Source organism: Argiope bruennichi, chromosome 4 (genome assembly GCF_947563725.1).
Source record: "Argiope bruennichi chromosome 4, qqArgBrue1.1, whole genome shotgun sequence".
Lineage (NCBI taxonomy): Eukaryota > Metazoa > Arthropoda > Arachnida > Araneae > Araneidae > Argiope > Argiope bruennichi.
Window position 1 is genome coordinate 110,862,034 of NC_079154.1, and position 72,089 is coordinate 110,934,122.

The following is a 72,089-nucleotide window of genomic DNA, read 5'->3' on the forward strand; positions in this document are numbered from 1 at the left end:
AAGGAAAAAAAGTAATCTAATCTACCACGTAGAAATGCAAAGGTAACAAGAATATTTGCTGTTGTTTATTCTTGCCGGGTGAGTTTTATTTTTCTTGCTGCCCACGACAAACTTAAAGCGTAGAATTGGGAAAGTCGATTAAACAATATATTAATAAATTCAAACACGATATTAATTAGAAACAAAGTTCGATAACATTTGTTTTATAATTTTTTACCCAAATAGTACCTTATATTTGTCTGATTTTTTTGAAATATTCTTTCTAAAATTATAAGGAAATATCAAACAAAATATTGTGTCAAATATATATTTGTTAAATGGTAAAACGAAAAGAATATTTCTTGTTGTTGTTTATCCTTGCCAAGTTGTTTATATTTTCTGGCGAACCAAGGTAAATTCAAAGAGTGGCTTTATGTAAGTCAATTGGACACTATATTAATATGAATTTATTAATTAGAAATAAAGTTTGATAACATTTGTTTTATAATCATTTACTCCCATATTCCATTATATTTCTCTAAAAATGTTAAAAAAATATTCTTTCTAATATTATCTAATATATTTCTAATTAGAAAATGTCAATAAAATTTTAGAAAAAATATATTTTTTTTAATATAATCAAGAAATATCAATCAAAATTCAGTGTCAAATATATATTTGTTTTTGTGAAATTAGATTTCTACTGCTAAACATAAAATGACACATTCAATATTTTTTTTATTTATATCGATCAATTTAAAGTACTTTTTAAAATTCTTTTAAATATTCTGAAGGAAAAACGTAAATGTATCTTTAAGATTTTATTTATATACGAATTAATATAATTTATAAATTGTATTTAAGCATAACTAAAAACAAATAAAGACTATTATTTAGTATAAGTTACATACAATTTTTTCTCTTAAGATTTTGTTCTAAATTCTGAAGTATATTCTGAGTAATAAATTGCATTCTTTAAACAACAAAGATAATTCAAATATAAATCATTTTATTTCACAACATATTATACTCTTAAGAAGGTATTTTATTTTCGAAATGCTTATTCTTCTTCTAGAGGGGAATTTTGCCCCCGAGGCATCTCTTTTCCATGCGAAGAAATAAAACATAAGAGGGTATAATCCTGAGGAAACCAAAGTCTCAAAATGCTTGCTTAAGGCTTTTCCATTCAATACTTACCAATTTCTTATTTCAAGAGTAATTCTTTTTAAGCTGTAGTTAAGAAACTTTTATCTGTCATCATCAAATCTTAAGACACGTGAAAACTCCATATTTGTGAAGGAAAAAAATTCAGCATGCATTAGGGTGGAATTTATTTGGATATAAACAAAAAAAATGCATTTGCGTCAGTATGCTGTATTTCCCAGTAAATATTCGAAATGCACTGTTATATTTGTCCCAGAATTTTCATATTCATTCAGTGAAATAAAAGTTTCAAAGAAATGAAAATATACTAATTCAGGTGAAATAGAAAAGATTTTTCAATAGTTATTGTAAATAGGTTATTAATATAAAATAATATTAATGATTTCCAAAACAGTGTCATATTCTATAATATACTTTGCAATAATTTAATAATAACAAATTGCTTCCAAGATCTTTTCTTCTTTTTTTTTTCATACTAATGAATGAACATGAACACAACACAAAATATTTTTTAAAGTGATTTGTGATTTTTCAAATCTGCTCAAACTATTTTTCCTCTACAATTCTTTGAATATTTGCAATAATTTAAGTAATATATGAACGACTCTAACTTTAAATTCTTAAACTTTGGAAGAAGAACTTCGTGATTCATTGGTAAACGAACTTCATTATTTTTCAGCTACACAATTCATAACACTATATCTATTCTATTCCCTGTAAAAATGAAACGAAATGTTTATTTTTGTAAGAATTTGGCATGAAATAAATACGGAAGAAATTTAGACATGAAAGAATAAGAGGAATATGTATAGAAAGCTTTATGTGGGTTTGACACATATAAATTCAGTGATTACAGAATTATATTTCTCATTTCGATTTAGAGTGGACATTTGGAGAAAATTATGAAAGCTAAAAAAATTCATAATGATCTATTGTTGATTTAAAGAGAAACTTATCCCGAATTTCAACTAAACACGTTAAAATAAAGCAGAAATTGAAATAATAGTTTTAAAACAAAATATGAAGTATATTTAGTTTATTTCTTATATTCATAATAAAATTTAAGTGGTATATTTATTTTTCTTAATGTTGGAGCTACTTTTATCTTTTATTTAACTATTAGTGTGGAAATTATAAATAATATTCTAACTAAATTCTGCACAGGCTATAATATATCCACAAAAACACGAAGAAAATGTGCTACATAAATGGAATTTGAAAATTGTGTTTGCATATTTGAAAGATGAAGCTTATTCCAATTTCTTATTTGACAAAAGCATCAGATATGGTGGTCAAAAAGGTCAGATTTTAATTGAAACAATGGCTATGCTAGAGCCATTGTTTCAATTAAAATCACATTGGTTTTAAATAAATGATGATAATTTCGTGAGATTTATTTATCTTCCAGATAGGGTTTATAACGAGATAGATCTATATCAAAAATATTTTTAAGATGACGAATAAGGGAAGAATAGAAATGGGCAAAAGAATAAGGAACAGCGGAAGATGGATATAAGAATAAGGAAAAGGGCTAAGGTAGAATGTATTTTATATTTATATATTTCAAAAATACTTGGTAAGGATAAATTTTTGTGCTGATATCAGTAGTCACTGGAAGATATTGTCTCATGAAGCCCATTATCTAGCAGCGTTTGAACAGTACTTAGATGCAAAACAGCCTTAAACGCCGCTTGGTTGTGGCGCAAAGTTCAGAAACTGTAGCAAAAATTCGAGTTTCTGTTAGTTTAACAGTGACTCAATAAATGTTAACAAATAAAGTAATGACGGATTAGCAAAGAGTCTCTGACACCAGTGTTTCAGTAATTTCATTCTATAGTTCATTGAAGGGGGAAACGTAGAGCTGTTGTATACTCAAAAAAGCGAATATAACGAGATAGATCTATATCAAAAATATTTTTAAGATGACGAATAAGGGAAGAATAAAAATGGACAAAAGAATAAGGAATAAGGAACAGCGGAAGATGGATATAAGAATAAGGAAAAGGGCTAAGGTAGAATGTATTTTATATTTATATATTTCAAAACTACTTGGTAGGGATAAATTTTTGTGCTGATATCAGTAGTCACTGGAAGATATTGTCTCATGAAGCCCATTATCTAGCAGCGTTTGAACAATACTTAGATGGAAAACAGCCTTAAACGCCGCTTGGTTGTGGCGCAAAGTTCTGAAACTGTAGCAAAAATTCGAGTTTCTGTTAGTTTAACAGTGACTCAATAAATGTTAACAAATAAAGTAATGACGGATTAGCAAAGAGTCTCTGACACCAGTGTTTCAGTAATTTCATACTATAGTTCATTGAAGGGGGAAACGTAGAGCTGTTGTATACTCAAAAAAGCGAATATAACGAGATAGATCTATATCAAAAATATTTTTAAGATGACGAATAAGGGAAGAATAAAAATGGACAAAAGAATAAGGAATAAGGAACAGCGGAAGATGGATATAAGAATAAGGAAAAGGGCTAAGGTAGAATGTATTTTATATTTATATATTTCAAAACTACTTGGTAGGGATAAATTTTTGTGCTGATATCAGTAGTCACTGGAAGATATTGTCTCATGAAGCCCATTATCTAGCAGCGTTTGAACAATACTTAGATGGAAAACAGCCTTAAACGCCGCTTGGTTGTGGCGCAAAGTTCTGAAACTGTAGCAAAAATTCGAGTTTCTGTTAGTTTAACAGTGACTCAATAAATGTTAACAAATAAAGTAATGACGGATTAGCAAAGAGTCTCTGACACCAGTGTTTCAGTAATTTCATACTATAGTTCATTGAAGGGGGAAACGTAGAGCTGTTGTATACTCAAAAAAGAAAAAAAAGTTTCTTTCTCAATGCCAGTAATAGACGTATGTCGGTTTGAAGGAGGCCATGTAAAAACTCTGGGTCAAAATTTCTGTAACGTAGACACTCTGGCCTTATATTGTAGTCGATAATCCACAAGCCTTTGCAGCATCTATGTACGTCAGGCTAGTGTCTGAATCAATAGTGCTGTTATAATTTTAGGGGCGTTTTAACAGAATAGCGGTCATACCCACACCACTCCTGTCACCCATCATACTTTGTATTCCAAGACGAACTATCTCTAAATTGAAGGCAAGTAAATGCTCTTACTTTTGTTTTGTTGGTTGGAATCTCTTTTTGGTTACATACTGGTGTTGTTGTCTCCATCTGCAGCTGAAAATCTCAAATATCTAATTAGTGGCAGGTTCAGTGACTGTATGACTCATTAACATGGGGAACTTCTCTTTAAGAATATTATTTTAATAGTTACTTGATTATATGTTACATGATTAAGAATATATTTACAAGTTAAAAGAGTATAAAATGCGTTCGTTGGTTGCCGCCAAATCGAGAGGAAGTCAACAAACCCCTGGTGGTGAGAAGGGAAAGTTCTTCGCAGTTAAAACTGGTTACAGTTAAGGCCTGGTATCCAACACTTTGTCTGGATCAGCTATGTACAAACCAACGAGTCATCGAGCTGCTCAAATGGAGCACAAGTGGAGCACATTATTGTAGGTCAAATCCAAAGTCATCCATAACACAGACCACTGCTTATTCGAATTAGAGGAAACAAACATGAAATATCATTCCATAAAGGAAGGCATTTTCGCGGCATTAGACATAAACGTTCGAATGCATACATTTAAAATCGCATCTTCATAAATCAAATCTTGATTATCTATACAAAAGATTTATCGAAAATTTCAACTAATGCTTTCATGAGTTATTATTTCATTTTCCTTAGTTTATTTCCTATTTTTACTATTTCCAAAATCGTGAAAAAACATGATACATATCCTAATTAATATACGTATACTTCAAAATCCAACATTATACACTTTCAATTAATAATATTAAATGTCTTATTTTCTCTCTCTTTTTTTTTTTTTTTTTTTTTTTTTTTTGGCATTTGGTTCTTTCCTGGCTCTTAAATAAAATATTTTTATTAAATGTGAAACTATATATAGAGATTTATTTTAAATATCAAGCTTTTATGTTTTCCTTCATCCAAATTCTGAATCACAACAGAAAAGGATGTAAATTTGCATATTTATTTGGTTCATATTTCACTTCGAAAATAATAGGGAGTTCTGATTTTTTTTACAACTTCACTTTGAAAAAAACACACTCTTAAAGGCATTAAGGTAAGGAGACTGAATATGCAATATATAAATAGGATAAGAGTTAAGTTTTCCACTTTAAAAATAAAATAATAAAAATTAATAATTATGTGCTTTTGTCTCAATTTTTTTTGTTCTACTTGAAGAAAAGAAATCTTGTAGAACATCTATTGTTTATTCTTTCTTTTTCATTCAGAAATAATTTCGAATCTATTTATTAGATACTAAATATAATAAATTCAGAATCTGTTTATTGGATACAATTCATTTATTTTCATAATTTTAAAATAAATGAATATATTTAAAGCAAATAAAATATATATATTATGAAAATATTTCAGAAAATGTTTCATAAATATAATTATTTTGGAAATTAAATAGTTTCATCTATGTAATTATCATTTGTAACTATAATATAATATTTTTTACGTTTTTATAGATATGTAAATGCAAACATTAATAAATACAATATTAAAACGAATTATTTTTTTTAAAACCATGATACTTGGAATAATTATAAATTCAATTCTGAAATTAAATTCCCAAAATTATTCAAATTTCTAACATTTGAAACAGTAGAAAAGAAAGAGAAAAAATACCACACAATATTTTTTGTTTTGCATATTGAAAATGAAATCTTCAGGTAAAGAATGCTATTAATATTTAGTTGCTAAACGAAATAAAATTGAAAATGTAATTAATGAAATTTCATTTCAGTTAAAACATTCAATATAAAATTAAACATATATTTCTCATTTTTTTTATTAACATTCACTTGCTGAAATGTATCGTTCTAAATATTAATAAGTTTTATATATTATAACTAAGTTATTAAATTTTTTGTGTGCATCAAACTTATTCCATTTTACAGAAGTTAACTTATACATTTCAATTTTTTCTCTCTAATTGCGTTCAGAATATTTGCACATCAAAAAGAAAGTACAAATAAAAGAGGATTTTAAAAAATCTATTTACATGATAAAAAAAAATATTGTGATCCATTAAAGTTTTTCCAGGAAAAATAACCAGAAATATTGTAATATAAAAAGCATTTCTATTTTTCATACAACTCATCAACAAATTCAGTAAGTAGAAATTATTTTTTTTCATATTTTTCAGTCACTTAATAGAAAGGGAGGGTGATATATATAGCTTGCAACTGATGTATTAAAAATTAAATTTTAAAAGAATTTGCTGAGAAGAATAGAAAAATAACCGAGTCACTAATTAGAAATTATACTTCATGTAAATCCTTCATTCCTATTATTACTCACGAATTTTGCTTTTTTCCCCCTCATTTATCTTTTTATCTGCTTGAGATGTATCAATTTAAATATTAATTCTAAGAGAAAACAAATTTTATTCCCAGGAGGTTAATTAAACGCGATGCATCATATTTTTTATGACTGACTTCTCCAGAAAAGAAAATCGACTAATAAACATGGTTCTTAAAAGGCGTAATGTTGATGATTATAGCTAATTCAAGAGTCCTTTTGGAACGTTATTAAAGATTTCGAACAAACGAGAAAATTATTTTTAAAATGATTCAATATTTTTATTGATGCTACAGAGGATTGTTAGTACGTGCTTTATTCTAAACTTCAATTAGAATAATAAGGCATTCTATTCTGAAATTGTTCGTTATTTTACAATCACAGTAAATATATGGTGTGCATAAGAAGATCTCCGTTTAATTAGGGTGTTAAGAAAAATTAATTATTTTGCAAAAGAAGAATAACGCTCCATAAGGCTTAATTTGAAAGTGATATTTTTAAGCCGAAAGCGAGAAATGATTTCTCTTATTTTTTTTATAACAGCGAATACTATCATTATATTTTTGACAGTTCATTAAACTTCTTGTTGGGATTTTGCTCGTTTGCAATTAAATCATTTATATTCCTGTACAGTTGTATGAAATATTATCCCAGTGAATCCATCCAATGAGAACAAATGAAATATTGTTTTAACATGCAATTTTTTTAATCGCATATAGAGATGCATAATACACGATTTTTTGAATAACAAATAATTTTGCTATTGTTATTTTTAAATATTTGTTCCAAATATCTGCTATTTCAACCATATTATTAATTAAAAATTAAAAAGAAACTTTGAAGCGTTATCGCAACTTGGCGAAGAAGGGTTTTAAACTACGGTTCACCCAATTTTTTTTTATGACGATAACTTGTCAAATGTAATGACTCATTTTTGTCGAAACCTAAAATCCTGGCTTTGGAGTGCATTTTGCACCCATCCAAGATGGCGGAATTTGGCGAGCTTTTAGCACGATTTACTGACATTGGCGAAAAATTGGAATCATATATTTTAGTTTAATTTGGTAAATAAATTTTTAATAGATTTATGGTTTTAAATTAGATTTCATTTATTTTGAAACTTTTCTACGTAAGCTGGGTTGAACCGGAGTTTAACCTCCATCTTCGGCAAATTACGATAACGTGCTAAAGCTGGCAACCTCCAGACTGGCAAAACTATTATCTTTCACTTTTATTATGCGCTATGATTGGATATTGCTCCCTCGCTTTTGAACATTTCGCAAAACACGGCACAAAACCGTTTTCGGCGAGTTGGCGATTTTTAAAAATTGCGCCAAGCAGGAGGTTAAACTCCGGTCGTATCGTAAGCTGTTATGGAGCAGAAACTCGTATGCATTTAGGTTTCTAATTTTAAAGTGAATTTTTCAAAAATAGTGAAAAGTTTGTCTGTCAAATATTGAAATTTGTTTATTTTTATTTCATAGCACTCTTTTTTTCCACCAATATTTGTCCCAGACTTCTTATTTCGTTTTTATATCTTGCGATTGCCGATTCACACATGTTTATTTGACCAATTAGTGTTCTAATTTCTTTTTTCTTTTTCTTTGATTATTTCTCTGATTTCTATCGTTGTATTCAAATGATCTTTGTTTGGAGTCCTTATTTTTGATTTCAGTGTCTCCAGGATTACGTCTTTTTCCTTAAGTTGCAATTCTTTTTCGTTCAGTTCGTTGACTTTATTTCGAAGTAACTTCTGCATCCTGGAGTGATTTTTTAAGAACTTGTAATTTTCACTGCGAGTTGAATTTTGTTCCCTATAGATGTGCTTTATGATATATTCCTGTAGTACATGAACAATCTTTCTCTTTTGCCAATGATCGTTCTAAATCTTGAATTTTACTTTCAAACTCTCTCTTTTGTATGTTTGGATTTTTCGCAAGATTTTTCCAGTAGTCCGTTCCCTTTAATTTCTGTCTGAGAACCTTAATTTCTGTTAGAAGATTGTCCAATGACCTTTTTGTTTGTAGCAGATCTTGAACTGAGAATTGTTTTCTTCCTTTATTTTACGCAGTTCTTCATCTTTTTCGGCTAGTTTCATCTGTAGAATCTGTCGAAATTTGTAGAATTCGAATTCATGCCGAATTTTATTTGTCTTCCATTTGAGAAATTCGGTTTCTTCCATTTTTTTAGAAGCTGTTTTCAATAAATCTCCATTATTCCGGTCTGGAATGTTACTGGTAATTTTAGGTGATACATTAGCCTCCATTTTTGTTGTTTTGTTAGAAGTAGGTCTTCTGTCATCAAGATCTTGAAGGATTTTCACATTGGACTTGTTAAATAGCATTTTGAAAATTAATTACAGCAAAAAGGAAAATGCTACCTCGTTGAAATCCTTAAAAATAAAAAATATTTTCTGATATATCACATCGACATTGTCACCTATACATTATCTCTTCAAATAACTTGTTATTTCAACCATGCACTCATTAACTATTTTTAAATAAGAAAAATCTAGAGATTTACTACTACTACAAATGCAGAGCCCTAAACTTCTGTTATTATTTGCTCTTTCACTTAGTAGGATTATTATAGTCAGATAGTTCTGGTAAAAGTGCTCGGGAATTGCATTTAATTTTTAAAAGTCGTGTCTTATGAATCTGGCAATACAATATTATATCAGATATTTTTTTAAAAAAAAGTTTTTTTCTATGTCATTACTTTATGAATCTCATTCGCTGTCGTTATGTATAAATATTAATTTTTAGTAAAATACATAAACAATTTGGATATTTTTTTTAAAAAATTCTGTGATTTATTGATTTGTAATACCGATTTCTGACTTCAATTTGAGTTTAACGAATTTCACGAATCTGCTTGTTTTTGACTTCTTCGAATACGAAAAACCTTTTTAATTATCTCTGTCTCTCGCCATAATAACTCAAAAATGCTTTATGTCAGACGGATGAAACATGGTATATGATCTTTAAACCAAACTTGTGAGTCGGGATAGTCTGGTTGGTAGGGCATTGGATTCGTGTCCCTTGGGTTGCGAGTGCGAACCCCGCCGGCCGAAGACCATCCGTGTGTGTGGTGGCTGGCGCACGTATAAATCTGTCGTGGTCACACTCTCCATGTCGAGAGTAATACCACTGGGGGTATTGGGTCAGGGGTGATTGTTCTCTCATTCAGGTCTAAACTACGATCTGTAGCCGAGTGAATGAAATGCATGAATGAAGTCCGCATCGTTAAAAGGATTGTGACGTGTGTGTAGCTAAGTAGTACTCTTGGCCCTAGATGGCGTTACTGAAAAACAAGAGACGCATCCTTGGTTTAAATCACTGGCTTCTAAAGTCAGTGGACTTGTCTATGAAAAGTGCCATTGGAAACAACACCACCAAAAAATTTGTAAAATTCGATCAAATTTAGAGTGAAATCCATTTAGAAGAATATCTATATACCTATCTGAATGTAAGTTAGTATACTAATTACAAAATGATGGGAACAGGATAGATGAAATGGGTATATAGATTTAACTTCTAAAGCGTAGATATCTACCAAATTTGGAACCAATTCCATCAAGGGTATGACTTACCTATCTGTTCTTTTGCACGCATGTAAAACACGAATTCTGACAGTCAAATATTGCGTTTGATCTATTACAAACAACGCGTCTAACATATAAATTTGTGCTTCGGGTATTTATTGTTAAAATCACGAATTAATCTCCTAAAAATAGCTAAGTATCTCACGTTAAGTAAAACCAGTTAAACTATCAATTCAGTAAAACCGGCTAATTCACGAGGAAAAATAGATTTTTTGTAACTATTGTTGCCAATTCCAGGCAAAATATTCGCGGCCTTACCCTTCATGGAGGAGGGGATAATTTTATTAAAGAATATGCGAGAAGGTTTTGAGGAGATTAATCCCTTTGGTGTAATCGAACAAAAAATATGTTTCAACATAATTAGTGAAGCATTTATAGAATATTCGAAGCTTTAGTCCAATATATTTATTAACATATCCCCGATGTTAGCTTGTGGATGATTCGATTAAATTCAGTATTTTGATTCATTAGTTTTGTTTCATATATTTACATCTTATAATTTTATTAGTAAATCTTTAGTGGTCCGGTCTACATAAATTATAGTCAGATTCCACGATCTTTTTTTTTTCGTAAGAAAGCGTAGCGTCTAGATATATCATTTTTAGTACAGCCTGCTTTCAGTATACCTTCCGATTAAGGATGGTAGACTGAATTAAAACAATGCTTCGCTGTCCATTGACTAAGAGCAATTGCACAAGAGAGTTCAGCAATACTTTCGGAAGTTATTCGGGAAAAACTTAAAATTCAGTTAAATTTTTAATTAACTCAAATGTTAAAATTTAAAAAAAATTGCGAATTGCATATTTGAACTTTTCAAAGTATATGTACGAAATTTGGTAGACGAAAGTCAAATGATTAAGTCGGTATACTACCACCACAAACTAAAGCAGACAAATATACATATACATTCATTTTTATTATTAGTAGAGATGGAACTATGGATAGAGCTTTCATCTATGGATTATAGTAGTGATGTCCATCAAAATCGATACTGAATAATCGATTTTATGATAATTTTCCTACATTAAATGGGCTTTTCATTCAAATGTATTTACTTTTATATCCCTCTCGAGGCAGATTCGGCCATCTATTCTTATGGAATAAATGGTCTTGTATTGCTAAAGGAATGTCCTTTTATCCTCTCATTGATTTGGATATAGATTATCTTCTCATATACATTTGGATATGTGTGAATATCAATAACTAGACAATAAATCACTTTCTTTCATCATAACCTTGTTGCAAGAAGGTAACTAGAATAGAACTTAAAAAAGACGAAAGCTTTAACACAGAAATTTTAAAAAATCCGATGATAAATTGTATCATATGAACAACGAATATGGCTACTTGTGTTTTCACAATTCTTTATGGATTTTGGAGTCTAATAAAATTTGAATGGGGAGCTGCAATAGATTAAAGTGCACTGTAAATTAAGGGTACCTAAATATTTTCTTAGTTTTTTTTATTGTAATTGTCCTCAGGGGTATATACATAGTGTGTGTATTGCTTACTTTTACTGAAAATATAGAAAAAAAAACAGGCAACTGATGTTTTAGTCGCTTTATAAGAATAGAAATGCGTCCTTTGGACACTAATTGATTCAATCGAAAATTCAACACATGACTGCAGTTTTGGTGCCAAAACTACATACCAAATGTCATACATCTAGCTCGTTGTATCTTTGAAGAACTTTCGGGAATCGATAGAATCAGAGGCACTCAATTTTGACTGGCTGGTCTACAATTTGATCGAGATAAAACCTCATTCCAAATTTCATCCAAATTTTCGTGCTATCGCTTTCACATTTACGTGGTTGGATAGACAGATTTTCTAATTTGATAGTCAATTCTTGATACAATACATTTTTAGTGTAAAGATCCCTTACAAAATTTACAGGCAGCAATATCAAATAAGCGTTTAGCTTCTCTAAATTTTCTGAGGTTGGAATCAAACTTATTCGAACATTTTCTGCTTTTAGACTTTAATAAATTCCTGTATTTAGCGTGATAAGCTTTTATCATTTGTAAAAGTCTTTTGCTAGAAATAAGGGGAGTAGAAGCTCTTGACCATGTTTGTTCTATTTTGCGAACTAAAAGTTCACATATTTCACTAACAGAAAAGGATCCTTCTCTGGAGAAATTTTGAGGTTATGTCTAATGTAACAATAGCACTTTATAACAGATTCGTAAGTAGGTAGTTCAACTTGAAGCAAATCACTCAATTTCCCAAAAATAGCGCATTCTGACATTTGTCTTTACTCATTTAACTTGAGCCATTTTTACTAACTACAAAGTATACAAGCGCATAAATTCGCAAATCAGTTACGTTAATCATTACACAACAGACAGAGCGGAGTCTCAAACTCAATTGGCACCAGCTCTGATCTCATCGCCAAACGCTGACATAACTCCGCCTCCCCTCAATAACATCTACTTCAGTGATGACTCAGCTTCCTAGATGCCATACCAATGCAAGAAATTTTTTTTTTAATTTTTATGTTCATATTATAATGCCTATTTAAAGCTCTTTGTTTCCTAATCGAAGCTCGCAATAATCTTTAAAAAGTTGCAAAAACTGTTTTTATGAGAATTTAATGTCCTTGCGGACCACAAGATTTACTCTAATATTTTTCATAATTTTTATTTATCTTATATATACCGAAAGACATCGTTTCCACGCTATCACAAATTAAAAATCAAAATCCGATTACTTCGTAAAAATTTTAAAATGTTGCAAAAATGTCACTTTTATGGCACTTGAACGTTCTTGCGGCACCTCAAGACGGACTATGCTATTGCTCATATTTATGCTTTATTTTATCTACACCAAAAGGCAACTTTTCCGCGCTATTTCAAATTAAAAATCAAAAGTTTGTTCTTTTGTTCCACCCTACTATACAGTGGCAAGTACGTACTTGTCGAGAACAAGAACTTGTGTATAAGCTGAAAGAACAGACAGTAGCAATCTAATTTCTGCTGATGTACGACTTATTGAAATTTATGATTGGCCGAGTTTAAATCAACGTTAATGAAGTCATTGGCTTAAAATGTCATTAAACTAATTAGTTCCTTCATAAAGTAAAATTTCACTTAGAAGTATTGGAATCAAATTTCAAATCAATAAAAATTTCATGGTATAAAATTATCTTGGGCGGTATAAACCACAGGCGGATTCTGAAAATTTTTGAAGTCCTGAAATTTTTAAAAATATATTAAGTGGAATTTGGAAATGAGTTTTAAACTAAACTTGAATCCGACTGATCGTTAGACAATTCTTTGGATTCCAAGTGAAATTAAAATTAATGCATTTATTTTGCTTTTAGCACTCGGATTTATTTAATATATGGTCCATAGTGGATTGCTTTAAACTCTACCTGAAAAGATCTAAAACTGAATGTATCTCACACTATGTGCATCAAATTTCATTTCAAAATTCGTAAACACTGGATCGAATGATCAAAAGGCCGGATTTTCGGATTGGAAAAATTCCGAAATTCTAATTAACTCTAAATAGAAAAATTCATTCAGAAACTTTTAGCGGATTGGCTGCAACAAAATTGAAGAATCGTTTGTATCATTTTTCATTTTAATACAATTGTATTGTTAAATGTGTATTTTCTGCTTAAACAACTTAACTAATATAGAACATTTTACTTCTCCAGCTTCGCTTGTATTTTCTTACGTACCGTGTTTTTCGACAATTGATTTAGAAATGGTTTGTTATAATTAAGACGATGGGAAATGCAATTAAAACACGTTTTTTAAAACAAGTCAATTCCTTATTATGAATTGGACATTTTTAAGAAGTTAATGCCTACATTGAATACGGAGATCATAAAAACCGAAACTGCATAAACTTGTCTTGAGTAATTTCCATCGATATCAATTTTCAGTAGATGCGATAGCAACAAGTTTACAAGGATTTTTTGTAATCATAATCTTTCGATAATTTTTTTGGGAACCGTACACACATTAAATTTAACTCTTTAATAATTGGGGATTTCCGAGATTTACAGAGTTTTATTACCTAGAATAGGATTATACTTATCAGTATTTAGTTAAATTTTCAGAAGTATCTGGAAACTGGATAATTTCAAAACTTGATACTCTTGCTGGTTAGAGATATTCATGACCGAATAAAAAAAATCATCCAAGAAATAATCTTTACAAAATATTTTAGTTCAAATTAGTAGAGGGTATTGCATTCGTTCGAAACAATTATGTATAAAACATTTAGTTTAAGAAAAGGTCTTCAAAACCTCAACATTTTAAAAATAAATTTACAAGCGAAATTTGGTTCACAAGCTAATTTTCGGATTTGGGATGCAGTTAAAATACATAGTCAATACGTTAAAATCTTTAGTTCGAACTTTGATTTCATTATGACTTTAAATAGACGGCAAAGAAGAGAGATCTTGCGAATAATGCAAGTTAACAAATGACAAATTTAATTGAACAAAACAACTTTATTACATACAGTAAAGCATTTACAGTCAGTCTTCTATACACAAAAATTATCTTAAAAAAATGACGGAGTTCACAAGTATAAAAGGATAATTAGAAACAGCATACAACCAATTGTAACACATAGAACTGAGATTACACACACTTGCATTTATAGATATTATATGGAAAGAAAATATTTGGGAACAGTACACGAACAATGCAAAATTTATACAAAAGTTACTCATACATAAATATCAATTTTACAAGATTTAATAGATATCTCGTTTTAAATGGCGCCATTTACGATTTACAAAACAACACATATTATATACGCTGAAAGTGAAAACACATATTATATACGCTGAAAGTGAAAACACATTATATTATATTATATTATATACGCTGAAAGTGAAAACACATATTATATTATATTATATTATATACGCTGAAAGTGAAAACACATATTATATTATATTATATTATATACGCTGAAAGTGAAAACACATATTATATTATATTATATACGCTGAAAGTGAAAACACATATTATATTATATTATATACGCTGAAAGTGAAAACACATATTATATTATATTATATACGCTGAAAGTGAAAACACATATTATATTATATTATATACGCTGAAAGTGAAAACACATATTATATTATATTATATACGCTGAAAGTGAAAACACATATTATATTATATTATATACGCTGAAAGTGAAAACACATATTATATTATATTATATACGCTGAAAGTGAAAACACATATTATATTATATTATATACGCTGAAAGTGAAAACACATATTATATTATATTATATACGCTGAAAGTGAAAACACATATTATATTATATTATATACGCTGAAAGTGAAAACACATATTATATTATATTATATACGCTGAAAGTGAAAACACATATTATATTATATACGCTGAAAGTGAAAACACATATTATATTATATTATATACGCTGAAAGTGAAAACACATATTATATTATATTATATACGCTGAAAGTGAAAACACATATTATATTATATTATATACGCTGAAAGTGAAAACACATATTATATTATATTATATACGCTGAAAGTGAAAACACATATTATATTATATTATATACGCTGAAAGTGAAAACACATATTATATTATATTATATACGCTGAAAGTGAAAACACATATTATATTATATTATATACGCTGAAAGTGAAAACACATATTATATTATATTATATACGCTGAAAGTGAAAACACATATTATATTATATTATATACGCTGAAAGTGAAAACACATATTATATTATATTATATACGCTGAAAGTGAAAACACATATTATATTATATTATATACGCTGAAAGTGAAAACACATATTATATTATATACGCTGAAAGTGAAAACACATATTATATTATATACGCTGAAAGTGAAAACACATATTATATTATATACGCTGAAAGTGAAAACACATATTATATTATATACGCTGAAAGTGAAAACACATATTATATTATATACGCTGAAAGTGAAAACACATATTATATTATATACGCTGAAAGTGAAAACACATATTATATTATATACGCTGAAAGTGAAAACACATATTATATTATATACGCTGAAAGTGAAAACACATATTATATTATATACGCTGAAAGTGAAAACACATATTATATTATATACGCTGAAAGTGAAAACACATATTATATTATATTATATTATATTATATACGCTGAAAGTGAAAACATACATATGAAACATATGCCATAAGAATAATACAACGGCTAAGTGAGAGTTTTCGGATATTTTTTTTTACTTTTAAAGCTGATTGCGGCATTTCCTAATTGAATACATTTGATTCGTTTTTATCTTTAGACATGCATATACAATTCAATTACAATATTACACTTTGATAATTGAAGTAATCTAAACCAAATAGATTGAAATTTAAATGATCACAATTCTACCTCTACGACGAATTGGACTAAAGTAGTAGATAACCAGCCTATTAAACGGGTATTCTTAGAAGAGTTTAAAGTAACCACGATATACTACGCTTTCCATGCATGAATGCAAAAAGAAATTGGAAAAGCTTTTTATGAATAGACAAGAACAGAGGATAAGCTACAAATAGATATTAAGACAAAGTCCGACAATAAATTTTTACCATCTAGTCAGCAAAAGCGTATGCAGAGAAAACTGTGCGGAAAAATTTAATCTTTAGCATTTCACTGATATTGTTATGAGGATATTGAATCTCGTGCATGCATATAATTTATTCATATATAGAAAGATTTGCCGAGATCAACTAATAATTACCCGGTTGTTAATCGGTAGTTCCGTTGCCTTTTAAGCAACTTTTTATTTGTTAAGACAGATAAGAATTACAAATCATTTAAAATAGTATTTAGATGGCAGAGAAGAGTCAAGTTTAAAACTGGCTTATAAAATTGCTTATGAACAAATCTAATCCGATATACAATCTGTATAAAGAGCCTTAGAATTGGCATCTAATTCAGAGAAATTCTTATGTACGAGAGCAAATGAAGACTCTGAAAGCCAGTTTCTTCACCTGTAGTCTTATAAAAGCAAGAAGGATCGAAAATCGGGTTCTTTAAGTATTTAGAAGGATAATGATTCTGATGCCAAACCTCAAATACACAATATTTATCTCCATTACGAAACGGAATAAATCAGGTTACAAATAAGAGAATGTTCGAGTCTATCCAATTATACAATTTCATTCTGGAGACAGAACACTTCCATAGAACACGTGCGACTTGTAAATTTCAGGCAGTTTTTGGATCAAAATTGCATTTAAATTTTTATTTAGATGCTAAATACGATCATTAAAAACACCAAAAGGCACCTCGGCCGAATAGGTTAGAAGATTTCACTAGAAAACAAATTCTAGTTAACAGGAAGTAAAGCATTGTTTTGTCTGCATGGGATTTATCAGTCTCGAGATAAATTTCTGAAGATTAGTCAAAAATAAGTAGCTTACCAGAAGGCAGTAAAAGTTTCCTACGCAGTCTCTTCGCTCAGTCAAATTGAATTCCTAAATATTTAGGACAGAATATGTCCAAAGAATTGACAAATATATGCCCATAACCATGGCTCTTATTGTTGGTAGTCATTGGTGAAGTCAAACAAGTCATTGGCTTCTGGAATTTTCACTTGATATTTAAGTATAGTATACTTTAAGTTGAAATATTAAACTAGAAACTCAAGAGCAAGTATTGAAAGAATATTTTAGAATAGGCAATTCCCACTCACTTTCCTACAACAAATGACAATATGGTAGCCAACGTTAAAAAAAACTTGCGATAGTACAAACAATTGGAAAGTAGCTGCCTTGGATATTGAAAAACAAAAATTCACAGATGCAAGCCAGCTGGAATACTTTCAATGCTAACCTTTTATTTTAACCTTCGGCACTGCCTAGTTAATCGGATGCACATTAAAATTGACATCCTATCACATTGGTGACGTTATAGGACGTCAGAAAACCGAACATTGACTGCCTATTACAGAGTTGTGGTTATGGTTATTATAGACAGCACCATTTCATTTATAGGTTGACTAATTTCAAGAAATGAAAAATAGAATGACCAGCCTCTGCGGACTAAGACTGTTGACATTAATCCTACATAATCAAAAGCCTCAATTTGGACAGAAAATTCCTCAAGATACCTCGGCCAAGAGCAAACCTCACTTGGAGAATGGCATTTTGAAGTTTTACATTGACATGTATACACAGATGACTCCAGGACCCAATTTGTAGTTGGTGTTATGTATTGCATCATCTGAGAGCATATATTTCCCATAGTTGACCCATCCAATTGATTTTCGACGCATAATTGGCAACTTACAAAGACTTACAACGCACAAAAAACAGTTTAATAGAAAATGTATAACAGCAACGCTTCTGAAGCATTCTAGCATAAAGGTAATATGGACTAAAGCATATATCGAATAGAGTGAATAAAATAGCTGACAAGCATTTAAACAACCAAGGAAGAATGACTATTAAAGTATGGAACCTTCAAAAGAGCTGCGCAAAAAGAACCATTGGAATCCTAATGATGGAAGTCTGACAAGTACAGGAGAACCATCTCATATCAAGAATGAAATTACGAACACGATTGAGAGTGGGAGTAATTTTCATGTATTTGTCCAGCGTTTTCGTATATTGCAGCCAACTGAAACTCAACTGCATCTTGTTTGAGTTCAAAATTTCATTTCATTAAATATGTATTGACAGTCATATCTATGAAAAGTTAGAAATAAATATGGAGGCATTGCGTTAAGCATACAGCTAACAGCCCACTTTTCAGAAAATTCGTTATCCAAGATTCCCAATCGAGTAATGGGTCTAGTAATGCTTTTTGTTCTCATTTCAGTCAATGTTGAAATACATGAAATACTAGAATCCATATTTTCCGGTATGCAGTTTCCTATAAGCTGAAGGTAGTGCCCAATTTTTTTTCTCTGAAGAATGCACGCATCTAACTAGTACGGATTGTTTATTTTTTTTAAAGTTTCGCAGTAAATACGAGAATTTATCGGATTAAATAAGAAAACCGATACACGAATTAATTCTTACAACAGAAAATTTTACTTCAAACGTTCGTCGCATTTTCGAACTCGTATATACGAGAATTTTCCCTAGACGAAAAGTCAAAATTTGCTTTCGTAGACTTTTGCTTAAAATTAAGGCGTAGGAATAAGCCATTAGGAAAACCGATTTCGAATTAATGGAACAAAAGCACAAAAATCAATGTCAGATATCTCAACGAAAAAAATTAACCTCTCATGCAGTCGCCTATTTTATTTCTAATGAGGATTAATACATTAGGAAGTTGGTTATATTAACCATTTAGCGTCTGAAACTGAATACATCTTCAAGTTTTTTACTATAATCTAAATCCACATTCTGAAAAGTTGCATTTTCTATTATACATTTAATTTTTCAGAATTGTTTACGATTTTTAACTGGACTGTACAGATTCATAAAAATATTTTAGAATACTGTTTTTGCTTGATCTTAATTTTGAGTTTAGTAGGTCCAAAAAATGTGCGTACTAAAAGTATAATTAGCATGGATTACAGATGAGTAACGTTTCCTATCTATGAACATTTGTGAATAAAGGTCAGCTTAAGAGGGATATCATGGCCAGACGACGATTATTAGGTCTTTTCCAAAATCTCTACAAAATAAAAACAAGACTAATTTTGTCGATCCCAGCAGATTAGCGTCTAAAACATCGAAGTTATCCTAGATTACCATTTCGCGCAATTCCTCAACGTGCTCACCAAAATGCCTCAAGATCAGAAATTGCAGAAGGATTACAAAGATACGACAGCTTTCGTTTCTATAACATTCTCTAGATAATCTTATGTCTTGAAAATAAACGATTCTTAAAATGAAGCAATATCAAAATCAGTTGCTAAATTTCCGATATCAGGAGATTGTGCAGTCAGGATATCTTGCCGCTTTATCTTACCCTTTTGTGTCAATGCCCCCTAAATCACAATGTGAATCATTGTTCGAGTTGGAAATCGAGGTTTTACACAACACTCAACGGATAGCTGTAGTTGGCAATACAGCTAGCCATTCAGTGTTGCACTAGCAGCAATGTCATTACATACGACTGCGTAAAGGATGCAGCTTAAGTGAAGGTCTGGAGGGAACTTGAGGCCATTCTCCGAAATAAAAGGACGTATCCATGACAGCATTGGATATACAAGATACACTCGTGCTCCACCAGTCTGCTCAAATTCTTCACTCCATGAATAGGAAATCTAACCGTGCCGTTGAACTGGACTACCCAAATAGCCGTCGTCATCGACAACATGAGCGATTAGTCCCTGCAGTGCCTCCTGAAGAATACAGTGCATCCACAAGACTCTCAGCATCGGAAATCATACGTTATGAAAGTGGAAGTATTCCAGAAGCAACCGCGCAGGACATCACTTCCGATATTACATTTGCGAAACTGATTGTTGGAAGATTGTGAATAGTTTGGCAACAATTATAAACATTTCTAAAATATCGGCTAGAAATAACCTGAAACAAGCTAGATTCAAATTCATTTCTGTTAAACGATTTCAACAACACTAAATTATAACTAACAACTATAGCTTTTCCAATCCCAACGCTACTATGTAGACTACCCTTTAAAAACTCTGCATTCCACATCAAGACATGGAAGAGATGGCAACAAAATGAAGACGGTACTTTCCTGCTTAATGTAACTTTCCTTTCTCTGCAAGATGCTTAATTATCCATTCGTTCATAAACATATTAAACGAACCCATGAACTGACCAAGAACTTCTCCCTTCAATAACAAGTCTTCCTGTAGAGAGGTACAATAAAATCTCACAATATTAATACGTCTGAATTTAGGAAGCTCTTATCAGATAAGACACACACTCGGGGACAAAAAGACACACACTCGGGGACAAAAAGACACACACTCGGGGACAAAAAGACACACACTCGGGGACAAAAAGACACACACTCGGGGACAAAAAGACACACACTCGGGGACAAAAAGACACACACTCGGGGACAAAAAGACACACACTCGGGGACAAAAAGACACACACTCGGGGACAAAAAGACACACACTCGGGGACAAAAAGACACACACTCGGGGACAAAAAGACACACACTCGGGGACAAAAAGACACACACTCGGGGACAAAAAGACACACACTCGGGGACAAAAAGACACACACTCGGGGACAAAAAGACACACACTCGGGGACAAAAAGACACACACTCGGGGACAAAAAGACACACACTCGGGGACAAAAAGACACACACTCGGGGACAAAAAGACACACACTCGGGGACAAAAAGACACACACTCGGGGACAAAAAGACACACACTCGGGGACAAAAAGACACACACTCGGGGACAAAAAGACACACACTCGGGGACAAAAAGACACACACTCGGGGACAAAAAGACACACACTCGGGGACAAAAAGACACACACTCGGGGACAAAAAGACACACACTCGGGGACAAAAAGACACACACTCGGGGACAAAAAGACACACACTCGGGGACAAAAAGACACACACTCGGGGACAAAAAGACACACACTCGGGGACAAAAAGACACACACTCGGGGACAAAAAGACACACACTCGGGGACAAAAAGACACACACTCGGGGACAAAAAGACACACACTCGGGGACAAAAAGACACACACTCGGGGACAAAAAGACACACACTCGGGGACAAAAAGACACACACTCGGGGACAAAAAGACACACACTCGGGGACAAAAAGACACACACTCGGGGACAAAAAGACACACACTCGGGGACAAAAAGACACACACTCGGGGACAAAAAGACACACACTCGGGGACAAAAAGACACACACTCGGGGACAAAAAGACACACACTCGGGGACAAAAAGACACACACTCGGGGACAAAAAGACACACACTCGGGGACAAAAAGACACACACTCGGGGACAAAAAGACACACACTCGGGGACAAAAAGACACACACTCGGGGACAAAAAGACACACACTCGGGGACAAAAAGACACACACTCGGGGACAAAAAGACACACACTCGGGGACAAAAAGACACACACTCGGGGACAAAAAGACACACACTCGGGGACAAAAAGACACACACTCGGGGACAAAAAGACACACACTCGGGGACAAAAAGACACACACTCGGGGACAAAAAGACACACACTCGGGGACAAAAAGACACACACTCGGGGACAAAAAGACACACACTCGGGGACAAAAAGACACACACTCGGGGACAAAAAGACACACACTCGGGGACAAAAAGACACACACTCGGGGACAAAAAGACACACACTCGGGGACAAAAAGACACACACTCGGGGACAAAAAGACACACACTCGGGGACAAAAAGACACACTCGGGGACAAAAAGACACACTCGGGGACAAAAAGACACACTCGGGGACAAAAAGACACACTCGGGGACAAAAAGACACACTCGGGGACAAAAAGACACACTCGGGGACAAAAAGACACACTCGGGGATACTTTCTTTACTTTCAATAAAAAGATTATTCACGGTTAGAGAAAAATTCAAACGAGTTCTCACATTAGGAATCGTTAACATCACAAAGTAATACGATAAAGATAGTTTAATAGAAGGAATCTCCTCCCAAGAGAGTCTCCCCAAAGAGAAAGAATCTCCTCCCAAATACAATTAAGCATTTTATAGAGAAAGGAAAATTGCATTAAGCAAAGAAGCATCGCTATTTCCTTTGTTAGCTATTCCTTGCCTTGACGTCAAATATAGAGTTCGTATAAGATAGTCGACATGGTAACGTTACAATAGGAAAAATTATGTTAATGTGTTTCTGATTGTATTGACAACGAATAAAGTTAGCAGAAGTAAATATAATTCAGTTTTATTTCAGGTAGTTTCTAGCCCATATTTGAGAAATTGTTATTACAAAAGGAGTTACTGTTCACAATCTTCCTACAATCCCATTTAAAAACGACAGATTTAGAAGAGATGCTTTGCGCAGGTCACTTCTGGAGTACTTTCATAAAATACGTTTTCCAATGCAGAGAGCATTGTCCAAATTCGTGGGTGCATTGTATGCTACAAGAAGCAGCATAGGGAATCATCGCGCGTGTTGATTATTGGTGACGATGATAACAGCCACTCGGGTAGTTCACGGTTATAGACTTCCCACTCATAAAGTGAGCAGATTGGTGGAGCATCAGTGCATCATCCATGACAGCCTGGAGTGTACAAAAGTCCTTTAGTTTCGGAGGATGGCCTCGAATTCTCTCGGGATCAATATCAGATTTAACTGCATCCCTACAAAGTGCGTTTTGAATGACATTGCTGCTAAATATAGTTTTCCTTATAAAAGCTGTCAATATCTCCATACGATTTTCAACTCCGTCTATTATGTACACTTTGAATTTTGAAGGTATTGGCATAAAACGTGTAGGCAAGATATCTTGACCACCGATATTGATCTCCTGAAATCAGAAATTTAATAACCGTAATTCTTTTACCATATCATAATTTTTCAAAAACCTGATATTTTCAAGACATTATCCTGAGAATGTCACAGAAGTGAAAATTAATGTAATCTTTCATTCTTTGCAACCTTCAGCAATTCCTAAACATAAAAAGGCACGTAGAGGAATCGCGCAGAACTGAAATTAAATATTGAATTTATCCTAGTTCTTTCTGGGATCGGTAAAATTAGTCTCGTTTTCATGTTGCGTAAGGGATATTGAAAGACGGACCTAGTAATCCTTCATCCATGCTAGATGACAAGTTGTCTTAAGCCAGCCCTTTCCCGAACCTCTTATACCTTACTAGCCATTACGTTTTCGATTCTTTAGCACTAGAATTGTTGGCGATTGAAAGCGGGAGAAACATGGCACCAAGTAATTTCTACACATTCCGTTCTTCATACAAATTCCTCACCAGATTAAGATCCTTCGTCCTTATGGTTCTTAAATCTAAAGAAATTTAAAGGGCTGGACAAATATTTATTTCATTAAAGTTTTTACTTAATTGAAATAAAGAATGAATTTAAAAAGTTAGTAATGTATTTCGGTATAATTTTCGAAGACCCTTAAGTATATTGGGAGTAATTCGCTTCTTTTAGCAACAGAACAATGTATTTGAGAGACTATCTTTGGATTTTCTGTTATAGAAATCTATTATTGAAAGAAACGACTCGTGTTTAAATAAGCTGAAACTGTTTTAACTTGCATAAAACCAAGAAGTTATTAAATTTAATCGATGGCCAATTTTAAAATGGACCATTTTGAATAGCGGAAGTCTAGAGAAATGCTTTATATGAATGAAAAAACGGGGGATATTTCAATCTATGGAGAATTAAACTTTTCAAGAACGGAGATCCAATAAGTGTTCCCTTGGTAATTGCAAGCCTTTTAAAAAAATTTATATAAAGCTCTAGAAGCTAATTTTAGATTAAACGCAAAGCGCGCTCTTCCGTTTTACTCCGAACGTTGTTGTGTTCTTTACAGAGCGAGATGCCTACTGCTAATGTGTTAGTGGCTACAACTATCATTTATGCGTGCAACTCGGCTATGTTAGCTGCATTCAGAGTTCTGAAATATTCATAGAATAAAGCATCTATTTCTCACTTATACTACATATCCACTGATCTATTTCTGCAAAAGTATTAAATATGAAATTCACCTAAAAGTGAACGATTAAACATGACAAAGCCTCTCGAAATCAGTAGTATCACTACCGATAAAGTAGACAATATAGGTTTCCCACACTGAGACTATAGAATGACGATAATACATAGGTTACTGCATTATAACAGTGAAATAGTAAAAAAAATGAAATTAGAGATGAAAATTCCAAATTGAAAGTTGCCTCCATGATTTGGATAAAAGAACGAGACAAGTATGAGAAGCACTAAATCTTAACACAACTGAATAACCACAATGCATTTTCCCAATGCTGAAACGGAATTTTAAGTTTGGAATTATTTAAATATTCGAATTTCCAGAAAACCTTTAATGAAATAAAAAAGAATACACTGAATTTTAAAACTCAGACTCCAATCGAAAATAAAACAAGGCAGCTACTATAATTAAACCAGATAGGCATGCATTGTTAGGATTTTAGGTTGCACCAGATTATATAATTATTGAAAAAATAAGACTTTCAGTTATTTTAAGCTTGAATATCCATGTTGCCCTTCAATAACATTTAGAGTACTGTTAGAAACTCGATTAAAAGAAAGTAAGAATTCCATCTTTTTAGATTCTTTGCATTTTGGATATCCCATTTCTACAAAGATTGCAGTTTTATAAATATGACCCAGGATTAGACAAACTATCCAACTTTCCAGAACCGGAATGAAGACTTCATGTTAATTTCAACTTTCCATTACGTTTATAAAACCAGCAGGAGTGGTCTCCAAAACTTCACCATACTCTAATAAACTTGCGCCAGAGAAGGCCTTGCATGACAAAGCACAATAGTAAAGAAAAATTAACTTTTGGCTTGAATTTAGCATCTACTGTATCGATCGTGTCATCCTTGGCGGGTTATTTAGCAATTAATCGTCGACATGCGTTAATAATCTCCAAAAATTGGTTTAGTGCTTTAGACACTTCTCAACCGATTGAAACAAAGCTGCATTTGTAATCAAATTCCTGCAACTTATTTGATATACTTAAATGATTGTTTTTGAATTATAGCAATTGCACGTTTCTGAAAGTACAGACAGACAATTATCTTTGTTGGATTTGGCTCGAAACAGATGTACAGACAGACAATTATCTTTGTTGGATTTGGCTCGAAACAGATGTACAGACAGACAATTATCTTTGTTGGATTTGGCTCGAAATTCAGCAGATCTGTACAGATGTTAAATCTTTACCGAGTTTTATCTAGCTCTTTTTGTAAATGTCTTAACTCGAACAGAAAGGCAAGCGAACTTTAAAAAATTTTGCTCATGATTTGATAGAAATCTGCAAATTTGGTGTAAAGACCTTATACCAAATTTCAAGCGTCTAGCTGAAAGAGTTTGTTGTCACAGACAGACAATTTTCAAAAATTTATTCAAACTCAGGGAGGTTTAAAATGAGGAGATTCGTCAAAATCCCGAGTTCGAAATTTGACAGTAACTATTCTTTCTCTTTATACTTCGTATACGAAAATGTTATGCAATAGATTTCATTCTAGATTTTATGATCTTGAAATATTGATACAAGTATGCTAAATCTTACAATTCCATTATTTCCTATTTAAGGAGTCCAGATTAACAGCATGTATTATCAGAATACTTTTAAGACTTATTTAAAACCAGGCAGTATAATTGCTTGATTAATTTGGTCCATTTCAGAATGCCCAAGCAAATGTGGAAATAAAATCTACAAGTTATTTCTACAGGTGAAATCAATAGAGAGCAATTGGAAGAACTCGGCAAGATTCATTTCTTTGTAGCATCAACATAAGCAGAAAAGTTATGCAAGTGGGGCCAAGAATTAATGAGCAAGCAAGAATTTGAAGGCACAGATCCAAAGAATGCTCAAGAATTGGATGTATAAGAAGCGTAATTGGAAATTGGATATATAAAAAGATTCCACAGAAGAACCGATTTCAATACATATCAAAGCGTTTAATCTTCAATATTTAGAAAAATCCTCTCAATGGATAAGAAGATTCAACGAATTCGCTGTGCTAAACATACCAACTACTGATTCAATAATAAGGAATTATATTTTTTATCTAAGTTAAAAGTAGTAAAAACATAACACTAATGTATTGTAGCAACTTTTATAGGCATTACTTTAAGAGTTCCTAGAAAGTTATCCCATATTTCAAATTGCACAATATATAAATATATTCTTAATATTTGATTATGCAGTATTAATGACAAAGTATAAAAGTTGAAAGCACATGAAATTGAATAATGAAATAGGGTAAAATTATGAAAAATTCCACCAACATTCATCTAAATAATTACGCATTCATTTTATCAGATATTTGAATACAAAATCAATGGCAAAAGTTTGTCTTCCCAATATGAACTTTACAGAACAATTCATAGATTTAAGAATTAAAACATTTAATGACCCAAAGCAAGTGCTCTATTCTTTGCAGTTCTATTTCCTCTGACAACGAGGAGTATGGTTCGGAAGTAGTTATGAAGAATTAGAAATTTCAATGCATTTCAGTACAACTGAAGACGGCTTTATGAAAAGTCATTGGAAGCTATCCAATACATCAACTATTGCACCAATAAGTAGGCAATCAATAGCACAGATCCAAAATATTGAAAATGTTGAACTAAGGCTACTTTAGCCTGATAAAATATAGAACCTTCAAAGTCTACTAGAGACTATGTTAGCAGTTGAGTAAACTCTCCCTGCCGATGTAAGCATTTACATGTAACATGCATTTTTTTTTTTTACATCAAGCAAATTGTTGTACGATGTCTAATTTCCCAATATAATTCAACGCTGCAATTTTAAAAGAAATGTTACCCTCAAAATTCAAAGGCTGTAGCCAAGAACTTCCGACTCGTACGAATTGCTGCACAGGCACTGCGATGGTTAATGTTGAGACACTCGTCTCGAACAAATGCTAGAATTTTATAGCTAATGTGTTTATCTTTAAAATTGTATTGGGGCATGCTTTTACTTTTCGAATTTTGAAAGGGTTTCATAATGCTTGTTTCCTCAATAACTTGATTTATTAGTTATGCTTCCTAATAATTCAATAACTTTGAGCACCTACAAATATTTAATAACTAGCCGCCTTTGGCGACCAGCCGGTTCGCCAATCTTAATGTGCGTTTAAAATTTTAATAATTAAACATTTTACGCAATTCCAACTTGGATAGATTCATCATCAAAATAGTTTAAAATTTCAAATTTTGATAGTCATATAATTCACTCATAATATTATAAAGGCCTTCAGTCATAACGTAATATGTATCTCTAATTTTCCGATAGCTCCCGTAGAATTTATGCTTTAAATTAAAGTAGAAAGAATTAATCTGCAATTAATATAATATTTTTACTGAAACAAAGTATTTTTTAATAATATGATTACTGATAACAGAGTCACTGAGCATTTAAACTTTATGGGCACTAAAGAATATCTTAAATTAAGTAATATCTCAAGAATTTGTCAACAAAATTCACAGATTCATCATGAACAGATCGATTAATTAGCAATGTTTACTTTTAAATGCATCAAACACTAAAATAAACAAAACCGTATAAAATAATTGGTCGAAAACAGGTTTAAAAAACTACTTAAAAACGATGTACTTAAAACTATAAGCATGTACAAAATATATAACTAACATAAATACAACTTAATTACAAAAGCATGCAACTAACCTAAAAATAATTTAAATCAAGAATCATCCGTTGATAATATTGTCAACAATCAGAACACAATGCGCATGCGTGAATTTTCAATGCCAGTTACGGTAACACAAATGCGTGAATTTTTCTACGCCAGTTGGGGTAACGCTATGCAGATTAAAAATTTTTAATTTCCTTTATTCTGTGTTATTTTAATTCAAAAGTACTTCAGAATGAATCTGAAAGATCGATTAATTAACAATGTTCAATTTTAAATGCATAAAACATTAAGAAAATAAACAGAATCGTTTGAAATAATCGACCAAAAAATGTTAAGCCTAAGCCTTAGCTTGGGGGGAAATGCTGAAGCCTTACTCATTCGGCGGTGAGGAAAATGAAAAGATTTTTTTTGGCGGAAAAGTTAGTTTTTAATTAATAGTTAAAATTTCAAAAAAAGGGACCCCAGGTGCACATTTCCGAACTCCAAAGTATACACGTACCAAATTTGGTAGCTGTAGGTAAAATTGTCTTTTCTGTAGAGCGCCAACACACACATACATTGAGCTTTATATATAAGTATAGATGTGTTATTTCTAACAGATGATCCATGAAATAAGATGTAAAAATTTTATATCAAACAGAGGGCCAAACTAGATTTGGAAATTTTTCACAAGCCATTAAAATACATAAAATTTTCTAAATTCTTTAGAAGAGCGATTTTAGTGAAAATATTTTTAAAGGGAAAAATTAAGTTTTGCTATCGAAGTAAATTTTATTTCAAAGACTTAATATACCACAGAACATAAGCGCATGCCAATATCCAAGAATAAGAGTAGCGCAAATTTGTATAGACGTTAAATATGTAGTTAAAAGTATCTATAATTATAGTACTCGCTCAATTTTTGGAAGAATTCTATACATTCTTTGACTTTGAAGATGTTAAAAGGGAACCACTGCTAAATATTTAACAAATTAGAAATGGTTATGTGCAAAAATTAAAATTCCATTGAATTATGAATTATTTCCATCTAGAGAACTGATCAGAAACTGTATAACTGAAGGACTTATCAAGAGTAGCCGAGCAATGATACCCGACTTTACTGAACAAATAAATATTCAATTGATATTTTTGGAGTTATACGACTAATTTGTGGAAATTGATTTTGCACTTCGCATTCAGCTTTGAACAACTCAATGAGCCTCATCCTAACTCAATGAGCCTCATCCTAACTCAATGAGCCTCATCCTAACTCAATGAGCCTCATCCTAACTCAATGAGCCTCATCCTAACTCAATGAGCCTCATCCTAACTCAATGAGCCTCATCCTAACTCAATGAGCCTCATCCTAACTCAATGAGCCTCATCCTAACTCAATGAGCCTCATCCTAACTCAATGAGCCTCATCCTAACTCAATGAGCCTCATCCTAACTCAATGAGCCTCATCCTAACTCAATGAGCCTCATCCTAACTCAATGAGCCTCATCCTAACTCAATGAGCCTCATCCTAACTCAATGAGCCTCATCCTAACTCAATGAGCCTCATCCTAACTCAATGAGCCTCATCCTAACTCAATGAGCCTCATCCTAACTCAATGAGCCTCATCCTAACTCAATGAGCCTCATCCTAACTCAATGAGCCTCATCCTAACTCAATGAGCCTCATCCTAACTCAATGAGCCTCATCCTAACTCAATGAGCCTCATCCTAACTCAATGAGCCTCATCCTAACTCAATGAGCCTCATCCTAACTCAATGAGCCTCATCCTAACTCAATGAGCCTCATCCTAACTCAATGAGCCTCATCCTAACTCAATGAGCCTCATCCTAACTCAATGAGCCTCATCCTAACTCAATGAGCCTCATCCTAACTCAATGAGCCTCATCCTAACTCAATGAGCCTCATCCTAACTCAATGAGCCTCATCCTAACTCAATGAGCCTCATCCTAACTCAATGAGCCTCATCCTAACTCAATGAGCCTCATCCTAACTCAATGAGCCTCATCCTAACTCAATGAGCCTCATCCTAACTCAATGAGCCTCATCCTAACTCAATGAGCCTCATCCTAACTCAATGAGCCTCATCCTAACTCAATGAGCCTCATCCTAACTCAATGAGCCTCATCCTAACTCAATGAGCCTCATCCTAACTCAATGAGCCTCATCCTAACTCAATGAGCCTCATCCTAACTCAATGAGCCTCATCCTAACTCAATGAGCCTCATCCTAACTCAATGAGCCTCATCCTAACTCAATGAGCCTCATCCTAACTCAATGAGCCTCATCCTAACTCAATGAGCCTCATCCTAACTCAATGAGCCTCATCCTAACTCAATGAGCCTCATCCTAACTCAATGAGCCTCATCCTAACTCAATGAGCCTCATCCTAACTCAATGAGCCTCATCCTAACTCAATGAGCCTCATCCTAACTCAATGAGCCTCATCCTAACTCAATGAGCCTCATCCTAACTCAATGAGCCTCATCCTAACTCAATGAGCCTCATCCTAACTCAATGAGCCTCATCCTAACTCAATGAGCCTCATCCTAACTCAATGAGCCTCATCCTAACTCAATGAGCCTCATCCTAACTCAATGAGCCTCATCCTAACTCAATGAGCCTCATCCTAACTCAATGAGCCTCATCCTAACTCAATGAGCCTCATCCTAACTCAATGAGCCTCATCCTAACATGAAAGTGACTATTGAAAGCCTATGTTTACTACATGGAAAAATAATGTGCATTGTCGTACTTCTGGTTTGCTTTCATAATTAGGCATCAAAAAGATTGACATTATCATTCGATATGTTTTCATTGGGAAATTTCAATTTGTTTCCACCACACTACCAAAACTGAAAGTATAAATTAAGCTTCTTTTGGGGGGGGGGAGGTCAAGGGAGAAATTGAATTTATAGTTACGAATATTTTCCCACCCTCTCACCAGCCGGCTGGTAACTAGCCCGTCCTATTTTTAAGAAAAAGGGGGAGGGGAGGGTGCTATCCTAAACTTTTTATTCCCAATTTAATGTTAATATATTAAGCCTTTCTATTAAATACCTAATCCTAATAGTGCGCGCACTTTCCCGTTATTTTTATCTGAATCTTTCTAAAATAAGAAACCCATCTTTATACTTCAGAGTTGGAACGAGGGAAAGAAATGAAATTTCTCCTTAACTTTCTGCCACTGAAATGGTGTTCAAGTATCTGTTGAAAAGTTATCGAGTTTCGATTTCATGGCGCAAGGCTCAGATCTGTGCCAAGATGCGCCACTGCAAATGTATACTGACAAGCTATGGTTTCATTAAAGAGCCAAATATGGCCAAACTGTGCCAATCAGGGTTTGGAGTTGTAAATGTAATATTAATGAAAGGTTAATGTAATATTAATTTTTGTATTCAACAAATTAAAATGAATATGAAGTTCGCTCTACTTAAACTGTTAAGACCGATAGAGTTTAAGATAAATTTTCGAATGGGGACGTTACCTTCACCATATTGATACGAATTTAGTACGCTTAAGAAACCAGCGGAAGTGGCCTCAAAACATTCTCATACTCTAATAAAGGGGATATCCCAGAGAACGCCTTGTATGACATTGGCGTACAATAGATGAAATATTAACTTTGGCGTGAATTGAGTATTTCCTGAATATCCTTGGCGAGTGATTTGTCCATTTATTCCTGGCCCGAGGTAAATAGAATTCAAAAGTCTAATTTGTGTTTAAGACGCATTTTTCCAGCTGATTGAAAAAAATATTAACACAGAATTACACTTGAAGTCAAAATCATAAACCAAATTATATATTAAAATCGTTGCGTTAGAGTAACAGCATTTACAAGTACAGATTGACGGTCAAGCCATTGTTAAATTTGGCTCAAAATTTGGAAGGTTTCTACTACATGGGGGTTAAATCTCTACTGAATTTTACCCATATAGTTCTCTTCATTTATTAGTTTTCGTTTTAACATGCTTGCACAGACTTCCTTTAAACGGATTTCTCTCACACTTTGATAGACATCTATATATCCCGTGTAAGGACATACCAAATTTCAACCGCCTAGCTCAAAGACGTTGAGTTTTGTCACAGACAGATGGAAGTTTCCGAAAAAGGTTTTTCGAATTAATGTAAATCTGAAACAGGAAGGGGAGTCCATCTCGAGTTCGAATTTTTAGCGATTGTTATACTTTATACTACATATGCGAGAGCGTAAAAATGATTGCCGATTAAAATCGAGACCTTCTGATAAAAAAAAATCAAGTGAATCGACGTGGGTGGAACACCGATTACTAGAAATTTAGTGAAACGGGTTTGGTTAATACAAAATCGATTCATTTTCACTTCAAGCTCTGGTACAGGAAGATAAATCGAGAAACTAGGCAACATTGATAGAATGAAGTGCAATTTATTGGAGATTTATAGATTCTGGTCGTGAATTAAATAATGGTGAAAAAATCCTTTATTGAAGTATTTGCAATTTTATGTAAATGAAACATTCTTCCTGCACCTAATGTTACTGATGAAGGATTTCGCAAGAGTGAATTGAGAATTGTGTTCCTGCCATTTTACATTCAGTTCTCTAAACGCATTGTTACTGGCGTGAATTTGAAGTTTCAAAGATTTCGATATTGAGAAAGATGAGCATTAGGCGCATAGTTAAATGGTGGTCGAAAAATTTATATTTCCATCTTAATTCCATGTCTTTACTTTTGCATTATTGTGGTAGACACCATATTAATTTTTGAACTCTAATTTCAGAATCTGAATTCAGTGACACTTTCTTACAATTGAAAATAAACGCTTAGCATTTCGTATTCTGATGCAATATTTTCCTAGGAGAAAAATGGAATCGAGAGGGGAAATATTATACAATATGAATTTTTACTGATACTCACTATCAGTTTTTAAGTTAATAAATTTTAGAGTATTTAATTTCAAAATTAATATCGCCATTTATTCAGTTTAACCGTGTGTAAACTTGCATACACTTTTAATATGCATCATATTTAAATCTCGGCTCCGAAATTAAAAATTATTGCTTGAAGATCATGAATTAAGTCTTTAAAGGCAAAAAGTCAGATGACTTGATGAAGTCAATTTTATTCTCAGTTTCATAATTATTGAAATGAATTTTTTTCAATCGGACGAATTAAATATCGAATACTGTTCGGTGCTCAAAGTATTGAGTTTCTTGGATTGAATTTCTTTTATTTAAAGGTATGTTGTGGGTACTTAAAATTTAAAACGGTTTCAAATTTTTTTTTATATTTGCATGGTCTATCAAAACATAAGACATGATAGTATTCTGCACAGACAATAGAATTTTTATTGATGCGTTGAGGGTTGTTTGCTCGGAGCAGCCACTTATAGAAGGATTAGTTTCGAATTCTAACCTTAATGGAATGAAGATTTTTTTTTTTGGGGGGGGGAGGAAGAATAAATTTGTTTTCTAGATTTACGTATGTTTGAATTCAATATAGAAAATGGGGAAATCCATTGAGGGCATTACTTCTAAAGATATTTTATATTGATTAATATAAAGAGTTTCTATTAAGCGAGTGTTATGAAGATCATTAAGCGAGTGTTATTGGTATCAGATCCAACTTTCCCGATGTTTCCCGCTTTAAATGATTGGAACCTGAATAGCCATCCCAATACGAAGGCCTGAGGACTTTATACAGAAGAATCAATTATAGAAATTATGTACACGGATTTCTCCAACATAAAGGCCAAATGCCTCATTGAAGCATGTTCCACCAATTAGAAAATATACCCGAGTTCGATTTTGCACAAATGATCGTAAATTTTTTTATATTGCTTTCAAATACACTGGAAGGATTGCTTCGATAATAAGAATCGGGATTTTGTTACAAAAGTCCTCAAGGTCAAAGCATCAAATGGCTTATCTTCTACCTACAACCTTAATTTAGAAATGCATGCTCAAAACTATTTACTACTGTTCTTATAGTAATGCTGAGGGTTTTTGGGACAACTTCCTATTCAGAAACGCTATGAATAATCAATTCCTACAATCTTCAGAATTCTGAAGTTGAATACTGAAACACCCGAGTTCATTTGTCAGAAATTCACTAAACGCCCTCAAAAATGGCTACGATAGCTCATTTTTTCCAGGAGTTAATGCACAAAAGAAATGCTCCGACTTCCTTTAAGATTTCCAAAATATGTCCCATTGCACAAACACCTTCCCAGCGACTTACTCAAAAGAGGAACCGCTTGACAAGAGGCTGAATCGCCGTACTTGAATCGAAGTATGTCGGGTCTTCAGAACTGGAAAAATATTTCTACACTACTTCGCAATGAACTGCCCATATACCACTTAGGATTAACACGAAAAATTAGACATCTAATGGACAAGAGATAATCAAAATCACTTGAGCTTTTGTATCAAGATTTTTTGCATGCTACTGCAAAAGAAAATTGCAATTTTTTGCTAACAAGATCAGGTTTGAAATTCCGTTGAGACTCAAAAATCTACTGCCACAGAAATCGGATCAAATATTAGAGCACATGCAAAAATGATCATTCAACAATTGGGAGATATAGTCAATCAAGCTCTTCAAGTATTAATTTCTCATCCTAATTTTACGCAAATTTAATATCTTTAGAAACATCCCATTTTGGATGACGTACTATGAAGATTTCTTAAATAATCCAGACAATCTTAAATGATTCGAAATATTTTTGAAGTCAAAAAACATTACCATGTTAAATTCGATTCCTTTGGGATCTTCTGGACTGGATTTTCCGAAGAAACTTTCCGAACTGCTCGGGAAGAGCAAGCAAGTTGAAGCTTGAAACTTGGGATTTCAGGAACAGATCCTTATGTAACTTATCTGGCCAGGTTCCTCGGAGAGCAGCTGGCAGTATATACACTTTTAATGAAAGAACCAACAATCCTAAAAAGAAATAGCTTTATTTAAACCTCTATACATGAAAGATTGAGAAAAATTAAAGTATTAAAGTTTAACGAGATAAAATTTAATCTACCAAACATTACTTAATCATGTCTGAACTATAATAAAATATTGTGAACGTCAAAAAATTCGAACTCCAGATTTTAACGAACCTACGCTTTAAGCCATTCCGCATCTGAAACACATTTCCGGAATTGTAACTTACTTGAACACTTGCAAACCAAGTTCGATGGATGAAGTTTGGTATGTGGCATTTCCATGTAAATATCACTAGATTTCTACAAAATTTGATACGAAAACGAATGAATACGATAACTACAAGACGTAAAGCATAGATAGATAAAATTTGGTATATAGAATTAGCATTTAAAGTGTAGAATACAAATGTGAAATTTCGAAATAAGTATTTAGATTTTAACAGTTCTGTACTTTCCTATGGATATAAAGGTGATAACTCAAAAAACGCAGCGCCATAAACGTCGCATTTATATCAAATGTTATTTGCCTATGTGATCTTACTAAAATTGAAGTTCTGCTAAATTTTGGCTTCATTCGAACAAAGATTCTATATTTCTGAATATATGGTTTATCGAAAAAATTCTCTACTTCAAGAGCAAGACTCATACAGGTGTTGAAAATAAAGTTGAGCACCCGTGGAGTTCAATCTCGTCCAAGTTCAACAATTATATGTGAAGGAAGGGGTGGGTGTGACAATTAAGCAGGAAGTATGCGAGAAAATTTCTGCAAGACTGCCCAGTTGATTCTAATCTGTACACAGTATACATAAGAGTTGGATACCAAACAGTTATTTCGAATTGCAAATGTCATGTCAATAGGCTTGCGATTTTAGAAATCTCTAGCCACCCTAGGTGACCAGTTCTTCGAACTCAATAAAATAGATTTTATACTAAATGAAAATAATATTTAAAATTTTTTAAGCCGTCAACATTTTTATTGGTTAGACTCCACAGGGTAATTCTGGGGCTATATCGAAATTTTATATTTTCAGAGTTCTAAAAATTGAAGAGCGGCATGAAGCAGGCAACACTTGGGACTATATAAAGACCATCAGTTTTTTTTCCATCCAACAAAAATTGGAATGGCCTTCTCCAAACTCATTTAATAAACGTTATACTTTCGCATAAAACTGAACCTTGGACAAAATACGCCAATATTTTGCATGACATTGGTAATCAATAGTTACTAAATATTAATGTTCGGCGCAACTGGCATTTTCTCGCATGCGATGTGTAGAGAAAGTATTGTAATCGTTGAAAAATTCAAACTCGAGATGGACGTGTCTCCACATTTTAGAAATTGAATCGGATAAAATTTTTTGTAATTATATTAGTCTGTCCGTGCTCTTCCATCCTTAAATATATATGGCAAAACTGAAAAAGCTTTAAGCTTGACGTATGAAAACTTATTCCTCCGAGTAAAGTAATCTAAATTTTAGCAAAGTTAACAGTGAAATTTTATGTCGAGGAGGCATAAAGTTGAAAGCCATTTCCATAAAGTAACTTACTGATTGTAAAGTATAAAGTCAATGTGCTCATTACTGGTGCAATAAAAATACTTTAAATGTTAAAATCAAAGTTCAAATTAACATTACCAGATCTTGGTCAACAGATTCGGACTATTCATCCTTTCCGCTTAATATTTAAACGAACTGAAAGAAACCGTCTTGAAATGGCGAAGCAACAAAGCAGTTGCTCAGTTAACTTCCGCCTCGACTGAAGAGCTTAAACCACTTCTCATATTCCGCCGTACACGAGGCGAGTTTCAATAGTAGCAAAATTTGCATTGCAGTTGTTGCCACCACAAATCACGAAACTTGCAAAAAGGTCGAGTTCGAATCTGTTTGCTTGAGATCATGGCGTGGAATTGGAATAACACAAGGACACCATAAAAATACGGATCCGAAATAAATTTTGGTATGGATCTTTTCCAAATGTCCAACAAAAACGGATACACAGTTTTTACACGAGATTTAGATTTCAGTCAAATTTTGAACAAAATCCGTTCAGTGGATGTCTGTTCTAATTTAAGCTAACGCGGTAATCACAAAGATGGAATTTAAAAATAGATCAACTTCGGTACACAGATTTAACATCTATATGAAATTTTGAACCAAATCCAACTTATGGCTAACAATTTGTCGATTTATACTATCAGAAACATGCAGTTTGACTTGAGTGTTACGAATTTGGTATGCGATTGTGACTACAAGTGTAGTCTTTCAAACGGTAGAAAAATTGCATATAAACAAATTAGATTTTCAAATACTCTTTACCTCATGCCAAGGATTAATCGAAAAAAACTCGCCATAGAACACAAGATAGATTCAGTAAAAATAGCAATCTGATGTCAAAAGTTAATATTTCTTAACTATAGTACACTAATGCCATGAAAGGCGTCTTTGAGCTTGATTAGGATTAGTTTGGTTCAATGGTACAAAGACAAATTTGTCGTTCGTTATTTTTCAGGTAAAGTTTAATAAACAATGTTGAAAGCAAGTCATTTTAAATCGAATTTCACTGAGAAAAATATTGCCGGCCCCAAGGGTGTCAATTGAACAATATGTGCTCCAAAGTGGCTTGTCTAAGAAAGTTTTTGCATATACACAACATGTTTAAAGCTTAAGATACAACTGCACATGTTACATTCGACGTTCTCTGGAATAACACTTATTGGAGAGCGTGTGACAATATTTCGTGGAACTCCCGCTGGTTGCTAACCGATTGACAGATATAATCGTAATTTGAAATTAATAGAATTTTGAATACGATCTTAAATTATTGCGTTTATATGCATGTGAAAGTACAGACAGATAGAAGTCAAATCTGGAGACAAATTTGATTCCGAATTTTATCGGAATCTACAGTTTAGATGCTAAACCTGTGTATCAAACTATACGTTGGCTGGCATTTAACAATGCGTTGGTTCTTTTAGTTTTTTTCATTTACTGCGTACGTATTACTCGGATAGCTGGGGAATAACTTTCTCTGATTTTGTTCAAATTTTGCTAGAACTATAAATTTGATATCAAGTCCCATACCAAATTCATCTGTTTAGCTCAAAGCGTTTGAATTTATTTTCATAGAAAAACAGGAATAATGCCAAAAAATGCGTTTTGGATTTAAAGATCAGGAAAGATCCGTGAAATATTTCGAATTGAGTTTTTGCAAATTACAATACTTTGTATGAGAAAGTAAAGCTTAATGAAATCGGCGTAATGGTTGTGCCGTGAATATTATGACTTTCGTCATAAAATGAAATAGCGCGAAAAAAATCTCTCGCTATTTTATATTCTATTCATGCTAATTTAATATATATGCGCTCTACATACAAAACCGTTTGACCTAGAACTAGTAAACTTATCAGAAACTTATTTTAGAGGGTGGAAATTTTATTTCGGGAACAGGTGCAAATTTTAATCAGAACTTTCATTAACTGAAAATGAAATGAAATATCGGTATCTCCTCTATGATTTCCAAAAATATAGCACAAATGGTTTTTACATCATTTTAAAATTTAAAAAAAAAATTAAATTATATCAATGTTAACTTAATTTACAAGTTTCTACTTTCAATGAATTTTAAGAAAATATTTTAACTGTTTAATTTATTTCGCAAAGAAATGAAAAGTGCGTAGAAAAAAGGTAGTTCTAATTATCGTGTTGCAATTATGCTGGCAAAAACTCCATTTGAAAGACTGAATTAACCCTTTCGGAAATTTTAACCGAGAAATGCGATTTTTAACATTTTCAGGTATTGCTGTCTGTATGAAATAGAATACGAAATGCTATATTTTCTAAAAAGCAATGCGAGAAAAGGATTTGCGATGATTTAAAATGGCTATCAATTTAATAATTCATTCTTATTTAAGGTATATATAACTTAATTCATGGGATATCCACACTAATTAGGGCCCAACAGCTAATTTTACAACATTAATAGATGCATACACTAATTAATCTAAATGAGATTTTATATAGTTTGAATCAAATATTTCTATAAATTACGTTTATGCAGATTTTATACATTAAAAAAAAATTGTATACTGATCCTATATTCTATAAGTCATTTAATGAAATATGACTGAGACATTAATATTTAAAGTTCCACTCTTTTGCAATTAAAATGTATTAAGTTATGAATGTTTGAACGCCTATTCTATAAAAACTCTCCGACTTAAAGATACTATTCCGGGCTCTGATTTTCCAAGGCAGATTGTCTAAATTCATGCAATTTATAATCTTAAAATATTGATATTCAAAGCATTATGGCTTGATAAGGCTTAATCTCTGAAGACAACCGTTAGACGCAAGATAATTTTACTGACCATGATTTACAGGATCGAAGAATTAACATTTAGAACTCTTAATTGTTCTCTGATGTACATTTATTAATTGAAATGACATTTGCCTCATTGAAGTCTTTTAGAAGACAAAACTGAATTTGACGAATCAGAAGTTCATTGAATTCTTTCAAATACTGAATATAAAATATTCTGCGATACATGTAAGCTTACAATACTGAGGGATTCGATTTTCTGTAATTAAAAAAAATGTAAAAATGATTGATTTCAGTAAAAAAATCCGCATTTATTGAAGTTCTTTCATTTCAAATTCAAATTTAAATCTTACGGCGAATTGGAGATGACAGCAAATTAGATATTACAATGAACAAAATGTAAAGCTTCTTTAATGTTAGCTATGGAACTAAATTTGAAGTTTAATATTTTGAATGAGCTATTAAGAGACCAAGGCACAAATATTTAACTGAATTTTTGGAGTTTTACACCTGATGAGCCAGCTGGTCAACAAAGGCGGCTAATATTAAATAAACCGGATCCATTTTAAAATTCATTATATAATTTATGTATAAAAGAGCACATCACTGCGTGCAATTGTAGTGGAGTGCATGAGCAGTTTCATCGGTATTTGACTAAGATGGTGCAAGTTTACTCCTGAATTAAATCGGTTAAAAACATTCTAGATGACAACAGATCCATTAACTATTTTGAGCACATTTCGGATTTTAATTAACAGTTTTGAAACCTTTAACTTTAATTTTATGAACAAATTGAAAAATGCTGAAAGGTCGATTTTAAGTAGAGTTTATGACTGAAACGGCCTGCTGCTAATTGACTAGACTGCCTTAATTGAGTAAAATTATTGGGAATAGTGGTAAATTGAAATATCTTACTCTACAATTTACAACTTATTTCAACACTGAAGAATAAAATATATTCTTAACCATACAAATAAGAACCAGTTGAAGTGGTCACCAAAACTTCCGCATACTCTAAAAAGACTATTCCAGGGAACATGTTTCATGGCATTGGCGTACAATTATGAAATATACGTTTCGAAATGAATTTAGGATAACACGATAAATTCTTTGAAGATGTTACAGAGTCCCCATTAATATCTGGCATACGGTTAATAGTGCCCCCAAAATCGATGCGTTTTAGACGCGTTTATCCCAACCGATTGAAATCAGTTTGACCCAAAACCACATGCCACATTTTATATATCATGCTTACACGCTTTTGAAATTATAGATTGATAAATCGACTTGAAGCCCTTGATAGATTTGATTCAAAATTTACAGTATAATATATACTCTATATATTAAGCCTGTACCAAGTTTAATTTAGCTATATTAACGTCCGTTTTAAAGCAACACTAGTGTATTAAAATCTGTACCAAATTTCAGCCGAACTCTTGAAGTAAGTTATTTTGTATTTAAACAGCAGGGCAGATTTCCTTAGAACGGATTTTGCTTTAATTTAGCAAACATTTCAAAATCGTATGTAAAAACCGTAATCCAAATTCACTCGTCTGTCACCAAGTATTTCTGAATTGTATATCACAGAGAAACAAACTTAATGTTATTCATAATCGGGGTGGTTAAAGTCTTGAATTCGTATCTTTCGACGATTACAGTATTTTACAATTCATATGTTAGAAAGTAAGAATAAACAGGGAGTCGCAATTAAAAAAAAAATCAACACTTCCACCAAGCACATGCAGCAAACTCATTCAGTAACATACTTAGTATGAATTTATTGTCAATAGCATTAGCAATTGAATATATTGTAATTTTAGAAGACAATTTTAATTAAGCTGCTTAAATATAACATTAGGCACCCAGGCTTAAGAGTTGAGATTAAGTATAATATTGCGAAGTATAAATATTAAATTTAGAAAAATAATGATATTTCAGTTTACTTACATTGTAACCGTCCCGTACAGGCTGAACGCATCTCGTGATCCACCTTTATCTTTGATACAATTAGAATAACACCAGCAGATAATTACGGAAGTCGGCATCCATTGCTCATTGGCATTAACTTGGTGGTTGTCGATTCTTGTATAGTAAATATCATAAAAATCCGTACATTTTTATGGATTTTCTCGACACACCAATTATCCAGGCAATAGCAGATGAGATGACTGAATAACCTGAAAAGAACTGAAACACATCAGGGAAACGTGTTTAAGCTGTTCACAATTTAAAGATAAAGAAAATTACATGATCCTTAAAGGGATCTCAGTTTATAAAACCATTGGCACAGTAATTTTGCTAATCAGACGATTCCACTTATTTGGGGCATTATTTTAATTTCTATGAAAAGAGCATTTGGGTAGTGAAGCGTTTTAGTGATTTGGCATTTAAATTTATATTTTTACTTCATTAAAGATTAAAAATTTAGTAATTCGATGCACGAGTTACTCATAATCGTTTGCGAAACGCTTGAATTAAAAAGACGGCATACAGGTGTTGGGTTGTTTCTAAATAATCAGCGAGTTTTTTTTAATGTAGAATAAATGCTTGACAAAACATGCGGAAGCGTCTTCAAGAAATTCCCAATACAGATGTTATCCTCCTGCCCTAGCATTAAAATTGTGAACCATTAAAGTCATGACCACAAAGAATATTTGAGGTCCGCATGTGACCATTTCGTACTTCAATAGTGCAGTGAACCGAGAATGTAAGCTTTCGTCGATTGAAATTAAAATTGTTAAAAACTCAATTTTTGTGCGGAAATCACATACTCAATTTCATTCATAAGAAACTTTCATAAGAAGATTTCATAAGAAACTATCAATCCAAAGTGATCAATATCAAAATTCACCTATATAATATTTCCCGAATCTATAATAAAATATAGATTGTATTTTGAGAGCGTTAATGCTGCTACAACTAAAACACAAATGAACTTAACCAAATTAGAATAATTATTAGAAATAAATATTAAGTTCACAGCCAAAGAATAAAAAAGAAAGATAATGAATCCGGCCTAAAGACTTTCTCAAGGGTCACCCTCAGGCAATGGTGCAAACCAGGGATTTTTTTCTGTGAGGGGCCTGACTTTCGTCCAACAAACTGACCTCTCGTGACCCGAAAACTCCAGGGAATTGAGGTTTTGGAGATAAAATTAGTATCACAAAATTAAAGATAATTATACAATAATAAGTAAATTAATCCACCTAAGAACACAGCAAATCAAACAAAAAATATGAAAATAGAACCAAATTCATTTAAATAAGAAAAGACAGTGCGAGGCAAAAAAGACTTGTTAGTGCAATTACACTTCGATAAATTAAATTGAATACAATTTTACCGCGTTTGAAGCTATATACGCCTGCCACGTTTCGTCATAATGCATCATAATTGTAGCTCCATCTATTGAGTTAAAATTCAAAGTGAATAAACTGGAGGAAGTCAAAAATTAGATAAACTTTCTCTTATTAAAACCACTATTGCAAAAGTGTTTGGGAAATTCATTAGTAGTAGAGTTTTTAATGAGATTGTTGCTTCAATATAAGAAATTCTCTAGAGTTGGAATCTAATTTTCAAATTCCCTGTTATAATATGGCCTTTGTCAGCATCTATATAATCTTTATAAATTTTTGTTACAATTACACTGTTTTGTTAATCTTATTTAAACTTTTTCTGTAATAATTATAGTTGCAAATTTTCCTTAAAGTTGCTGAATAACAAAATGCTATTGAAACCATTGCGTTATCCTTTAAAGGAAAAAAATCCTTACTGTTGTGCATAATTTTAGGTAACTTTAGATTTTCGAAGCAAATATCCAAAAATCTCACTACACAGTACTTTATTCAAATTACTTTTATTTAAAAATAGTAAATCGTTTTTTCCTATTTTAAGTTTGAATTTTATTAGATTTAGGATTATGAATTTAGTGAAAGAATCTTCAAATTTGTTATTAATAAACCATCTAATTTTATTTTTCCTAAAGCCAAAAAGAAATTCCTTAATTTTAAGAGTGTTCTCATTATGTACCAAGTCACAAAAGTTCTGAAATTCCTCGGATATTATATTAAAATTACCACCTCTATCTTTTCCTCTCTTAAATCTGTTTTCCTTATCTAGAAAGTCTTGAAAGATGTTAAGTTTGTTATAAATACAAATGTTATCCAAATCCCCGTAACCTTCTCCATTTAACTTGCTATTAAGTCCATAAGGAAACCGTTTTTAAATTACATATAGATATTTTCCAAGTTAATTTTCTGTTTAAATCAATAATATTATATCTTCCAGAATGTAAATATTAATATTATCAAAGTAGTGACAATGGAAGTGTAGCTCATAGACAAAAGACTCATTTTTAATAAAGTTTTTAATAGCAGATCTGTGGCCATTTATTCGTTTATTTAGTTCAGTACTAGTTTGTCCTATGCAATTCAAATTACATTCTTTACAATTCAGCAAATACACAATTAAGATTTGTTTTTACAAAATAAATTCCATATTTGAAATTTCGTTTTTAATTTGTTATTTATTAGCTAGTGGACAAGTCTTGCATTTTTTGCTATCACAAACTAGATATTTTTTGGTATTTAAAAATTTTTTTTGAACAAAACAGTTGTGCAAGTAGCTTTTTATCTGTGGATGCTCCAACCACAAAGCTAGCCACAGCGCCCCTTGGTAAAACGAGTGACGGGCCATGCGCTATGAGAAATTCTTTAATTAACCTTCGCATAGTTTTATTTTATTGGTACCTGAAAGGAAAGGAATCTGCCTCAACAATCCGGAATCCTCGAATCAAATCCAAAAGGGAAATCATTTTTATTTTTAAAGACACCAGATTTCATCTTAGAAAAAGGTTGCTATTTTATCACCTGCTTAGAGGCAAATATACTTACAGCCAACCCATGGACTGATTAGTTTCAAGATTTGGCACAGATAATTAGATGTTAAAATTGTACCAAATATCAACCGTCTAGCTATGAAGCATAAAAAGGTATTGTGTTGCACTCTGACAGGTATTCTATGAATCGAGATCTTAAAATTTTGAGCGACATTACATTGTTGTATATCAACGAGTTTCGATTATGGCCATATATAAAGACATTTCTAAAGACAGTTTCCGAACTCGTGGAGGACAGAAACATGACAATTCAGAATTTTAGCGATAATAAGCTATAAGAAATGGCATGATAAATTAAAACCCATCAAAACGCAAAGTATAACTTATTAGATGCGACATAATCCAATCACTCAACAGCCCCTACATGAAACTTCATTTAAAATTGAAATGTTTCAGGAACGAAATGCAATGGATGAATGCAACGTGTATAATTTTGAAATGTGAACACCACACAAATTTCTACATAAATAATTGAGAATCAACAAAGTTAGCTGTATTTTTCCCTGGTAACCATACGTTGCATTTTCGACATCAGAATGGCTCGTTTTGGTCCGTTTATCTTCAAATAACAACACTAGGCTTGCATATAAAACCTTTGCATTCAACGCATTAGATAAGCTACTAAGCTCCCATTATAGGTTTAGGCGAATTTTTGTTAAAACAATATCTGCAACATTCCAGCTTCAGATGCCCAAAGGATCGCGACTTGCAATTCTCAATGACGAATACAGGCGCTTTCAGGTTGGGGAATATTTCAGACTAACCACTAATTGATTTGCTGGGAATATTGCTTTCGTTTTATGTTGAATCTCGTAAATACAACTTGACGCTCATGATTCTCTCCTCAACTGAAACATGTCATGGAATTACGCTTCATCAAGAACATTGTTTAAAGGTTTATTAAGTTTCTCAAAATTAAGTTTCCGAATATTCTATTTCAAATTTCAAGTTATTTTTTAAGGTAATGCAATTACAGTTTGTTTCAAGATTAGCAGAAACTTTTTTCCTTAAGCTTTCAGAAATGGAAGAAAGTCATACGATTGCTATTTGATGAAACGATACAAATGGTTTAATTATCAATACAATAATGATATGCATGAAAAACTAACAATTTTTTTTTAAATTGTCAAAATTCACAGTTGTATGGCAATTTAGGCGATTTTTTAAATTTTAAAAAGATGCAGAAACTAAATTTTTTACTTCGATGTTTTAGGAAATTATGACCCAAGAAAATTCAAGTTTCATTTAGTATGCAATTAAAGTTTCATAAAATCATTTGGAGGTGAATATTTTCATCTCATAAAGTATACCTGTGCCGGATTTGATAGTTCTAATGGCTGTCCTGTAAACTTCGGGCACATACATATATACACTTCCATTTTAAGAATAGATTTCAAAGTTCAAGAGAAAACCAGCCGAAATGAAAAACAAAGCAACAAATAAACAGTTATAATTGAAATATACTTTGAGAGATTAGATGGTATATTAAAAAATTGGTCGGAATATGTTTGAATTCGATTTTTCAAATTCTCACAATTCCATAGATTCACATAGATTTATTGGAGGGATAAAATGCAGTTAGGAAGTTATCGTTCTGCATTTGCGAATTAAATATTGCACATACTGATCTAATCATAAAGGTTTTTGAACTTAAAGGTTGTGACCCAAATGAACAAGTAAATTGTCGGGATATGCCGTTGAAACTTTTAATTGATAAATTTCTTTTTCGGACTTCAATAAAACAATTGTTATAAGCCAATAATTGGAGCTTAATCCAAAGATTTCGCTTAAATAAGAAGAGTTGAAGAGTAAATGCTCAAAAGACGTCAAAAAGTGTCGAAAATGAGATTAAATTAATTTTCAGAACAATAGTTCTGAATTACCAGTTTGGCATTCAATAAAATTGCATAAAAACATTACAAAAGCGGATACATATTATACGCTGGCTCAGAATGAATATTCCATAGATAACTAACTACAGGAACATTAAAAACTATCGTCACATATTATTCACTTTTATTTGCAACAAAATACTTACAGGGTTATGAAAAAATTGACTTCTCAGAAAAATTAGGTTGCAAAAAACGAAAATTTTCAGAATGGCAATGGTCTACAATTATCAGTTCATAACCTAAAGCAAAGTATCAGAAAACATACCAAATATTTACCGAATATAATAAACAACTTACGATAGAAACGAGAAAAGCGGCCGAGGTTTCCTTTATCAAAATTCAGATGAAGTCGAAGTGAGAAATCACTATACCAAAAATCTTTGCAAAAAATCTACTTCACTAAGCCACGTCACTACGTCTACGTCACTATTCAACCGTAACACGATGCCAATTATTATCAACGCTTTGGGATAAAAAGACAAATAGAAAAAAAAATGTATCTGAAATCTCTTCTTTTATAGTAGAAGAATATAATTGCAACCTGGCTTATTTTCTGTACTTAATTTCTCCCAAGCGGCCCAAATCAATGGGCTAGAGCATAACTCTCTACGCTATGGGTCCAGGTTCTAATCATGATTGTTTTAAAACTTTTTATGCTATTAAAATTTCGTCGGCCTTGGCAATATGGATTTTGTTTTTATTTATTACGATAAATAACTTCATTTAATTCTAAGAATTTCTTTTTCTTTCTTTTAAAATTCTTTTATTGCAGATTAGTTATTTGTTTTGGTTTTCAATTTCCTTGACACTTGAGAACGCCAATGATATGAACTCAAATGAGGCTACAGTTGTAAAAAGTATTAGAAGCCCTGGTAAAGAACTCCAGGATAGAATAACATTCTATTATTATGTTCATGACTTTTTAGAATTTAAGAAAGAATTTTGAAATCAACAACAACAATAACAAAAAGATGAGTTAAATACTAAATTGTAATAATAAATAAATACTAAATACTTAATAACATAAATCGCAATACAGAAGGCAATTCTAAACAACAGAACTTGACATTATACACTATCTATCAAAAAGTATTTGGGCACCCATGTAAATGAGATTATCTGCGGTCATGACCACGTCACATCTTCTGTACTTAAATATCGTATAGGATCCGGCAATGGCATTAGCTGTATGGGAGATGCTTCGAAATTCAGCTTTGTCTGACTTCTAGGAAGGCGTAATTGTTGGATATCATTGAAATGGGCGATTCTTGAAAGGCATATATAGTGAGTTAAGCATTCCAAAATCGTCAATATCTTTTGTGGTTTGGAAGTGTGTAGTGGAAGGTGAGTGGTGGTTGTCAGAATGTATTTCAACCAACAGATCACTAAGAGGTAGATTGTACCAAACCGATAGCGTACAGACTCGAGGAGTTCTGATGAGTATCTGCTACTATTTATTTAATAAACAACAAACACAAGTCCACTTGCTTGGTTTCCATGGCCTATTGCCGCGCATAAGCTTTCGAATACAAAATCCAACCAGCGCTGGTGCAAGGCAAGTCGGAATTGTATCCTAGATCAGTGGAAATGGGTTCTCTGGAATAATGCATCAAGGTCCAGTCGGATGACAGTATGGGTTTGGAAAATGCACGGGAAACGCTTTCGACAAAAAATATTGTGCTTACAGTAAAGCTTGGAGGAGGAGGAATTATAAACTCGGGATATTTCTCGTGGTATAGACTAGGACCGTTTATCCCAATCATGGTAAGCTCAGCGCCGACTCTACTATTCTGAACGACAATCTGCTTCCTCGTAATTTTAAGAGTTGCAAGATCTGTAAGCGACCTAAGCTGAGTGAACATTTCTTGTTTCTTCAGTAACTCCAACTAGGGCCAAGAGTACGACTTGGCTACTTCATGTGTCGCATTCGCTTGCACAACCCTTTTTTTTACTAGGAGGCACATTCACACAACTCACCGATAGAACACAGAACAACCATGTCTGAACTGGGACCTCCAGATCACGGGAATGACGTCCTACTCCTATGCCAGAACGCCGGCCTTAAGTTGAGGGGTCCACCATGAATTGGTATGACAATGAGGTGAACCGATTGGAGTGACCGCCCAGAGATCAGAGTTGAATACTATAGAAATCCTTTGGGAAAAGTTGGATCACCGAATTAAGGAGTGCGGCAACCGTCCAAAATTGGTGAATGGACTTGCATGTCTTCTCCGATCCGAGTGAAAGAAAATACCCCTACCTACTATCCAAATATTTATGGAAAGCATACGCTAAAGTGTTGAGTCTATAATTGCTTCAGGTGGAGGCTATACCAACAAATAAATATGAATAAATTGTTTCTATCGCAAGTGTCCAATTGTTTATTGGTAGAGTGCATCTTAACGGCGAATTGAACTCTAATATTCTTTTGCATCTCTCGTACTTTGCTGCTGGGAAATTGAGACCCCCCTGTCCCACTACCATGCCATTATGACACCTAAACTAATTTTATGGATGGCTGGTAATAGCGGCACCAATACTTAAAAAAAAGTAGTTACGAATCGTAGGTTAGTGGTAGAATCTCAAGTTGGGAATTGGAGTGAATTGCCATAACATGTGGTACCTAAACATATTTTGTGGATTCTTAACAAATGTGGTACCAATAAAAAGAATTACTTATGAACTCACAACCCACAAATTCAATATCCTTGATTTGTTTTGAGCAGTGTAGTTTAAAGGAGGTAATGGGAATTTCTTTCTTGCTCCACCGCCCAAACAAAGTTCAAAAACTCACCACCAAAGGTGAAATGGCGCTGTAGGCAATATTGTTAAGCAAAATAGGACATGAAGATACAGGTTTAAAATGTGTTTAATAGTTTCTGAAGCGTGTTACAAAGCATGTTCAATGTGTGTCATCACAAAAGCATTATTTATGGTGATAATTTAAACAATTTGGCGGAACAGAAAGTTGTAATACATCGACATATGCGTAACAGTCGTCCTGAAATGCTAAGAGCTACTGTTGAGAATGCAGTAATGCGATTTAACTTGCTTTCAGAAAATGGTGGATGCCACATTGAGCAAATTTTTTACCGTTTCAGAAACGATTAAACACATTTTGAAACGGTGTCTTCATGTCCTATTTTACTTAAAATTGTGGCATACAGCACCATTCCCCCCTAGTGGTGCGTATTTGAACTTTTTTTAGGTGGAAAAGAAATTTCCATTATTTCTTTCAAACTATTACCAAACTATTTGTTACAGTTGTTTTCCTTTTTTGACAATTTCAAAGTGAAACTTTAATTATAACTACCCTGATCTTTATTCTATTAATACTATTTTTTATGGTTTTACTACAGGACGAGGTACATACAAAAATAATTGAAGTAACAAAGTTGGGACATATGATAAATGTGGAGGTTTCAGACCTCATTGTGTCCAAAAATATCAGTTTTATTGCCTTTTTACTTTCTCGCATGCGGAATATTCAAATAGAAAATATTGGAATTGTCAAAAATATCGAACTAGGGCGTTTCACAAATCTGAGTCTGAAAGACACATTTTTGAAATTATGTATTTGTCTATGCACACGATAACTCGAAAGTTCTTTCAACTAGACAGATAAAATTTAGTATATAGTCTCGCACCAAATTTGTGAACTTCTATCAAATTCTGAACAAACGCAATTCAGAGGAAGTCTGACTATTTGGGTTTCTGAGTAAAGATGAATAATCCACGATTTTTTGAATAACAAATAATTTTGCTATTATTAATTTTAAATATTTGTTCCAAATATGTTATTTCAATCATATTATTAATTAAAAATTATTAATTAGTATTAAATATAAAATTTATGAATTTTAATTAATACTTAATTTACTAATTTAAACGTGTGATTGAATTAATTTATCTATTTCAACTTACTTCTTAAATTTGATTTTTTTTTCAAAGCTATTTATTAAATTATTTTTTTTGGAGTAAACCATTTTCTGAAAATTTGAACTACATATATGTTATTTCTTTAAAATGTTTACTTCAGTTCCCTATTCTAAGAATAGATGGCGCCAGCAGTAAACAGAATATATGCAACCTTATGTTCTTTTTGGTATAGTGCATCGTCAAATGCGAACATCGGAAAGTCTCCCATGAAGTGGAGCGGTGACTTCGCTCTTTCCTCACCAGTAAGAAAGCCTCACACTTTCCAGTGAAGTCACCGCTCCGATAAATTTCAGTGATATGCAATTCAATGATACGATAATTCCAAAAATAATCTGTCCTTTCACTTCAGTGGGTAATGGACTTTCCCTATGCAGCTTCCATTGGACAGATCGTATTACTTTCGATCTCCCCAGTGGAAGCTCTCGAATTGATATTTACCAGTATCTATTGCTACTTTCTATCGTGATCCAAGACCTGTAATCGGAATATCGCCAGTAAGATCGTATCACGGATTTGAATCACATCCCTCTTTGAAAAGTACTGATCACTGGTATTTGTGACTTTTTGATATTGGTTACGTAATAATCGATTGTAAAATATTCGCCATCCCTAATCGGATACAGTCTGGTTTTCTTATTCTTCTCCCCAGAGTGTTAAGAGAAAACATGGCTCCTCTTCGCTTGACTCTCAAGATTAATCCATACTTTCATTACAAAAAAGATTGTAAGTGGATAGACTAAACAGAATATAGAAGAATAATTTTGGCATTTTAACGTTCATATCTGTGGTAGTTTTCGCTTTCTAACCGATCGTGCATATTGTTACAAACCTATAATTTTGCTTCCCAGTACGACTAGTGTCATCGTAAGAAAGACAGGATGTACGATCGGTCCTGTGCGTGCTGAGCGTCAATGAAATCAGAGCTTGGCGACTAACTTGGCGACAATTTGGTGACTTGGCGAGGAAATTGGTGACTTTGGCGCCAAAATGGATCATACTGGAAAGTTCGAGAAGTTTCATGATCCATCCAGTAGGAACCGAGATACACCCAGAGATGTCCTGATTGGTCTGAAAGATTCTAGACCAGCCCCCCATAACTATAAAAGACAGGCACTCTTAAGTTGAAGAAGGTGTGGTGTAATTGAAGTCGTGTGAGAAGTAGCGAGTCGGCAGCTAAAGCGAGAAGTTCAGCCGTTGGAGAGATAGACGGTAGAGCGAAGCTCCCAGGAACCCCTCTCCTGCTGGATTCTGTCTATCCGCTTCGTGTGCTGCTGTCTACTGAAGTGTGCTACTATCGTCTACTGTGTTCGTCGTCTTTGTGCTGTCCTGTCTTCGTGTAAATAAACGTCTTTTTTTTTCTACTGCCGCCTGCTGATTGAGTGTTCTCCACACCATATCACTTCCACTATCCAAACGAACCCGGAAATTTCGTAACAATATTTTTAATAAAGTGGAAACAAATGGGCCAATGCGAAATATATAAAGACGTAGAAAAAAAAACGGGATATTTCTTCCCAATTGCTTTTTAAATAAGGCGATTGTTTCCGTTTGCGAGAGAATTAAAAGATGTATTCATAAGCAAAATAGCAAGCATATTACTAGAAATATTAAAAAAGAGATTTCCAAAATCTTTTCAAATTAAAATTTCTAATCAAACTGAAATTAAAGAAAGCAATTTTGCTTTCTGTAATTTTACTTGAATATGTCACAGAAAAAAAAAAGATATAAAGAATATGTATATATTGGTGCTCTAGGTGACACTTTTAAAATTAGAAGTAACGAATTTGGTGAAGATATATTAAATAATCCAAATGCTTAGTTCAGAGCAATTTTTAAGAATTTTTCGTGAGTAAAATTTAAGCAAAATTTATATGACATTTTTATCATAACTGGAGAAATTTTATTGAAGTATACTTATCTTTTCAGTGATACCAAATTAATTTTGAAAAAAAAATTCTATGTTTCAATTTTGAAAACAATTTTTATGTTTATTTTACAACATGCTTAATTTTTGTCAAACTGTTTTCAATACCAGAACAAGCATTTCACCTTGTAGAGGGACAAGGCTCTTAATAATTTCATTATGAGGTTGATAAAAATAACAAACGAGTTTCGAGTACATTTATTGATTTATTTACTAAGTTCCATATTTTACAAGACAAAACAAACACGAACACGAAAATCCACGACACTCACTAGAATACAATCTAATAATGACACTCAAGATAGATAATGGGAAATATACCTTGATGTTAATAAAGTCAAGCCATTTGTTGTATCGAAAGATAAGGTAGTAAATTTTGCAGTTTTTCATACATTATTGATGATGGAGAATTGTAAGTTTCTATTTAAAATTTGATTTTCATAGTTTTAAAATTACTTTTTTACTTTAGTAAAATTATAAATATTTTTTGTTGTGTCAAAGAAATTTTCATTGAAGTGAATTTCTACCCTCTGATAAATACCGCAAATCATGAAATATAATCTGTACTTAGCCAAAATACAGATAATGGTTCTATTTCATATGCTTTCAATTTTGATGAACATATTTAGTTAATTCTGATAAAAAGTATTCAATTAATTAAGGTTTAATCATTTTTATATCAAATTAAAGTTAAAATTTTAGGTAAAATGTTCGTTAATGTGGTAGATGCATAACACATTGAACAAATCAGTGTACGATTTCTAAAATGATTCAAATTATAAGAATCTAAAATTTAAATTTTAAAAAGGCTTTGTCAATGAAGTCATTAGAAATAAATTACATACATTTTTTTCACTGAAAATTTTAACAAACATTGATCCAGCTGATTAAACATGTCAACAAAGGCGAAAAAATAAATGAAATGCATTGAAAGTGACATATGAAGTCAAATTACACAGCATGCAGAGTTATTTATGGAAAATCCAGATGAGCCTTCAAGTAAAATTTTTTTGATATCTCTATTGATTGATTCTCTAGATATAAAATAAAATAAAATTTATTTCTAGAGATTGGTAAAAATTACTATTTTTTGATTTTTTTTAAAAAATCAATGTTTTTCTTGCGACTTATGAAGAAACAAAAAATATGCTTTTTTTTTTCCTTTATATATTCTTGACATAAACAATGAAACAATTAGATCATTCCAAATTCAAGGGGTATGCAATTATTTTTTATTCTTCCATTGTAGATTGCCTAACAATCAAACGCACTTGCAAAGGTATAACAGCTGTAAATGCCATCGACAAGGTCGCCTGTTTCAATTAAAATAGTTTTACTTGAAAAGTGATTTTAATTTCACTTAATCATTATTAAATTCTGAAGTGAACGACATTTATAATTATTGAATGTATATCTCAAAATCAATCAACAAAACCAATGCTTACATCTAAGAAATTTATCACGGAAAAGAAATTAAGAAAATCTTCCATTTCCCATAATGATCATAAACTAAAAATTCAGCTTTATTTTATACTTCCTCAGATTTGGATCTTAGTTAATATTGCAGATTTTTTTTTTTTACTTAGCGATAGTTTTATGCATATGCATAAATAATTTTCACTTGATCTTCGACGACGAATTTTTAAAAAAAAACTTTTCGCTAGCTTCGGATTAATATTATTTTTCTCTTTTGCTTATTTATTTTTTGATTGCCTGCATGGAACCTGAATTATATATGTACATCACTAGTTTGAAAAAAATATATATCCAAAGAGTGTTTTTCTCCTCATTTTCTTCATCTTCTCTACGGAAGAAGATTAAAATTTTTCATTTCTTTTTCTGTCGAGAACTGACTGCAAAGCCATATATTTACTGAAGGAAAGAGACTTATTCAGGGTCTAATTTTAATGTCATGTAATTTTTATTTAGTCCAGATTATTCAATTTCCTTGGGGTTATTAAGTTTCATGTAAATTTTTAAAATGATTGCTTTTTTGTTGTGGGGGAAATGAAGATAGAAAGTATTTCTAAAATCATAGTTAAAAGGGTAACGAGAAAGAAAATTTATTTGACGTACACAGTTTTTTCTCTGCATTTTTTATTGCAGTTGTTTTGAATGTCACACAAAGCAGTAGAAAATTTTTTTGCTTGATATTTTTTATCCTAAAGGGCACACATAGTAAAATTATTATTTCTTATACACAGTGACGGAATTTAATTTGCGATGTCAAAATACCAATCTGTCTAATTTTTAGAAAATGAGAAAATCTTCCAGTTCCAGATTTTCTACTATTTTGTTGCTAAAATTTTTCTAATAATTTTCATGATAGCTATGACAGTAACATTTTAGTTTTTGTTTGTTTGAAGTTACTATTAATACGATATTTTATTGTTTAATCATCTTACTCGTCCAATTGAAAGCATAGGATAAATCAGTACGGTTATTGAAATATTTATATTTAATTATAAAAAAAAGTATTAAAAAGAATTTAACAGTTTTTGCAGTAAAAAGTACATTTTGAATAAATTTACAAATAACTTTACACATTGAAATCGTTCAATTTCTCGTTTATGTCTTTGTAATTGATTAGTATAAGTTGCCTTTGAAATCTTGTACTTGTTTCTTCAATAATGCCGGTTCATTCCTGATGCTTCCTAAGAATGCTGACATAGAGCTGAGCCATCACACTTCCATTGGCAGAAATCGAATTAATTGCAATCGTTATTATAAAATAACATGTATGGCTCTTGAAAAATAACTGTATATTGTTACAAAATTTTTTCTACAAATACCGCTAATCAATTGTAATAACGCAGGGCACCTAATTGCTAATTCAGCAGCTTGCTTGCTATCTAATTCTCTAGTTCTTTTACTTGCCGGCGACTCTGACTACTCACACACACCACTTCCAAGCAGCTTCAGAGTGCCTGTCTTTTAAAGTTCCGGGAGGCGGGGTTGGAATCTTCCAGACCAATCAGGGCGTATAAAGTGTATCTTGGTTCCTACTGGATGGATCGTGAAACTTCTCAAAGTTTCCAGTATGATCCATTTTGTCGCCAAATTAGCCAAATTCATCGCCAAGCCACCAAATGCTCGCCAAGTTTGTCGCCAAGCTCTGAGGTCATTGACGCAGCCCACCCTCAGCATGCACAGGACAGATCGTACAACGTTTTTCTTATGATGACACTATTCGTGCCGGTTAGCAAAATTACAGATTTGTAACAATATGAAGAAAATTTTAATTTCAAAGAAATCTCGTCACCAAGTGGAGAAGTCAGTATATCTCGATGTGTCTTTATTCAGAATTATTTAGTATTTGTTGAGAATTTAACAAATTTAAGTAATCAGAATGTGCATCTTGGAGACGATAAAAAGCCATACATTAGAGGATGATCCTTTTTGAAACGAATGAATTGAGGAAAGAGATTCTTTTAACAAGTGCTTTAATGGATAAAGTATATGCGGCTTTACCACGCACTGGGAAACGATCCCTTTTTAAATGATCAATGGAATGATATATTTCTAGCTCAAAAAATAAATTATATTTTATCATTTCCAACTAGAATACACAGAGAAGATAATACGGAAAAGAAAAATATTACATTTTCATAAAAAAATTGGAAAAAATAAAATGAAAGGTAAAATGAGTTTCAAGCAGTAGCATAGAAAAAATCCAACACTCGAAGAGAAAAACACAGGAGTTCCAAATGTGAAATATCTACTGTTTATTATCAAAATCATATAACAAATTTCATTTCCCTACTTTGTTCTGTGCAGTGGATTATATTTCCAATTTTAAGACTGAGATAATTTCAAAAATTATTCTGGTTGTCTAAAACTTTAAGATTCAGCAAGATCAAGCGGTTAATGTTGTCACATCATAAACGAGAAACTGAACGATTTCAATGTGGTAAAGTTATTTGTTAATTTCTTCAAAATATAATATTTACTGTCAAAACTGTTAAATTCTTTTTCATGCTTTTGAAATGAAATAATAACTGAGTGATCACTACTATAACTGAAGAAATGCTTGAAAAATTATTTCATTCCATATCACTTATTTCGCATATTAAATGTAAATAAAATACGGTTTTGTCGTCTGTTTCATTTATTTTTGATTTGTGTGTGGTTGTTTTCGTGCCATGAATTTCCTAGAAATACAAATCTTTGTAAGTATAAATAGGCTTTATTCTTTCACAAATTCCAGATCACTTTGAAAATGATCATCTGTTTAAAGGGAAAATATTTCTCATATGCATCCAATAGGATAATAAAAATTTATGTATTTTCATTCCATATATAAGCTTTCTAAAGTTAGGAAATTACCTTTTAATTTTTCTTTATAGAAATATAATGAATATGAACTATTTCTCTTTCTTTGAAATTTATAAAAGAAGAAATGACACCTTTAGAAAATGACCGATTCAATTTAAGAGTTGTTTTTTCATCATTAAACTCACATTGTAAAGAAATAAAATAAAAATTATAAATAATAGATCAAGATATGTTTGCTAAATTTAAAATTATATTTCACAGACAATTTTACTCATTTAAACATTCAAATAAATTATTTGTTGAGAATTTAAAATAAATTATCATATGGATATGACAAAAAAATGCCACTTAGATAAATATAATTTCAATCATTTTCTGTCAAACTTATCTTAAGTTTATTTTTTAATATCTGTCTCAAATGGCTTAAGAAAGAGATAAAAGCATGCACCGTCAATTAAATAGTGATAAGAAAAATATTATTTTCATAGAACACAACAATAAAAGGAAAAATAGTCTTCTATCTGGTCTTTACTTTTATAATTTATATATTCTGTTCATTCAGGATTTCAATCCCAAGATATTATCGAGAGAGACAAACATTTAATTGGATTCCTTAGGCTCATTTTTCACACAGAACAAAATTTAGTAAAACGATGTATAAACACAGTCAAAATATGTAAATGAATAAGAACTCGAAGTACAAGAAAACAAATAATAATAATAATAATAATAGATTTCTTTCAAAATAAGATTCTGCAGAAAATTGATTTATAACTTTCAAACTTTTTCAAATTAATTTCCAAGAAAGATTGCTTTCAGATAACTAGTTGCGATTTCATCGCTAATTGCTTTTATTTCTTTTTCGAATAAATTTCAAATCTGAAGCATACTTTATTAATACTCTCTATAAGTTCACTTCACCCTACGGTATATTCATTTTTCGGATATGCAATTTTGATCCAAATAAGAAATGCCGAAATTTATATGATTTTATGAATATAAATTATTTGAGATGTTTATAAATTGCAGGTAATTTTGTACAGCATTAAAAGTTTTAATTATAGTGCAAAATATTTTAGAATTAATTTTGTTTCGTAGCTTTTGTATTACAGGAGGTAAAAGAATTTTGTCATTTAAGTAAGGGATAGGTTTTGAAAGACATCTATTTTATTACTGTATTAAAGGATATCGATTAATATTTGATTTCAAAAAACAAATTTACTTTTAAAAACATTAGTTTTTTTTTCTTTCACACGAGGCATATAAACAGAAATAAACGCAATCATCAAGAACTTCGAACAAGATATTTTAACGAATTATCACGCTTCAGACCTCCCTTTGTCGGAAAAACACGTTTTTGGAATTATCTTTATCTGTCTGTCGGTGAAAAAAAGGAATTTCAAAAATGAAAAAAGCAATTATATTATCGCATATCGCATTACAATTTATCAGATTCAAATATAATCATATGTTTACTCTGTGTAAAATTTGACAGATCATGTAAATCTAAAAATTCCTGGACACTATTTTAGAAGAAGGTCCAGCATTGAATAGGGATGTTTTGTTTTCAATATTACTTAATTTTATAATATAAGCATCATGTTCTGAAAGCTTATAAGCTAGTTAACAGCTACACTACACGAGCAATTGATTTCGTATTGTGGTCATGTTACTCGGCTGCGAACAGCAAGGTCCCAGGTTCTATCCTTGCTCATACCAATTCGAAAGATTGGAGACCTTGGACGATGAACCTCCCACCTTCGTTCAGCTGTTGCGGCGCCATCTACACACAGCAAACCAAATTCGTCAGACTCACTTGACGCAGCAACAAAAACCACACACGCTCGCCATAACACTTGGCTCTGTCAAATGGGTACAGGCGCAGTAGAATCAACAGCTAAATACATCACCACTCAACAGCCATATCGTTCCACTCACTGGAGGGAGAGTCTGTGGTGAAAGCTTATAAACCAGTTAACAACTACGCTACACGAGCAATTGCTGCGAACCACAAGGTCTCAGGTTCTATCCTCGCGCTTACAAATCCGTCATAATCACATGTAAAGTAGCTTTATCTGTGGACATAGAAAAAATATGTTATATGAAATTTTAATAAATGTTGGTTATTTGAAGAGATTGATTTGATTCTAAAATACAGTCACATAAATTAGAAGCGATTTCTTACTGTAGGGTTTCTGCACTCGTCATAGTGACACGTTGTTAGAGACAGATTGCTTTAGATACAATCCTAAAAAAATGACTTCTTTGTAGATGAATCTTTATCTGGTTCAAATAATTCAGAAGAAGCTTTTTCAATCTTCAGAGAAAATTTTTTTTTTTCATTTAAAGAAAGGATTATTTAATTGGCCTGAACCAGTTGATTGTAATGAGAATATCGAAATGGAGATTGATTCAGATGATTGCACTATAACTTTAGATTTCTTTTGAAACTCCAATGAGGATATTTATATTTATTTTATATATTTTGAAACTCCATTACCGGTGTCCTGGCCTAAAGGTAGCGCGTCTTTCCCTTGATCTAGGCATTCCCGGTTCGAGTCCTAATTCGAGCATAGTTGTTCCCTCCTCTGCGTTCTATCTATGATATGCGTGAATGAGCCCTCCTGTAAAAAGGGGTTGTGCAAGCATGTGTGTGCAATCTTCCTATGAGCTAGAGGTTGGGCCCCTGCCCTCGGGTGCTCAGGAGTCTTTGCCCACAGAAGCTAAAACTTGGCTAAAGATAATCACACGGCAACAACAGGAATTCCATTGATTATCATGAAGATAATGAAATAGAGATTGATTCAGAAAATTGCACTAAAATTTTAGGGTAATTTTGGAACTCCCAATAAGGACGTTGCTTTTTTGATTCTATATATTTTGGAACTGAACTAACAACAAGAACATTCATTTCATAATCTTCTAAGATCTTTGATCAACTTGTAGCTCGTAAAACTTAGCTAGGATGCGCCACTTCCTAAAAAATTGAAAGATATGTTTCTGTGTTTACAAGATCTGAACATTTTGAATAATTAAAATCCTCAGGGGCTTTCAAGCTACATCTAAAAGCATTTGTCTTCAACGGTTTTTGATGTTTCAGAATCAGCTTATGCGGCCGTCATTAGTTCTCCCAACAGACTTCTCCCAATAGAAATGAAGTCAGCAGTAGCTCAAACTTAATAAAATGTCTCTCCTCAGACTGGAACTTTTGAGCGCATTTCTTCTCTGCTAATTAGCAACTGGTCCTCGATGTTGAAACTTTCTTGAGGCTAGAAGACCATCGGTCATATGAGTCAATGAGTCATATTTCATAGAATCATATCGGTCAATGAGTCATATTTCATAGAATCAAAACCCTGTTAATATTTTTCTTCGGGATAAATCATAACATCTCTGTGATTTCTTATGCCATTAACTTTAACATGTTCTATCAATTATATGACTAGAGTGATGTAAATATTTTTACTGAACAAAAAGCAAAATATATATATGTACTACAGTTTATTTTCTCAAAGAACACTATGAATATTTTTTTTCGCACTTGTTCTTCTTTATGGAATTATGGAATGGGGATTCTTATGTTCTTATTCAATGTGCATTTTAGTTTGGGCATTTTTATAATAATACAAAGAGACTAAACACAATTCGCTGGCGTCCTGGCATCGGGGTAGCGCGTCTTCAACGTGAGCTGGACGTCCTGGGTTCGAGTCTCGGTTCGGGCATGGTTGTTCTCCATCTGTTTTATCCGTGAGATGTGTGAATGTGCCCCCCTGTAAAAAGGGGTTCTGCAAGCGAATGTGACGCGTGAGTAGCTAAGACGAAAGAAGAACAAGTGGCCCTAGTTGGCGCTACTAAAAAACGAAAGATGCTCTCTTGGTACAAAATCAGTGACTTCGTCAGCGAGCTTGTCCATGGCAAGTGAAATCATAAACAAAAATATTTCAGCTTTAAGTCATACAAAAATTATTTCATTTAAGCTCACTTTCTCCTATTCTATGTAGTGTAATGTAAATATTGCTTTATGATTGGAAAATAGCCTTCAATATTGAGAAACTTATAATCATTCCGGGTAGATATAGGATTACTTTTATTTTATTTTATTATTATTATCATTATTATTATTTTGCTTTCAAACAATATCAAATAACTTACAGGAATACGAGATCAAGTTTATTGACAATAATTTTGATGCACAAATATTAGATTATAAATGTAAGGAAAGTATCTACTCATTTATCTACGAATTTATCATTTGCCACAGATTCACACAGTTATCAATGGGAAACTTGCCGAAACTAAAAGTAAAACTAAAAATGCATTTTTATAACCTCTGATTTTAATTATGCTGGTCACCTAATTTCAAAATGTTACAACTGTAGTTGCATTAAGTCCACAAAATTCTTTATATATCTTTAGCTGTCAAAGCATATCTTATTGAAAAAGTTAGAGGCTTAACTACAAATTCTTTAATGGTACTTCTAAGACGATTTGTGTCTATGCAATTTGAGCCACGAAATTTATTTTTAGATAACGGTAGTACTTTATTGGAATAAAAAGAAAATGATCTGAATAGTAAACTCTTTTACTTTCATTTATCAGCAATAAATTCATTTTAAATTATTTCGATCGAACAACTGTGGAATGGAAAAAGATTCCTCTTGAATTTCCCCACTTCGGTGATTTATGGGAATCGGAAATTAAGCCTATAATTTTTCATTCGAAAAGAATGATAAGGAACAAAATTTAAATTTAAAGAGTTAATTACTTTCCTGTCTTTAGATACCTTAAATTCACAGCTCTTTTAAAGGACTTATCAATCTGATATCAGTTTTGCATTTTACCCATTTTTTAATTGGAGGTATTACTAGTATCCCAAAACAGGATTTTTTAAATTCTCAGTCTATTATAACTATACACAAATGAAACAAAAGTATTGGTAAAGACATTATAAGGAATATTTAAATCCGCTATAATAAAAATATAAATCAAAGCAATACTTTCCAAATTTTTCTCCGGAAAATCCGCTATTAGTTAGAACAAATAACATATTTTATGGTATTTGAACATCAGTTCGTTTTGCTGAAATCCTGAACAAGATGGAAAGAAGCTTTTTCCTAAACAAGATGGAAATGTTAGAATTGTTTCATTCAACACTTCTAATGGTTTATTTAAAAATTATTACATTTTGGGAAATTTTGATCTTTAGAGTTTATTATAAACTAGTGAGGGATTAAATCTTATTAAGATGGAAGTATGTTTGAATATATTTTGTATATTTATATTTCTTGATGTAGTTAATTAGCTTTATTTATCCTAAGTTTACATTAAATGTTTTATTTCATGTTATCATTAATACGTTATTATCTTAAAAGCAATATATTTCAGGCTTATTTTTGTATTAATGCGAATGGCAAAAGTATTATTATTCGATTGAAAAATCTTTTCAGCGTTCAAATCTGCAGACTTATACTTTATTCATGTTCTTTTTTGTTTATTCTTGTTCTTTTTTATAAAATTGAACTTTTGTTAAAAAAAAAAGTATCATCCTTTAGTCCAAATCCACTTGTAACATGCATAAGTCTGTAATGTATCCATCTTCTGAGTCGAAAAGAAATAAACAAAAAGATAAATAAATATGTTGCTTTCATTGCTTTTAATTAATTCCACTGGGAATGAATTTCCATTTTACTGCTTGAATTAATTAGTATTTAGAGTGAAAGCTCACACCTTATTAAAAAGTTAATGAGGAAGAAAATTAAAATAAAAAAATCCACATTATATTCGGAGAAGAAGGGATTTATTTTAGTAAATCTCTAATTAACCGCACCTAATTTTTCGTATTTAGTGAATTGACAACAGGATGTTTTGAATTTACATTTTTAATATGCAAATTATTCAGTACCTAATTTTCTAGAATTGCTGTTTTTAATAGGTTTCATATCACTAAGATTCTAAAAAGATTAAATTCTGATTTAAATTTTTAATCAGTGGCACATAAAACATGCTGCTTATAGCATATTTTGCATTTTTCATTTACTAGCTGCTTGGCGTAGATTATATTTTATTCATTGAAACGTGATTTTTTTAATGAAATTAATTGATTGTGTTAAAAATTATTTTCCTTTGCTTTTGTTATACATTTTTCTGTCAGGTTTATCTAAAAAAATGGTTTTAATTATAAAAATAGATGTTTAAAGTGCATAGCATAAGAGAGTGATTCGATGTATGATAAAAATTGACGGTCTAATAACAAGTGCACCGAAATAAGAAAACCATTCCAATAACAGAATTCCAATAATAGAATAATAAACACGATACAGAAATGTATGAAATGTTTATAGAATTTAAATAAATCTTGTTCAGTTAATAGCGAAAAATATTTCAAATTCACTTTATTTTTTACTCCTGTGTTATAAATACTTACTTTATATTTTTCTCCTATGCAAATTTAGTTTTTTTCCTTTGTCTAAAACTATCAGAAAGGAAATGTTCTGTAAAATACTTGTTGTCACACCATAAAAATTCTCAACTCTGTATGTAGTACACTAAATTGAATCTTGGTGAATAAAAAATGTTATTTTTAAATAAATGTTCGACTGACTATTTGACGTGGTAGATGACAACAGTACATTGAATATAAATTTTATGAGGTCATCAAACATGTTTATGACGCTATCGACTGTGCAGTGAGGTTCACATCTGCTATTTAAATTAATTTCTTTAATAATTCCATCTTTAAATGTGCAATAATAGGAAATATTTCAAATAAATTTTAAGGGTTTTCATCGTAGTACCTCACAACTTCTTTTAACTGATTGAACATCGATTGGAGCTTCCTATTTCATTATAATATCATATCAGTTGATTGATCAGTTGATTCCTCCAATTTGCTGAAGTATGTAACAGTTGCGAAATAATATGAGCTGTGAAGAAAATAAAAACCTAGCATTGCATTCATCTGTTCTAGAAGGATGTTTACAAAAGACCTTTTTGAAGATATATTTCTTTTGTTCAGATTTTTTTTATATAATCAAATGTTATTTATTTATTTTCATTTGCTTATTTTTCATATTCACTGTATAAATTTCCTTCAGAATGTAAAATTCACTAAAAGAAAAAAAAATAGAATATTTTTGTTTTCTCCTTATTTTTAAAATTAATTTTTCATTAATCAACTAATTTATTTAATAATTACTTTTTAAATATTTTTAGTCATTAAAATTTAAAAAAAATAGATACAAACTAGTACTTTAGAAAATTTGTAATAGCAAGGAAATCTGCTTATTGAAAATAATTGTCAAAATGAAAGAATCGTACTTTAATGTCAACTGAGTTGATTTTATCAATTATTTTATACGAAACCTAATTTTTTTATCTGGAAGTAATGATTCAAAAATTCAAGAACACTATTTCATTTTTTAAGAAATAAACAGCATAAACAGTGTCAATCAATGAAAATCGTTGTACAGATTTCTCTAGATTTTTTTAAAATTTTATATGAAGGTTTGTGATATTTATGTATGTCATCAAAGGACGATTGCCATATCTCTTCATTTTTGAAAGATGTCACAAAATAAATGCTTGGCAAGTCTCTCAGTTCTGGACCAGTGTCCCAAGTTTTGTGCGCCAAGTATTTTCGATACTTTCCAAGCACTAGTTAGCTAAAATGAATGTTTCATATTTATTTTTCAAGTAAAATTAAAAGAAATATATCTTTTTTATTGTTATAAGATGTAATTCATTAAATTTGATTGAAAACACTTAATCAATGCCATTAATACAGTGGACAAATAATTGGCATCCGAATATGCCTTCTTAATGATTGAAATCTGACATTTGAACCATCTGCTTAGTATTCAAGGGGAATATAAAAAAAAAGATTAAAATTCAGTCATAATAACCTAAAGAAGTAATTTAATTATGAAAGCCAATGCTTGAAATTTTACGATAGCATTATTTTTTATTTCTCTTGATATAATTTTATGCCGAGTAATTTTTTTTTAGCTTTGCTTCAATAAGCTTTTAAAATGGTTTCCAGAATTACTCCTCCTTTTTATTTAATTCTTATTATTTTTAATTATTCTGTTTCTTTGTTATTAAATTTCAGTTTTTCCTTTAAGTCTTTACATTTGATTCTTTTGTACTTTGAAAATGATGATACTATGTTCTTACAGCAGATGGTACTTATGGTCGATAAAAGTTACTTTCTTGCAGATTAAGAATTTTAATCTTCAGTTATAAATTCAAAAAACATAGAAAATTACTTCAAAGAAAAGCCTTGGGGGAAATTTTAAGACTTTGGTTCCTAAGGATTATATTTTCTTAAGTTTTATATCTATGTAAGGGAAAAGCAAGCCCAAAGGCAAACAATTTCTCTGAAATGTAGGAATAGTATTCTGGGTAGAAATTCCTTTCTTTAATGTATATTTCAAACATTTTTGAGATATGTAACAGGCAAGTAAAGAATTAATAATGTATTGAAGAAATAAGCATAAAAATATTCTTGAAAAAAGTAGAATCAATAAATATCTGAACAACTTTTTTACTATCTTTAAGGAAGTATTTTTATAACATTTAAAACGCCTCACAGATAAAGTTCAATGAGCCGTAATAATTCAAAATTAATTATTATATATGTTAAATATGCTAAATTATCTTATTATGTTAAATATGTTAAATTATTATATATATATTAAATATGCTAAATTATCTTATTATGTTAAATATGTTAAATTATTATATATGTTAAATTATCATGTTTCATGGTAAATTTTAAAAAAATTATAAGTAGATTAACAACCCTCTTAAAATGAAAAATTGTAGCAGTTGCATTACTGTCTTCTATTTTGGATAATAGATGGCGATACCTGATTAGGTACGCATCCCACAGTGCATTGCGATTGTAAATAATGATATAAGATGCTGTTCTGTAGAGGTGTGGCGTTAATGTCTTGTCTTGTCTTTCGTAGTTTTGTGTTTGTTTTGTGTGAAATGTCATCCTTAAAGAAATGTTCCCGAAAACATGGGTCCTCTGGCTTCCACTGCACGGATCATAAGGATCTTCATTCCACCACAAAATCTTTTTTCAATTCAACAGGTTTTTGAACTGGGCTATCTTCATATTTGATGGAATTTTATAATTCCTTTTATTGCTATTTTACATGCTAGAATTATTAATTTTATGCACTTTGATTAGCATTTGATGGACAAATTTGCTCAAATTTATCTGATTCAGAATTTCAGAAATGAAATTATTATTTAAAAATATAACACTTTTTATAAAATAAAATGTTACAGATATTTTTTTCATGTATATAACATTTGATTTATAACAATAATATATATATATATAATAATAATTTATCTAAATAGAAAAAATGAAAAAAAAATGTTGCATAGTTAGTTGAATCTTATTAAAAACGAAATTAAAAATTAAATAGAGCAATAAATTAAAAGCGAAAATGCAGAATGTAATGTGTTAAAAATCTAACAATTCTTAGTATAAAAATAAAAGTCTGTTTTAAAAACTCTTTCAATGATAATCATGTTTAAATTCCAAAAATCAGCCACAGATAAACAAATGCATTAGCGGTCTATCCAGAAATTAGCATACAGATTTCACTCAACACATATTTGAATTTGCTTTAAAAACAAAAAGAAAAAAATAATAATTTTTCTGCTTTCATAAACTAAGACAAATGCTCCAATCTCGTCGTTTCAAGCAACGACTAATTAAATTACTTTTTTCATTTTTTGCATTGATATGTTAATGATTGTTTTAAAACTTCCGTCTGCCTAATTTAAACAACAATATGTTCAGTGGATAAATGCAGCGAAATTATTTTTCACAATTTCGTTTATAATTCGAGAGAAAATTTCATCTATTATGATTATATTCTGCAGAAATAAATGCGGTTCGTTAATTTTTCTCTGTGAGAAATTTTTCAGTCTTGGAAGAATTGTGAGTTTCTGTAAAATTTTTGTATAAAAATTTTTCCTTGCGTCTTGAATCTTCCTTATGCTTATTTACTGACACTTGGGAATAACTGAATGCAAAGATTTATATTCCAGTGCTAAAAACTATAGATGCCTTTTATTTTTACCATTAATATATTTTTATCCATTATGATTATATTCTGCAGAAACGAGTGCGGTTCGTTAATTTTTCAGTCTTGGAAGGGTTGTCAGTTTCTGTAAAGCTTTTGTATAAAGATTTTATCTTGTGTCTTGAATCTTCTTTATGTTTGTTTACTGACATTTGGGAATAATTCAAAGAAAAGTTTCATATTTTGATGCTAAAAACTATAGATGGCTTCTCTTCTCACCATTATTATAATTAATGATTTCTCAGAAAATCGTGCAATACAACTCTATATAAATGACTACTGTCTAAATTTTGTACATTATGATAATTTGGATTTTAATAATCCATGATAATTTGGAAGAGAAGCATCGGTGAGAATCTCGTCCCAGGCACCTTCTGAGCTATTCATTCTTGTATTCTTTCAATAAAATAAATTTAATTCAGTTAATGAAAGCAAAACAAGGAGAAAACATGATCTGCAATTTTATTAGAGAAAGCGCAGATCTGAAGAGGAGAAGTAACAAAAATGAATCCTAATTGAATTGATTGATGGAAAATGTTTATTTTTACATCATAAGATCCGCTTTAAAGGATTTGTTAAATAATAATTATACCTAACACTGAGACTTTCCGTTATTTTTGAATCATGTTTTAATGGAGAGAATAAGAGACAATAATTATGTTCGTCATTTTTTATAAAGCCTAAGCGATTTTTCAATATTTCATCTTAAACCGGTTATTATCTTCAATATAATATTCAAATAGAACGTGGAATTTATATTTATGCATGACGTTGTTCTAATTGTTTTAAAAACTTTTAGTTACCTTTTGAACAATAAAAATAACAAGGTTACAGATCAGTATGCTTTTAACTACATCCATATTCAAAACATTCCTTTTAATAAAAGTATTGAGAAAATATTACAAAAAATGCATCAAGAATATATTTTTTTATGAAATGTATTTTTAAAAAAACTAGGCGAGCTTTTAAAATTTGGTAATCTAAATATCATTATCGTAACTGTCGTGGCGAATAATTTTTTTTAAATAATAAATTTTATTAAAGTCTACTTTTCTTTCATATTTTGTTCCTTATATATTTTGGGTTGCGTTTCATGTATATCGAATATGTGTACTCATAACTAAATTGGATATAATATGTCATATTTAAATATATCACCACACCAACCTTAAGGTGCTTACCCTATTGTAAGCCACATTATATATAAAAGAATAATTCTATAAAAGTAGTTAAAAAAACACCTAGGAAATCTAATCCAGCGTTTTCGTTTGGTTATTGAAAAAATGCACGATAAAACAGAGCCAAGTTCGTGCGCAAAAACCGATAATCTTTGAACCGGTATCCATTCATCATATGTTAAAGCTATCTTTAAAACGATCCTCCTAATCCAGATAGTAGCTTGCACAGAAGCAATATTACACATTCGTAACGATGTATATACTACATATAAAGATACGCGAGATGATTAAAGATAAAAAAAAGTATAAAGGCGAAATCGGAATAATAACACCTTATATAACAATCTTCTTTTGAAAAAAAAAACCGTGTAAAAATTTTGTTAATGTTTTGCGTGCTAGAGGATCTTTTTTATGGCTCATATTCTACTTGGAAATTTACCAAATTATCTTAATCAAATTTAACAATTGATATTTCATATATTTAGGTTATAAAATAAAATTAAACATTGCACTCCAGTCAGTTTCATAATAAAATGTGACAGAAAGAAATAATAATTTATATATATTAGATATAGTACATATATTAGAAACATACATACATTAGATAGAATATATAAATTAGAAACGCTTATAAATGGTTCTTTGGAAAAAAAAATCTCAAAAAGATGAAATTGTTTGACGTTTTAAAAACTTTTGTATGTATATAAGAAAAAGAAATAATCGTTATTATTTTATTTTATATATTAAAATGAAAATTCCATGTTCATAATCTTGTAGACATTAAATTTCAGAACTAAACGCAGCTCAATTTAGTATCTTCAATAAGAAATTATTTTATTTCCTGAAATAAGAAATTAAATTTACGAAATGATTTTTAATTATTAGGAGTTTAATTGAGAGTTATGCAGCACTTCTAAATATTAAAATGCTACCTATACTTTTAAAATATTATTTTCTTTACATTAATCTAGTTCCTTTTCACAGAATGCATTCTATTTATTGGTGCGTTTCTGTAACAAACATATAAATATCAGCAAATAAAAATGTAATTACTGAAAAAAAAAGATTTTAAACATTCTTTAAACGATAATAAACACAGTTCTGGCAAAACATATTTTAGAAGAAAAAAATAAATGTTTCAACACTACAATTTAAACTAGATTTCTCTTTCTTCTTCTCTTCCTCCAAGAATGAGCAGAAATCCATTTAAGTAACAATTTTATATTTTATCACTAATGAATGTCTAAACATAAAAGAATTTATCGATAAAAAGTAATACGTGTACTCGTCCATTTGCAATTCGAGTATTAAAAATTAAAAATTGAAATAAATTGCAATGAAGTCAGATATGGGAAGAAAAGCAACCGTTATATTAATTAGAGATTATTTTCGATAATTCCTTCTTTTCCATTACCAAGAAAGCTCCTAAACATGATTTTCATGTTTTTTACTCGTTATCTTCTTAACTACATTTGATATAGCAAAATAATAACTAATTCTTAGAGAGAATAAATTGTATTCCAAACATAGAACTTTTTGGTTTCATATTATTTATGGTTTAGTACCTTCGTTCCTCGGTAAGTACGATCTTTGAAAGCATAAAATTGCCAAATATGACTAACTGAAAATATGTTTTAGATATTCCATAGAAATTTTTTCAATGTTATTTTAAGTTCTAAAAATAGTAAAATATTATTATGAAGTGATAAAACGTATCCCTAACATGCCGACCTTGGCGACAAATGTTGGTGACGAAAGGAATCTTCTAGAAGACTCCAGATGGTCTGAACATTATATCACCGAGACCAGGTTTTCGTTGAAGCTTGGAGAAAGTTCTGGAACTTCACAAGATTACGCCACTTCCTGTGGGAAGACAATAAATAAAGCATGCACTCAATACCTGGGGAGCTAGAGGATTAGACAGCAAGCAAGCTGCTGAATTGGCGATTAAATGTGCTGCGTTATTACAATTGATTGGCGGTATTTGCAGAAAAAAAATTTGTAACAATATCTTATTCGATTAATAAGTATTGCCTTTATTATGGTAGTGAAAGAATTATTCAACTTTTTATTATCTCGTATATGAAAAATAGAGAAAATATTGTAACATTCAAAAAATTCGAACGAGAGATTTTGACGAATCTCCACGTTTTAGATCTCCCTGCGTGCGGACGACACATGTTTGGAAAATATCTGTCTGTGTGTCAGAGACAAAGATAGTTCAAAAATGCTTTGAGCTAGACGGTTGAAATTTGGTATACGGTCTTTACACCAAAGTTGCAGATTTCTATTAAATTTTGAGTAAAAAAATGTTCTGAGGAGGTGCGTCTGTTCGCTAGTTCGAATATAAGTTAACACGATAATTACAAAACGAAGAGAGCTAGATAGCTAACATTCGGAAAAATTTTAGCATCTACAGTGTAAACGCCTATCAAATTTAGAATCAAACCCAACAAGCAGTTTAGCGTCTGTCAGAAATGTATAAACTCAATAATTCGAAAATGCAATGACATATATATCAAATTTGGTGCATGATTTTGTTATTATAAGGGCAGTTCTATGTGTAAATTATATTTCAATCGGTCGGGAAAAACTTGTCTAAAACACAAATTCGATACCATTAAGAATAAGCTGAGGATCACATGATAGATTTGGTAAAAATGCTACCTCATTGCCAAAAATTAATATTTCGTAACTACTCTGCGCCTTTGTAGTACGATACATAATATCTTTAGTAGAGAGAAAGTTTTGCGGATATTTAACTGTCAACGACTGGTAAAGGTGTATTGTGCAAAGCAGATATTCATCTTAACAAGATATCATTGAATATTAATTACCCTGAAGAAAAAAAAGGACAAGGGTAGAAGTTACCTCTCAAAATAAGTATAAGGATGCACAAAATTGTTGCTCAAAAATCTTTTTATCACAAATAAGAAAGAGGCGTTTTGATATAGAGACAAAAAAAATCATTTAATCGGCATTTTTGTAAAAAAAAAAACATATTAGAAAATATTTAAATACTGAGTTGTACTGTTTATTAAATCACAATTCAATGTTTATACAATACAAAAACAAATTAAAAAAATAAATCCTTTTTCCTGTTGATCCATTTCCTTTTTAAATCACATACGCTTTCAATCATTTTCAAATACGAGGATTATCTCTGGTTACCACACCAAATCTCACAGATAAGCAGAAATTTAACGCATTTAATTATCTTCCTCACGTGTCTTTTTTTCTTAAATGAAAAAGAAATCCTTTCTGGATTTGTCTAGACAAGTTAATTAAGCAATTAAATTTTTCAAAATTCAAACAACATACATATTTCTTCTTACTCTAATCTTTGTGAAACACTCAAAAGTTAACGGAACGCAAAATAGCAGTAATTAATTATCATCGACACGTTAACCTTTCGCAATCGAAATAATTAATTTTCCCCTGAAAGGTGTTTCTAATTTCCTATTAATCATCACTTCACTCTAAACATTAATAAAACAGTTGTTACCATAAGTAAAAGTTATACCTCAAAATCAATAATTACTCCTTACACTGCTCTTTACGGTATTCATCATGTAAGAGGAATGGAGAAAATATCCCGCTTCTTTTTTATGACAGCAAACTAAAGGATTACCTTTATTTAAAACTTCTTTCAATTCATTATTTGATTAAAATTATGTTTTTTTTTATTTGAGATATTTATGTATATCTTCAGCAATTAACTCTGTTTGATCTTCGCCGCTGTATTTTTTTAATTCTTTTCTTATCTTTTAATTAACTTCTCCAGTCTTTTTTTCTTTTTCTTTTTTTTTTGATGCTGCAGATATAAGTTGGTGTATGTATGCTCACTAAAGAGTGAAAAGAATGCATTTAAAGCGTGCGCTCGCATTTGTTTATTTTTTCTTTAAAGAAACAGTTAATTTTTTTTGTCGATTGCTAAATGCAGAAAAGGGTATGAGGGAAATAAAAGCAAACGTTACTTCCTACTGGTAAGAATCTTTGAAAATTCCGCTTTTTCAGATACTTTGGGGTTATTAAGTCTATTAATATAGGAAAAATTCAAACGTCATTCAATAAAACTACGACGGACTTCCAGGGTACCTTTCTTCTATCAATTCTCAAAAGTCCAATCATGCATTTGCTTAAAGCCAGTAGGTAAATAGGGTCTTTTGGTATACACGG

At 31.5% G+C, this 72,089-nt stretch overlaps 1 long non-coding RNA gene across 1 annotated transcript; it reads right to left on the bottom strand.

Moving 5' to 3' along the window:
• Window positions 1-23,062: 23,062 nt before the first annotated feature.
• On the bottom strand, window positions 23,063-46,947 carry LOC129966795 (uncharacterized). The gene is made up of 4 exons (XR_008784295.1): window positions 46,786-46,947; window positions 41,650-41,879; window positions 35,195-35,389; window positions 23,063-23,633 (listed from the first exon to the last, which is right to left on the bottom strand). It is a non-coding gene; the product is annotated as an uncharacterized LOC129966795 (long non-coding RNA).
• Between the last annotated feature and the right edge of the window lie 25,142 nt (window positions 46,948-72,089).